The 72,089-nt window shown below is 42.9% G+C and overlaps 1 protein-coding gene across 1 annotated transcript; it reads left to right on the top strand.

Moving 5' to 3' along the window:
• The first annotated feature begins 36,462 nt into the window (after window positions 1–36,462).
• LOC101962750 (adenylate cyclase type 10-like) lies at window positions 36,463–69,723 on the top strand. Its single transcript, XM_078041118.1, is given in 16 exon segments — window positions 36,463–36,499; window positions 37,684–37,869; window positions 41,900–42,028; window positions 43,290–43,568; window positions 43,701–43,983; window positions 50,592–50,669; window positions 51,511–51,742; window positions 53,573–53,680; window positions 54,091–54,266; window positions 58,135–58,291; window positions 59,303–59,502; window positions 59,580–59,681; window positions 60,472–60,587; window positions 61,412–61,529; window positions 63,507–63,702; window positions 68,915–69,723. Coding segments are annotated over 16 exon segments (2,739 nt in total). The 3' UTR covers window positions 69,257–69,723.
• The last annotated feature ends 2,366 nt before the right edge of the window (window positions 69,724–72,089 follow it).

Here is a 72,089-nt window from a genome sequence, read left to right as displayed (position 1 = left end):
CCAAGTAAACTCTATTTATGGAAGGCGGGTTTTCTAAGATCCTACATCCAAGAAGGAAGGCAAGATCAGAGAGCTAAGACAGGCTACTGAGGTAATATAAATAGCCTTGTCAAATTCAATGCAAGCCCCCTAGCTGCTATCTTCTGTAGTTCACAGGTATGTTAAAAAACACAATCTGGGACTCTCTACTTGTAATCTAGCACTTGATTGTTCTCTGAAATATGAAATTAATAGTTATGAAATTAATAGGTCATTGGATCCAAAAAGGCAACAGAATGCCAACGTACCAGATAACTTTCCATTTCAAATTTCAGGCTCTGTTCAGAGTTCAGTAAAGTACACTTTAGCATTCTAAAAACCAGTAAGCAAATTGTCAGTAAATAGTACAACACATTTCCCCAAACTGGATGCCTTGTGTATAAGCAGCACCCAGTCAAAAAGCAGAGCCTTGTCTGTCTTCTAGAAGTGTCCTCCATTCAGACAAGGAGAGTTCCTAATTTTATAAAATAGTATTGATACTAAATAAATATACTATTGAATAGTTCTCTCAGTAATAGGGTTACATAGCATATTCTTACCTGCTAGATTCATACAAATGATTATGTTTATTTCCCTTTGTCTTTATAAATGTCTATGCCTTTCTTTCCCCTTATCAGTAAACTGTGTGAATGAGTTGGTTACTCATTTGAGTCTAATTCAAATATCATCTCCTGTGTGGATGTCTTGACCTTCACAGAATGGATTAAGTCCTTATCCATGATATTCACAGAGTAGTTTGCAAATAGCTGTGTTCCCACATCACACTGAATTATAGTTATTTACATATACATATACTTCCTACACTGTAACTCAAGGATAGAAAAGAAATTTAATTTAATCTTTGATCTGCCTTCTCTGTCTTCAACTGCGCTTTCAATCTGATGCTATAAATTGCACAAAAATGAATAATTTGAGAAATGGAACAATTTTTCAAATGTTTGTTTTTTCAAACTGTATTATCTTAGGTCAAATGAAACAATATTTATTTATGCAGATGTTTTAAAGTGTATATCATCTTGTTTATTCATTTATGGTGCTGGGGATTAAAGCTAGAACCGTGTACATGGCAAGCATGGTCTACTGCTGAGTTATACACCCTAGACCCAGTACATATCATCTTAACACCCTCTAGGTGAAGAATTTATAACAGAGTTATGTTTTATTCCACCAGATTAAACAACATATGTTCACATTAACATATATAAGTTATCAATATATTGGTTGACAATAAGATGTTTGTCATTTTCTTGTAGGTGACATCAAGATACTTCTCTTTGAAGGAAGTTCACAAAATATACATTCTAGGCCTTAATTTCTCATTTCCTTATATTGCTCTCCTTCCTCATCCTCTTCTACTGCAAAACTAAATGAGCTTATTTCAATTCAGTTGAGATTCACTGTATTTAGTCATTCCAAGGATTACAGAAGAAACATACACCTCATATAAGTCAGACATGTCAGAGCTCTCCTACCTGTGTACCTAAGCTGGCTGCCATCATGTGAGTCAGAAGTTTAGCTGCAAACATGGAGTACCTGGCACAGAAGATGTGGGAAAGAACCACCAAGCAAAGACCTGAGGAAACAAAAGAGGCCATGTGTGGTTTTGTAATCCATGAAGAGGCAAACCGTATCATAGTGGAAATCTTTGGGACAGTTAAGCACATAGGCCTATCATCTGTTACTATGGCTCATAGCAAAACACATTACCCCTGGGAAAAAGTACATTTTACCTGATGTATAAATTCTTTGTGTATATCAATTAAGCCCAAAGAATGACTTTAATTTTCAAATATCTACATGTTTGCATCCCTGATGAAATAATGAATTAAGCATATTAATTTTAATAAGGATTTAGTTTTCTATGTTTAAATTCATCAAGTTTTACTGTTTAAGAAAAAGTAATCAAATTCTAATCTTTTTTCTAAGAATGGGTGGCTTGGCTAAATAGAGATGTTTAGAGAGGTGATTTTCAGGCATAAAATTGTGAAGGAAACTACCAAACCTCAGGTTTGGCAATTACCCTCCACCTTTTTTTTTAATCTACTAGAAACAGTAAATAATTGCACCAGAGGTAATTATGAACTTTAAAGTCAACTTTACACTATTGCATGCCAAAACCAGGGGGGAAAATGTGTTCTATCCCCAGGATGAATTTTAACTTAAATATTTAAATTTCTAAGTGGTATGAAGAAAATTATTATCTCTAAGTCTACTTGAATTCACCTATTCACACTATTTCAAGAGGATGATTAGAAATTCAGCACTAATCCACAATCTTTGCAATTCTCATATTTTTTCCCCTTTTTCATTGGGGTCGCTGTGATGGCTCATCTGACCTTAAGGGTCCACAGAAAAAGAGAGAGAGAGAGAGAGAGAGAGAGAGAGAGAGAGAGAGAGAGAGAATGCGCTGACCCCTTTTATTGAGGAGAAGCTATTCAAATGAGGCAAGGGGTCAGGTTTTAGGGGGCTAAGTCTATCTTCATGATGTCTACTATCAGCAGGTTGACACATATTTTTCTTTTAATGCTAGATTTTAAAAGCAGAATACATACATATTTTAAGAATATTTTCTACCTTTTAAAATTCAAATGTGCTGCCTATAGCAACCATGTGCTTTTCACTTAAATCCTTTACCCCAGCCTTGTCCTCAAAAGGATTATTTTGTCTAAGAATTACTGAAGCATTGCAACAATTGGCATTCCCATGGTGTTTTGCAATATACTTTGCAAGCAGCACTTCACTTAATTGTGTCAATGCTTCCTTGGCAAACAGATCTTTGATTTAACATTTTGTTTTCTTCCATTATCTTCTCTGAAGCTATATGAGCAAGCTTTCAGAGTATATCACATGTTAGTACAAATGGACTGGGCATCTACAAAATACCCACATAGGGTCTTGTGACACATTTTATGTTCAAAAACGCCTCTCAGATCTCCTTTTGGGGAAATATTCCCATATACTTTTATATTTCAATAAGGTAAAAATATTTCAGTAAGGTAGACAAAGAGCCCCACAAGAAGGAAGTTTCCATATTAGTCAAGACTTTTTATCTAAAAATTTGGCTCCTCATCATATTCCCTTTTCATAATACAAATTTAGTGGATTAAATAAAACAAGCTCAATAATATTTAACCAAGTATCCTGAGCTTCAATTAAAATACTAACATGACACCTGGTGGTAGACCAAGCTCCAAAGTCAGGGGCAGGGAATCAGGCTAGATTCTATTAGCCTTAATTGTAATATGTCATGGTTATTTGCAACATTATTTATTTAGGAGAGAAGAATATTGTTATAAACCTTAAGTAGCCTGTGTCCTAGACTAAGGAAACTTAGCTGTCGTTGGGCAGGATATTAACCACATAAGGTTTTAAAAAACAAATACTTTAGATAACAGGTTTCTAAAAACCATATAGTAATTTAAGCTTCTAAAACACTATATACTAGCATACTAATTTAAGCAAATAACATATTTACTTTCTTACCTGAAATTGAATAATTACATTTAGCATATAAACTTTAAACTTATAAGTTAACTTTTTTAAACATGGAATTTTTTCTGTTAAAATTCCTTAATATAATTAGGCAAATCACAATGTATAAAATGTTATAAACATGGATAAAACTTTTTAGACAAAATAAAGTCTAACAACTCCAGGTACTTCTAAAGGTTTACTCTTTATAGGTTTTAAAAATTGATCTCTTCACAATTATATAGAAAAACAAGCAACTCACTAATTTTCCTTTATTTTTTTTCCTGGCAGTATATCCCGATTCATTTGGAAAAGAACATTTAATTAGTTCTTTGACACAAATGACTTTGCTGCATGATTCAAAATTGAGAAGGAAGATAAATTAACCTTAATAAGGGTAAATTAAAATTACCCTTAATGATAAGATAGATAATGTTTGATTTAGGTAAGAAAAGCTCAAGAGACTACCTTTAGTCTTTTCCTATTATCACACCTGACTTAATATTTTATTTGCCTATATAATATTTGAATGTTTTCATGTATATAAATATATTAATATTTGCATATAAACTGGCATATCCAGAAAACATATCTGTTCTTGAGATCATTTACAAAAGGGGTACACTTTTCATTTAACAGAAGTTTATTCCATCACATGATAAATATTAGTATATTTTGCCACAGATTTTAGTTAAAATATTTATCATCTACTAATCTATCAATTTATGAATTTTGACATTCTCTACAAATAATCCAAACACAGCCCAATTCTAATTATTTTATTATTAAATAAGTTATCAGCTTTTTAGGTTAGCTGTTCTTTCCCCCACTTAATGCTGGCAGTACCTGTCATGCTTTCTACTTTTTGTTACTCATATCTACTTATTCCCATATTTCTGCAATTCTTCCATGAGTACAATGCCTTTTGTTACTGCTACCAATAAGCTAAGGTCTGGAAAAAGAAATAGTCAACCCTGAAAAGATTTCTAATAGGGACATTGTATGAAGCACCATGGAATACATACATCTGTGTATTAGGGAAAGGATTTATTCCAGAGGGATGAGGTTGTCAAGGAGACCCACCTCCAGATCATCAGGGTGTTAAACCTGTGCTGTTCAACACAATAGCCACTAGTCACAAATTACTATTTAAATTTAAATTTTCATGAAAAATTTTAAAAACTCAGCTTCTCAGTTGTGTTAGACATATTTCAAGGGCTCATCAACAACCTGTGGCTAGGAGCTACCGTATTGGACAGTATAAAATATTTTCACCCATCACAGAAAGCTCTAAGGGAGAGTACTGTGTTAAACTATTTTGAATATGAATATGTACTATTTCAGAAAAAAATATTAAAAATTATAATATTAAATTTAAAAGGAATATTTATTTATTAATTTAACAAATATCTATGAAAACTAGTGTATGTCAGTGATTGGGTTGGGCGATGTTCAAAAAGATACTCACTGCTCTCTGAGAGCTTGTTTCACTACAAATCTGTCTGTATTTTCCTCCATAAAAAGACTGGCTTATGAAAGTTGACATAACACAATTCCAGTCAAAGAGATGTAGAGGAAAACATTGTGGGTGGCTTTCAGGGAAGATCTCACTGCTTTTAAAACAGTGTTCTCCATTGGTACGCCTGGACATTGTTAGTGTGATGCTTACACTACTGCAACCAACTCAAGACCATGTAGGGACAAGGCTCAGGGGAAAAAAACGTTTTTGGGGAAAGCAAAACAGAAATATGAGAAGAGGCTGGGCTCCTAATGACACCATCAAGGTATTAAACCAGGAACCTTAAATCTGTTTTAACCTTTTAGTTGTTTTCTATTATTTGCAGCCAAAGTCATGCTAAACAATATCCTATACAAATGTAACAACCAAACATCTGTATGCCATGTCGGAATTAAAACTATGTTTTCTGACTTCTTCAACTGTAGTCTTTTTACGCTCTAAACATATTTTTTCTATTTAAGGATATTAGTTTTCTATTCTAAGCATATTTTATCCATTTAATAAAATAAAGATGTTTTGATATATTACTCATCACATTTATAGTATCTACTTTAGTTTCTGTAAGAACTTAATAGAAAATTTTATCTTATTTTTAAAAACAATTTTGAAGTAAATATGTAACATTTTGCAATGTTATTTTTTTGTTTTGGAAAAACTTTTAGAATCTTAGTTTGTAAAACAAAAAGTGCAATCTGAATATTCTTGCAGTTTTTATAAGCATTGTACAAAAAATTATGTTGCTTCAAAGGACTTTGGGTTGTGTTAATTTACTTAACCTATAAGCCTTATATTTAGCATTTTATAAACAGTTATTTGCAGTGAACTTGAAACTGTGTTGGCATTTATATATAGCATAATATATTTAGTAGCCTATAAAAAGGTAAGTAAAAGTTAAGTCAATTAAAGAGGAAAGCATTAATTTGCATTAAAGGATTTCTCTACCTTAAGAGAACAAAATAAAAGATAAATACATATGAGGCCTGGCCCAGCTCTGCCTCTGCTTAAAACCACTGTAAACATGGGAGACTTACTGCAAGCACATCAAAATCACCTCACATATTCACTGATGTTAAAACATGAAATATGAAATACTGTAGGTTCTCTTTGAGAATATAAGACTATGGAAGGGGCTTATGTTAAAATCAGGACACACACAATCCAAAGTCTGTCTTTGATAGTATACTATCAAAGCAGGGCACAATGAAGGAGGTTTTTTGACATTATCATCCAAATAGTAATGTGTGCCAAAACCATGCTGAAGTTCCTGAATAATTACAAGAAAACATATTGCATAATCATAGGAAGCTGGCTTTAAGTTATATTTCTTCCATGTTGTTTTGTGGCTAAGTTCCATAAAGCTATATTTCAAGGCACACAGCACTCATTTTCTCATTCTCTCTTCCTATCCATCTCACCTTAAGGAATGACCCTCATTTAAATTTCTGGCATTGTGTAAATGGTTAAGTCTTGATATATGCCTCTTTCATCTTTCTAAACTGAGGATTGCTAAGCATTTTGGCCTCTGTGCCTACTTTACACATTGCTTGTTTTGGTGGTTCTGATTTCGCATAGAGCTACAAAATAGATTAACTTTGATCTACTGTGATTAAAACAAGGAAAGATTAAATTCCTTTCTAACTATATATTACTATATTTCATAAAAATAATTAGTTAATTACTATCAAATTTAGAGGGATATTCAATAGGACCTGACCCAAATTATAGCATAGATAAGACATAACATTCTCTTTTCTGGTACCTGAGGCCCAACAGAGGATAGGCTTTCTCCTCCCACAAACCCCTTTGCGAAGCTAAAATTAAAGCACAAAGACATGACTTTAAGTGTCATTATTGACAGATCATGCAAATTACAGAACAATGTGTCATGGACAAGGGGGAAAAACCAAGAATTTCAAATTACTGAAATTAATTCCAACTTGAAAGTAATAAATGCAGATATTGATGCTTTGGTGTTTGTTGATTGTCAAATACATAAGCAAATCTATATTGCCTTTTTCTAGAGTAAGCTACAGAAAAGAAATATTTATTAACAATATTCCCAGGAAAAATGTTATAGTCCTGCTAGTTTCCATAAAATCAGGATGACTTTCTCTGTTTAATTGTAAAAACTATTTGCTTTGATGATCAATATTTGAAACAAAACAAGAAAATTTTGTGGGTCATAAAAACACTTGCATTTTATATCTATGGAGAAATGTAAAATGACAGGATTTTTATTCCAATATTGTACCTTTCAATTTCATTTCATCAGCCTATGAAATTTCTTTGCTTTATAAATTCATTGGCATTAAAGTAAAATGGAATTACTTACCTATTTTATAACTATAATGGACAAAGAAGAATCTATTAAGTAAGAAATTATAAAATTTATGAAAGACATTACTAAGAATAAGAAATTACTAGCTGAGTGTGGGTATGCCTATAATCCCAGTGGCTCAGGAGGCTGAGGCAGGAAGATCATGAGTTCAAAATCAGCCTCAGCAACAGCAAGGTGCTAAGCAACTCAGTGAGACCGTATCTTCTCTAAATAAAACACAAAATAGGGCTAGGGTAACCCCCTAAAAAAAGAATAAGAAATTATTAACTTTTGCTATTGAATCTAAATTAGGTTCATAATTAAGATACATTAAGGAAAATTTGTAGCTATATAAAATCAAATTATATTTTAGCAACTGAACTAAGAACAGTAATTAATTGCTTGACTCTGTCTCCAGAAAAACTCAATGACAATTACATTTACAGATAAAACATCATCAAAGTAGAATATCAGAAATGTCTGATTCAATATATTTCCCACCTTATTAAGTAGATATCATTTATAATCATACATCATTGGGAGGATATTGAGGTATGTGGAAACTATGTAATTTACTCAAGGTTTCACACTCACTAATGGCAGATCAAGTATTTGAAACCAGACACTCTGGCTTCAGGTTTTGTATTTTAAACCATTACCCTATACCTAGTTCTCTGTAGAATAAACATATTGTTCACAGAAAGAGTTGTGGAGCTTTTATAAAGTGAATTAAGGCACAGAAGTGCTGAAGATGGGGGACAGAAATATACAGTAATAAATTCTCAGACTTCCAACCATATAATTAATATAGTAGGTGAGAATAATTCTATTGATTAGTTTGACAGGTACTAATACAATTTAAGTTCCTATTAATGCCCCAAATGGGGCTTAGATATGGAAAATGATAGATGATTTTTAAAATAAGTTCTATTTTTTTTAAAGATAGAGTGAGAGAGAGGAGAGAGAGAGAGAATTTTTTTTAATATTTATTTTTTAGTTCTCGGTGGACACAACATCTTTGTTGGTATGTGGTGCTGAGGATCGAACCCGGGCCGCACGCATGCCAGGCGAGCGCGCTACCGCTTGAGCCACATCCCCAGCCCCTCTATTTGTTTTAATTAGTTATATATGACAGTATGTCCTTTGACACATCATGTATAATGAAATATAATTTCACATTCTTCTGGTTATACATGATGTAGAATCCCACCAATTATGTAATTTTATATGTACATAGGGTAATAATGATAGATGATTTTTTAATACAGTGTTTGCCATATTTAAAATGGTTAAGCTATAGAATACAAATCAACTAAAGGGTAGGGTTGTTTTTTTTTTTAACTATTGCAAATACAAAATTCTTTGAATGTATTATCTCAAATAATCCTGACATTCTATCTCACAGAACCTGCCCTCTAAACCAGCAAATTATAACCTTTCTTACTATCTAGCTTCTTATACTGTGTTATATATATTCCTTAGGAGTTGGGACTAATTCCTATACTTTTTACTCTGTCTGTAGTATAAGTGGCCCTCCATAAATATCTATTGTATGAATTAATGAATAAAACAAATAGAAAAACAACAGGAAACGATTAATGATATTCATATCTTGCATATATTGAAGAACCATAGAGTGGCAGAGAGGGAGGGAAGGAGGAGAAAAGTGCTGGGGAGTGATATTGGTCAAGTTATATTGTTTAATTGTGTACACATACAAATATGTAACAACAAATATCTCCCCATCAATATGTACTACTATGATACACCAATAAAAAATGTGGAAAATATTTTTTAAATGACCAACCCACATAAAGCATGAATGGTTTTCACAGATAAAATATTGAATGGGAAAAGTCAAAGCCAAAATGAACTATATGATTTCATTTGTATAAAGTACAAAGACAAGTAAACCGAATATATACTATTTGAACTCATAAATAAGTGTAGTAAATATTTTTTCTAAATATCAATTGACATTGTTTTTTGGGGAAAAAAACTATGGAAAAAAAGACCTTCATTCTCACAATTATTTAATATTATTGACTTGAAAACACTATCACTGACCTGATAATCATATAAATCCGGAAGAAAAAAAGGCTTCGTTGTATGAAGACAAGTTGTCAGTCTGGGCGTAGGCAGTATACAGAGACATGTGTGAACAGGCACATTCCACATAATCTGCAGTGTCCTCAACCACTTTGCAAAACTGACTGTCAGACAACCAGCTGAAACAAAACACAATAGTCACTATTCCTCTTTCGTCAGTACTTAAGATGTTGAAATGTCTTCTGAAGAAAAAATTACTTGCTGAACTTAAGTGTTCTTTACTCAAGACCTAAGCAGACCACGTTTTGAAGAAGGAACACCAAAGGGAACATCTTGTCCAGGATGTGAGCCAACAAATTCCACCAGACACCTTAAGAAACAGTCTAGATACAACCACACCTGCCACAGCATTCCCAGTACCAAAGACGCTGGTCTTCCGACAGTCCCTGCCTATAAATGTAAGACAGACCCACTATTCTCTATCACTCTAAAATCCTAAGAGATAACATTGCCATGATATGTGTAGTTCTTGCCCTTCCATATGATTTCACAAGTTCTTGTATTTTTAACCACATAATTTACTTGTATGCTTTTCTAAGATTCCTTCCTCACCGTTTAAAAAAAAATTGGAGCTGATTATATATGTTTTCCAATGTACTTCAAATGCTTCACTCTATAAATTTTGGCTCATTTTGCATTCCTAGAGATTACAGGTTTATGCTCCCTTCCCTTTTAATGCATCTTGAGTCTATGACTTTTCTAAGGACATATAACTTCATAACCTCAATGGTGGATTTGAGCTTGAAACTTTTCATTTGGGCTTGAAACCTTCATTTCTAATTATACATTGAGGACTTCAGACTATGTAATGATGCTCCTTGACATATGATGGGGTTAACTCCTGATAAACCCATCATAAGTCAAGCTACAACTGCACTTAACCTATACAACCTCCTGCATATCATAGCTTAGCTACACAGTGCACCCTCATAATCATGCAGTTGACCAGGAGCCGTGGCTTAGTGTTGCAGCTCAGCATCATGAGACAGTATCATGCCACATACCATCCATAAGGAAAAAGAGCAAAATTCAAAATTTGAGTATGAATTCTACTGAATGTATATCACTTCTTCTCTATTCTAAAATAGAAGAATACTAAGTTGAACCATCTTAAGCCAGGGACCATCTGCATTAGGTTTGAGATATGCCTTCAGGCATAGGAATTTCACTTCAAAATGTTTTTTTCACAGAAAAAGAAAGAGACTAACCAAAATTTTGCTGTTTCAGCAGACAGTTGGTTGCCCAACAAAGACATTAAATTTAGTTATAATTTTAGCTTTTGTGGCTAAAACTCGATAATATACACAATCCTAGACCTTCTCGGCCAGCATTGCCTGGCCCTGCACCATTGATTGAGATCTGAGTGATAGTAACTACTCAGAAACTTGTGACCTTAGGTCAAGAGAAAAGAAATAATTGCTTTTCTTCCCATTCCTATACCTGGCTTTAATCCTAAAATATATCCAACATGTTTGGACTAGAATTATAAATTCTGCTGTCCTCTCTAAACATAGAGTGTCAGCTCCTGAACCACAAGCCCAGGTTAAAGGAAGACAAATAATGAATTTCCTTCCTTTCCAGCAAACTAACTGATGACTTCAGAAAAGTTATCTGAATTGAGCAGGACTCATGTCACAACCTACAAAAGGAGCAATAATAAATAAATAAATGTGCTACACACAGTTAAATCACTGGGCTGAGCTTGCCATCTGAACGATGCTAGACCATTCCCTATGCTCCTCTGTCTTATTGTAGAGATTATTCTGTGGTGTTAGGTCACTGAGTGCCACCTCTATATCCAGTTCAAAAAAAAATAGGTTTAATGGTTCTGGTATGTGGAAGGACTAAACTCTAATCTTCAAAAGTTGTTAATAAGTACCTTGCTGTAGCCTGATTCCAAAGGAGACAGAGAGATGTCTGAGGAACAATTCTAGGCTCAGCAGCATAAATCCTGTAGAGGACTTCATTGTTGTTAGTCAGGAGTTGTGAATTCTGATCTTTCACACTCAAAGACAATACCTGTAATAACAAAAGGAATAGAAAATTCAATGATATTTTTGAATCAATGTTAAGAATGAATTTTGCATACTAAACTATATTTCATTTTCATAATAGTTATCTGTTTTCTTCCAGTATTAATAGAGAGCTCACTTATCAATGCAGGATATCTGACTGGTCTTCCATCATGCACATTCTACCTCTGCTTCATTCATTCAGTGATATTCAGCTAACAGCACTCACTTTAACTATAATTTGCCAACTTTATCAAGAGTGAGGTATATAATTGGATATTAGAGAAAGCTATATTTTGTTACTTTCCATATGTGTGTGTGTGTGTGTGTGTATACATATATATCTTATACAACTCATATATTGAGTAAAATAATTCAATAAAACAGGAAAGAGACATTTCCAACTATTTTGAAACTAAAATTCTATAAATGGTTCATGAACATGAAAGACTTCTTATATTAATTCACCACATATAGTATCTGCCAAAACTCTGATCAAAGAGATGTATTCTGATCAGTTGTCTGCTAAAGAAAACATGAGATTCTAACAACATAATTTTTTAAATGATAGATTATCTTGTTTTCAGAGCAGGAAGATTGTTACCAATTATAAACCACTGCTGACTGCTATACTCTGTAAACTGAACTAATTTACATGAATTTTTTCCCAGCCATTATTTGTGCATCTGAGATATCCAATAACTTCTCTGGAATTCTAATATAATCCCCTTCCTTTCCTTCAAACTTGTGCCCATTGATTTGCTGAGGATACCAGTAAAGAGCCAGTATTGACAAGTATGGACAACTGTCACGGATGGTTTTGCTTCTGCAAGAAAAAATAAATAAAAAAGATTCTGCTAAAATGGCGAGTATTTACAACCATATATCCACTTAAATGTATTACATTGGGATTCTGCTCTTTATACATAACAATGACATTACCAGCCCAGGAGCACTAGGTAAAATTTGCTCAGTTCCTTTATGGTTAACTGTTATGAACTTTTCCACAAAACTTTCCACATCCTCTTGACTAATCCTCCCTGTAACCTAAAACAAGGTTTTGTTGTTGTTGTTGTTTTTGTTTTTTTTAAAGCTGGTTAATGGATATCAAGATACAATCTATGGCTGTAAAATGTACTTTTCTGTTTTCGTCACATCAGTATTGGTGGAACAGGGTAAGAAAAGGGTATTCCCACTAAACTGAAGCACTGTTTGATTCAAGAACATCTTAAACCTTAGCTATATCAAGAGCCATGTTTCACCTAGAGGGTACCTCATGCCTTTATAACCCATAAAAGCATTTGAACTAATATAACCATTTGGTAAGAAAAACGGCTCTGAAGAGTGGACTTTATTCATTTAATAGTTCAGATTTGAAGATCTCCTAGGTATGATAAGATCCTGTGTGCAATGAAATTACTTTCAAACCTCAATATGTGTCAAAATCACTTGGAACTTGGCTTAAAATAGAGCTATCTAGTTTATACTCAGACTTACTAACTCAGAAATCTTACTCACAAGAGGGGGTTGGCAGTCCTAGGAATCTGGATTTGTAACCAGTCACCCAGAGAATCTGTTGCAACATGTGAACCCATTATCATTGCAAACAATGAAGAGAAACAAAGATAAATCAGATCTGAAACATGCCTTAAAAATTATAGAGAACATCAGGTCATTAGTATAAGATTTATGCATTAAGTGTTTAAGTTACATGGACCACACAGATGTAGAGTATATATAATTAGGCCACTGATCTAAATGATACCTTGCCAAGACACCCTAAGCTAGTAAATGAAGAGAATTTTAAATGAAAGATTTGAGAAACAAAAGGAAAGAGCAAAGGATAACTTTTTCCTCTAACTATATACCCTTCTCTAAAAAAAAAAACAAAACTTTTCCACAGCTTAAATGACCACAATTGAATCTGCACCTTCAATTATCTATACCTAACCCACCATTTATCCAGAGCTCTAGGTCCCAGTGTTCTATGAAAACACTTCAATTTCCATGGGCCACACATGCCTCCACACAACTTGTCAAAAATCCAATACAGTCTCCCCACTCAGCTTCCTAAATCATCATTGGGACTCCCCGCTTAATAGCTGCCACTACAGAACCCGTGACCAGGCCACAAAGCAACTAAGACCAATGAAGTCCACCCCCCATTGCTGCACAGACACATTTTAGGCTCCTCCACCTGTAATCTACTGAGAATCTGACCAGTCAACACTACCATAGATTCTTCTATCTTGGCAAACCAACATTATATCACAATTATATCACAATGACTCACCCCACCCTCAATAAAAACCAACCCTTCTTGGCACCTAACCTTTTATATTGATGCCCTTCAAATGCACTCATCTTGGTCAATTCCATAAGCTACTTCATACCTAGACTTAAGTGTGGGGGGCACATTAATATGTTGATCAATTGTTAATGTTGAATGGCCCCTTTACTAATTCACTGTGACCAACCTCAGTGGTCACAGTGAATTAACAATAAACAATCCATGACATTGGTTTTATTTGGTTTTCAGGTGATTGTTCTGAATTCCATCATTTTTGACATTATCCTTGCTCAATTCCCACATCTTCTATTCTCAGCAGATGCTCTTGATATTGCTTAAGACAATATATAGATATGCATAATTATGGTTATCTTTGTCTTTGGAGTTACTTAAGCAAAACAAAATAATAGTGATCTCTCTCATGTTTTATTTTCCATTAATTTGAACATTCATCTTCACTCAAGAGTTATCCCTGATGTAGTCTTCCCCTTGCTTCAATCCTTCCCTTCCTCCTACTGGAGATTGAACCCAGGGGCACTCTACCACTGAGTTACACCTTCATTCCTTTTAATTTCTTTTTATTTTTTAAAACAGGTCTCATGAAGTTGCCCAGGCTTGACTGGAACCTACCATCCTCCTACCTCAGTCTTACAAGTCTCTGGAATTACCACCTAGTTTTCCTATTTCTTGCTTTCCCTCTTCTTTAATTTCAACAACCTCTTCAACATGATGTTTCTAAAATACCAAATCTGATTCCTCCCCCACCCCTCCCTCCCTCTCTCTCTCTCTCTCTCTCTCTCTCTCTCTCTCTCTCTCTCACACACACACACACACACACACACACACACACACACACAGAAACATTCTGTAGCTTAAGTGGGAACTTACTTTAAACAAATAAGCAATCGTCAGAGATTTCTGAAGACAGAATTAAAGACATATATCAAAGGTACTAAGAAGAAACTGCTAATCATTGGTCTCAGATAGACATCTAGGAGCAGTGGTAAAGAGAAGAAGCCTCCTGAAATGAGGCACCTGTGAAGTTATCGATACCTTGCTTATTTTTCAATAAAAACCTCAAAGACTGGGACTCACCCTGCAAGGTTAAAGGAATAGTACAGGGAAAAAGGGTGCTGGTTCTTTGTCTTAACCTTGTCACCCACTGGCACTCATGTGGAATGAAAGTCTGAACACCTAGGATCCATGAGGTTGGAATGGAGTTGTTACAAAGCAGGACTGTGGGGTCAAGTAGCCCTGGAAGTGAGTCCATACTTCATCATAGACTGGTGACCAATGAAAAAATAAATAAATAGAAGGGAGACCAGTACAATAGAGGATGAAAAATGGGAGGAGGGAAGAGGGGAGGTATACTGGGGATTAAAATGGAGGAAATTATATTCCATGCATGTATGACTGTGTCAAAACAAACTGATTGTTATGGGTTACAATGAACTAACAAAAACATTTAAAAGAACTATATTAAAATATAGTGTATATATATACACTATACTTTATAACATATATATGTAACTATTATATATAAAACTCTCTCTCCATATATGTGTGTGTGTTGTGTGTGTGTGTGTGTGTGTGTATATATATATATATATATATATATATATAAAACCTTTGGTGAGGATTAAGTTGAACCTTATATAAATTTCAATATTATAATGTTATAATGTTCAATATTATAATTCACTCATATTCTTCAATGTAAAACTATGTCAAGACTAGAGCAGAGGTGTACAGTTAAGATCACTTATGTTATTATTTATATCTTCCTCTTCCTGATAAAAAGGCTACCACAAACCTTTTTATGTCTGTATTAACCATCTCTTTTAACTTTGCATTTCCTGGGACTTAAAAACTAACATTAAAAGTTTTAGGTATTCAACTGGTATTTTAGTTAACCTGCCAGAGTTCATAAAGGGATCTATAAATAAAGAGATGATTTAAATTATTATATGAGTTTTTAAATGTAGTCTTCAGAGTATCTCTAAATTTCAATGTAATAAACACTGATGACAGCATTCATTGAGAATAAATAATAAAATTGTTAAAAAGTTTACATAAACTTAGTCTTAAGCAGATGGCACTCATTAAATAATAGTTATTGTTGTTTTATTCTTTTCAGTCACATACAACACCAGGATACACCCTGACATAAACACAAAAGCATGGAACAGAACCTGCTCCAATTCAGTCTCCAGCACTCCCCACCTCTGCTCCCTCTACTCCACCTATTCTTTTTCAATCCATTTAGAGTTTACTTTTTTTAAATTAGCATCCTGTGAATACACCCAGTGCCAGGAACCACCATGCCACATCCATGCATACTCATAAAAAACCTCAGTCATACTCATTCCACTGTTCTTCCCTTTTTCCATCTCTTCCTCCTTTTAAATCCTCTTCTCAATCTCAACTCTACTGATGTCTCCTATATTTTGATGAAATTCATCTTACTTTTTCCCCTTTCTCTTTCTCCTTTTTTAAAAATCCCTCATTCCTTATTTTCTATTAGCTTCCACCTATCAGAGAAAACATTCAACTCTTGACTTTCTGAGTCTGTCTTACTGCAGTTCCATCCATTTACTGGCAAACACCATAATGTCATTCATTTTTATGGCTGAGTATTGTGTATCTGTACACAATTGTATATATATACCACTCAATTGTGTACATATACCACCTTTTCTTTATTCAGGCATCTATTGAAAGTCATCTAAGTTGGCTCCTTAGTTTGACTACTATGAATTGTGCTCCTATAAACATTAATATGTTGCATTACTATAGTATGCTGATTTAAAATATTTTGGACATATACTGAGGGGTGGGAAAGCTGGGTCATATGGTGGTTCTATTCTTAGTTGTTCAAGGAATTGCCACACTGTTTTCCGAAGTGGTTGCACCAATTTGCAGTCCCACCAGCAATGTATGAATGTACCTTTTTCCCCACATCCTCATCAACACTTATAATTTATTCTGGATAATTGCCATTCTGACTGGAATTAGATGAAATCTCAATGTAGTTTTGATTGCATTTCCTGAATTGCTAGAGATGTTGAACATTTTTTTCATTTATTTGTGGACAATTTGTATTTCTTCTTTTGAAAAGTATCTGTTTAATTCTTTTGCCCATTTATTGATTGGGTTATTTGGATTTTTGGTGTTAAGTGTTTTGAGTTCTTTGCATATTCTGGATATTAACACCCTGAGGAGCAGGTAGGAAAGATCTTCCTCCATTCTCTAAGCTCCCTCTTCATGCTCTTGTTTCCCTTTGAAGCAGAAACCTTTTAATTTGATACCATCCCATTTATTGATATTTTTAGTTTATTTCTTGCACTTTAGGAGTCTTGTTAAGGAAGTCATTTTCTTCTAGCAGGTGCAGGGTTTCTGGTCTAATTCCTCGTTCTTTGTTATACTTTGAGTTAATTTTTGTGCAGGGTGAGAGTCTAGTTTCATTCTTCTACATATGGACTTCCAGTTTGCCCATCACTGTTTGTTAAAAGGGCTATCTTTTTTACAACATATATTTTGGCACCTTTATCTTACTATCAGAAAACTGTATTTACATTAATTTGTCTCTATGTCTTCTACTCTATTCCATTGGTCTTCATGCCTATTTTGGTGCCAACGCCATGCTGCTTTTGTTACTATCCCTCTGGAATATAATTCTAGATCTTATTTCCTCTGTGAAAATCAAGTTGAATTTCAATTTCCAGGCATGTTCTATTATTGGCCACTTTTATGTTGTCAAACAAAATAAAACATTTTTTTAGGTCTCTAAATGCACTGTATTTTATTTTTTTCCTTCTCCTCTGGCTAGCTCCTTGCCATGACACTCCAGCCCGAAGTTCAACAGAGTATGAGAGCTGTCTTTGGAAGCACAAGTAATAGCATATAAAAACACTCCTAGGGCTGTGGCTATAGAGTTCAATGGTAGAGCACTCACTAGGAAAACTAGGAATAACAGGAACATATCTCGACATCATAAAAGCTATCTATGCTAAGCCTCAGGCCAACATCATTTTAAATAGAGAAAAATTAAAGACATTTTCTCTAAAAACTGGAATAAGACAGGGAGGGATGCCTTCTTTCACTACTTCTATTCAATATAGTTCTTGAAACACTGGCCAGAGCAATAACACAGATGAAAGAATTAATAGGATACACACAGGAAAAGAACAATTCAAACTGGCACTATTTGTTCATGATATAATTCTATACATAGAAGACCCAAAAAGCTCCACCAGAAATCTTCTAGAAATACTAAATGAATTCAGCTAAGAAGCAGGATACAAAATCAACACTCATAAATCAAAGGCATTTCTGTATAACAGTGAAAAATCCTCTAAGAAAGAAACGAGGAAACTACCCCATTTACAATAACTTCAAAAAATAAGATAATTGGGAATCAACAACAAGAGATGAAAGATCTATACAATGCAAACTATAGGTCCCTAAAGAAAGAAATAAAAGAAGACCTTAGAAGATGGAAAGACCTACTTTGCTCTTGGATAAGAAGAATTAATATTATCAAATGACTATACTACCAAAAGCACTATACAGATTCAATGCAATTCCAATCAAAATCCCAATGGCATTCCTCATAGAAACAGAAAAAGTAATCGTGAAATTAATCTGGAAAAATAAGGGACTCAAAAAAGCTAAAGCAATCTTTAGCAAGAAAAGTGAAACATCACTATACCAGATATTAAACTATACTACAGAGCAATAGTAACAAAAACAGCATGGTATCGGCACCAAAACAGACTGGTAGACCAATGATACAGAATAGAGGACACAGAGACTAACCCCCCAAATTACAATTATCTTATATTAGACAAAGGTGCCAAAAACATGCACTGGAGAAAAGACAGCAACAAATGGTGCTAGGAAAACTGGAAATCCATATGCAACAAAATGAAATTAAATCCCTCTCACCTTGCATAAAAGTCAACTCAAAGTGAATAAAGGACCTAGAAATTAAACCAGGGACTCTGTGTCTAATAGAAGAAAAAGAAGGCCTAATCTTCATCATGTGGTATTAAGCCCCAACTTCCTTAATAAGATTCCTATAGCGCAATAATTAAAATCAAGAATCAATAAATTGGATGGAATCAAACTAAAAAGTTTCTTCTCAGCAAAAGAAACAATCTGTGAGGTGAACAGAGAACCTGCATACTGAGAGCAAATTTTTACCCCCTCACACACTAATCCCTGGGGTATATAAAGAACTCAAAAAGAATCCGAAAAAAAAAAAAACCCAATCAACAAATTGGCCAAGGACATGAAAAGACACTTCTAGAAGAGGATATAGAGTCAATCAACAAATATTTGAAAAATTATCATCTCTAGCAATTAGAGAAATGCAAATCAAAACTACTCTTAGATATCATCTCAGTCCGAATGGTAGCTATTATAAAGACAAACAACAACAGTGTTGGCAAGGATGTAGGGGAAAAAGGCACACTCATACATTACTGGTGGGACTACAAATTGGTGCAGCCAATATGAAAAGCAGTATGGAGATTCCTTGGAAATCTGGGAATGGAACCAGCATTTGACCCAGCTATCCCTCTTCTCGGTCTATAATCAAAGGATTTAAAAAAAGCATCCTACAGGAACACAGCCACAACAATGTTTATAGCAGCACAATTCACAATAGCTGAACTATGGAGCCAATCTAGATGCTCTTCAGTGGATGAATGGATAAAAGAAATGTGTCACATATACATAATGGAATTTTACTCATCAATAAAAGAGAATAAAATCATGGCATTTGCAGGTAAATGGATGGCATTGGAGAACATAATGCTAAGTGAAGTTAGCAAATCCCAAAAAAACAAATGCTGAATGTTCTCTCTGATATAAGGAAGCTAACTGATAGAGGGGTAGGAATGGGAAACATAGGAGGAATAGATTAAATCTAGATAGGGCAGAGGGGTGGGAGGGAAAAGAAGGGTCAGGGGACTAGCAAGGATGTTGGAATGTGATAGACATCATTATTCAAAGTAAATATATGAAGAAACGAATTGGTGTCAACATACCTTATATACAACCAGAGATGTGAAAATATGCGCTGTATATGTGTCATAAGAATTGTAATGCATTCTGCTGTCATTTGTTTTTTTAAAAATCAATTTAAAAAAACACTGGCAAAAAAGAAAATGTAAAAAATAAAAATGAAAGAAAGAAAAAAAGAAATGAGAGAGTATATGCTAAAAAACCAAAACCAAAACTAACAATAAAACCCCAGAATGCTTCCAGTGCATACTGTGGAATCATACTGTGGAAGTATTGCAATTTTATTCTTTGACTCATATGTATTATGGGACAAAAGAAATGAGCATTTATGAGACATGAAAATTAAATTATTCCCTCTATGCTTCCAAACCAGAGTTATCAATGTGGAAGAAACAGTATTCAAAAAAAATAAAGATGATAAATAGAAGCTCTACTCTCAATTAAGTATCAATAAACACATGGAAGTATAAAGTTCATAAGCATGTATGTGTATACACACATAAAATATATACACACATATAAAGACGCGACAAATATGTAAAATATATACATATACACACATATAAAGATATAATAAGTAAATACTTATATATACACATATTAAAGTATATCCTCAAATCCTCCCATCCCCCTCCTGTCTCTCCCAGGTCCAGTGAAACTGAGGGGTTCCTAAGTGCTGACAGAAGAATGCAATAGTCACTGTGACCCAGCATGCCTGGTGCAGTCAGCCAATGACTGCACCTCCTAGCACCCTGGTGAGTGGGGCTGGTAGGTGGATGAGAGGCCATAGGCCTCCCACTCGGACCCCAGCCCCGCTGCCCTACCTTGCCGCCTGAAGGAAGCTGCCGCTGCCCCTACTGCCCCCCACATGGACCCCAGGCCCCCGCCTTACCTCGCAGCGGGAATGAAGCTGCCTCTGCCACCGCCCGGGCTGAAGCCCATGTGGACACCATCCCCACTGCCCTACTTCCCGGCAGGAACGAAGCTGCCGCCGCTGCTACCACAGCCCTAGCTGCCCCCACAGCCGACCTTGGTCGGGCGGCAGGACCGAGAACGAGGCGGCTGCGCAGGAACGAGAACGAGGCCGCGGCAGGACCGCGAGGCCGCTGAAGTCGCCCCCCGCCCCCTGGCTGCCACCCCTACGCTGACCCCAACCCTCCCTCTTCCTTACCTCATGGCAAAAACGAAGCAGCCTTCGCCACCCAGGCCGACACCCACAGGAGCCCAGACCCGCTGCCTTACCTCGAGGCTGGGACTCCGCCGCCGCCCGCCCCGCCGCCGCCCATGCAGACCCCAGCCTGGTGCCTTACCTCGCCGCCTGAAGGAAGCCAACGCGGCTCCCCTCCACTGTCCCCACGGGGACTCCAGCCTGGCTTACACTGCGGTGGGAAGGAAGCTGTCCCCTACGCGGACCCCAGCCCCTACGCCTTACCTCGCAGCGGGAATGAAGCTGCCTCCGCCACCGCCCCAGCTGAAGCCCACGCGGATACCATCCCCGCTGCCCTACTTCCTGGCGGGAAGGAAGCTGCGGCCGCCTTTACCACAGCCCTAGCTGCCTCGAAAGCGGCGGCGGCAGGAACGAGGCGGCGGCAGGAACGAGGCGGCGGCAGGAACGAGGCGGCGGCAGGAACGAGGCGGCGGCAGGAACGAGGCGGCGGCAGGAACGAGGCGGCGGCAGGAACGAGGCGGCGGCAGGAACGAGGCGGCGGCAGGAACGAGGCGGCGGCAGGAACGAGGCGGCGGCAGGAACGAGGCGGCGGCAGGAACGAGGCGGCGGCAGGAACGAGGCGGCGGCAGGAACGAGGCGGCGGCAGGAACGAGGCGGCGGCAGGAACGAGGCGGCGGCAGGAACGAGGCGGCGGCAGGAACGAGGCGGCGGCCGCCCACAGGAGCCCAGACCCGCTGCCTTACCTCGAGGTGGGAACGAAGCTGCCCCTGCCGCTGTTCCTGCTGTCGCCCATGCAGACCCCAGCCTCAAGCCTCACCTCCATGCCTGAAGGAAGCCGCCTGCCCCCCTCCACTGCTCCCACGCGGACTCCAGCCCCGCTTACATTGCGGTGGGAAGGGAGCTGCCTCCATGATGCCCTGGCTGCCCCCCAAGAGGACCCCAGCCCCGATGCCTTACCACGCGGCCAGAATGAAGCTGCAGCCGCCGCCCTGGCTGACACCCGCCGGACCCAAGCCCCACCACCTTACCTTGCTGTGGGAAGGAAGGTTCCGCTGCCGCCCCTGGCTGACCACCAAGCGGACCCCAGGCTCCTCCCCCGCCCTTTACCTCGAAGTGGGAAGGAAACTGCCCTGGCTCTTCCGGCCCCCCCCTGCGCCACGCGGACCCCAGCCTCGCTACCTTACCTGGCCTCTTGAAGGAGGCTGCCACCACTGTCCAGGCTGCCGCCGCTGTCTAGGCTGCCCCTCACGCGGACCTCAGCCTTTCTCCTTACCTTGCCACGTGAACTACGCTGCCGCTGCCACAGTCGCCTTCGCCGTCGCCGCTCCAGCTGCCCTCTACACGTACCCCAGCCCTGCTTCCTTACCTCGCTGCGTGAGTAGTTTTGCTTCTTTTTGTATAAGTACCCCACAATAGACTTTTGTTATTTAAGAGGGCTACAGGAAATCTTTGCCTGTTCTTATATTTAGGAATACAGTGACAAGGAAAGTGTGACTTTCTGCATGGGTGCACTCATAGCTATGTGAATTGAGTGCTTAACCCACCACATTCATTCACTGACTGCAGAACCATGTCCTGTGCACATGACAGAAAATAGGTGCAATATGTATCTCAGCAAAGCTAAAACCATCACCCATCACAGACTACCCCAACTTCTGAGAAAGTGTGAGAATCAGTGATCTTTATATTCTAAGGGTCTCCCTATCATATGTAACATAGAAATATATATGTGATATCATCAATTCTAACATGTGCCTTTTATCATCTCTAAAATCAAAATGTACCATCCAATAAATGATGTTTTCAATCACTCTTAGGCAGCAATTGTGATGCAATTATCATTGCTTGGGACTGCATGAACTTGTCCATTGCTCTTTATATTGTGATGTATGATAAAAATCCAAGAACAAATATGTTTAAGAAAATTATTTCAATAAACATAAAATAAAAATTCTAAGTAACAAAAAATATTATTACAGTTTAATTGGTAATGATTTTTCATTTATAATGGCACATAAAATGCTACATCTTTGAATTAACTCTTTAACTTGATATTATAATTTATGCCATTGTTTAGCTGACAACAATTTTTCTTAGAGGCAAAATAATGATTATATTATAATCAAACTTTCAATTTCATGTCATGGCAAAAGCACATACTAATTTTTAAGACTAGTCATTTATCAATTTGTTGACTATCTTAAAGAACTCAGAATTACTTATATAGTTAAATTATAGTTTATCTATTAAGCTTGGCAGTAGACATTACAAAATGTTTATACTAGATCTGGAAAGATGATTATAGCTAATAGTTCTTAAGCACTTACCATATGTCAAGCATTATGTACAGTTCTGTGCATGTCCTAGGACTTAATCCTTTTGCAGCACTATAGGGTTAATATTATAACTATCCCCACTCATTTTATATATTAAGAAACCGAGGCACGAGAGGCCAAAAAATTATCCAAAAGATACATAATAAGTGTGGATACAGGATGTACGTTAAGATTGTCTGACTGCAGAAACTCTGATCCACTTAGACACTATAGTTACAAATGTTTGTCCCTGCCCTTAAGCAACTAAGTCTAACAGAAGAAAAAATATACCAATTAAGTTGAAGGGTAATGTCATAATGGAGTTAGATATAAAGTTCAAGAAATGTGCAAGAGAAGGATCATGTAAGTTGTTTGTCACGACATATTTGTGTATCATTATCTAATAAATGTCTGTCTTATTAATAAATCTATAAGCTTATCAAGAGGCAGGGACTTTGTTGGCTCGTTGTTTGATCAGCTGTTGACCTAGTGCATAGCACTTAATTGTTTTCATTTTTGCCTCAGGGAGTAAGGAAGGGTAAAGAGGAGCAATATTTGAGTAGACACTCAATGAATATGCTATATGATATTTGTAAATTTAACAATATGTTTCAAACCTGTACAGTAAGCAACATGTTGGCTCTGCAATTCCAGTGCTCATAATTCATCCTAGAAACTATATGTAGTGCTGAGAATCGAACCTAGTGCCTCACACATGCTAGGCAAATACTTTACCACTGAGCTACAACAAAAGCCCCCTCATCCTAAGGAAATAATAAAAATTAAGGCACTTTGTCCCAGTTGCTATTAAGGATAGGTTTGTTAAGGTACATAGACTAATGTACCTTTTCCCATGAATAGATAGATGTCTGAGAGTTTGAGAAAGAAGGCTGACTCAAATAGCTTTTGAATTAGCTTCATATTTTAGTGTACATGTTATACCTGTTCTTCTAATAATTCCATAGATAATGGAGATTAAGTTATGCTGCCAAATATATTAGGCATTTCATGCACTAAAAAAATAAAGCCAAACCATTATCTCATTATAACTCTGCTCCTAAAATTATCCTATTTGTTTATGGAATTCTGTAACAAATTTATGTTGAATCATTGCACCTGAAAATCTCATAGTACTAGTGACTTGGGGAAAGAGATTGGGAGTATGTGGTAATAAGGTTTGAAATTTATAACTGGCCATCTTAGGCAATAAACCTAGCCAAGTTTCTTAAAAGACAATTTGAGACACTAATAAAACTTCTGCCAAAATAATCTTTTGCAGAGCCAAAATAACTATAGGTATGATAAACTGGCCCTAATACATGAACTTATGAAACAAACAGACTATCTGTAGTTCTGATATTGCTGTTTGCTTGAAAAGTATGCATGGGAGAAAACAATATTTTGTATAGAAAGTGGCAGAAATGCAGACAGGCTTCCAAATGATAATAATTTCTATTCACATAGAATTGTATAATTTCTAAAGATTCTTCACAAGAAAATTCTTTATTTGGTTTCTATGGTTATTTAAAGAAGTCACTTCACTTTTCGGTAATGTTATTTCTTTTTTTTCTTTTCTTTTTCTTTTTCTTTTTTCTCTTTTTCAATGCTGGAGACTCAATTCCAGGGCCTCATGCATGCTAGGTAAGTGCTATACCACTGATGCACATCACAAGCCTGATAATACTCTTTCTTAAATAATTTTTTTATAGCTCCAACAGTGTGATAATAAGGTAATTTGAGAGAGAATTCATGATTGGTTGATGAGAAATGATCATCATGCTGTCAGGAAATATAAGGTAAGTCAGTACAATGTTTATATCTGAATTTTTTTGTTTCTAATTAGCATATTTATCTCTGCTTCAGATTCTATATCATTATCCTTCAAGACTCCACTTTACATATATTCTTAATGTTATATCCTCTAAATAGAAAATTGGAAACCACAATAGTAAACACTGCATAAGAGGAAAATTTGACCTCTTAAAAGGAAAGAGTTGTCTACTGAGACTTGATGTGAACAAATGAATATTCATTCAAATAAACATCTGTTACTTCTACAAGCCATTGCAGTAAATCAGTTTTAAGAGGCTGTACAGAGATGAATATCATATCATCCTCCCTCACCCCAAATCAATCTCTTATAATAGAATCTCTTTGTTTGGATTTCATATAACACATACTACATTAAAATACACTGTAGTTATTTAGCTCAGGCAACACAGAGCCTGTGCATATGCTTCTGATAACAGTCCCTAATGGCTGTTTGTAATTATTTGGTATTTGCAACACACAACTTAGGTGAGTTTATTAAGTTTTATGGTTGTTGATGCTGCAATGTTGATCCTCATTTGCAGTGTCTTTTTAGTAAGCAGGTACATGTTCTTGTAGCAAATTGAATACCTGTGCACACACATATACATGTGTGTGTATATATATATATATATATATATATAGAGAGAGAGAGAGAGAGAGAGAGAGAGACACACTCACACACACATATATATACAAGAGGAAAGAGTTGCTTTGCTAAAGTGATTACATCAGATTTAGTTATTAATTCAAACTTTATTTATATTGGACTAGGCACGGATTGCCAGGTGATGCTTGGAATTTTCCTCAAACAACAACCTTACATGACTATTATTTGAATATGCTAACATAGTTAATGTACAAATATAATTTATTAGTATCTTATGTTCTTTATAGGAATTAAGAAATTTCATAATTCTACAAACTATTCTTCAACCTACATTATGGATGTTTTGTGAGATAGGTAGATAGAGTAAGACATTAGCCTTTGGAGATTAAGTTCAACCTTTATCCTTTCTTGCCTTCTCAGACTTCAAGTAATGCAGAGGAAATTTCCATGCCTCTAATGATTTCTTTCTGGCAAAAAGCTCCCATTTTGTAGGCATGTAGAGGCAGCATTCAGTCACCAGTCCTTATGAGCATAGAGAAGGCACTTAGACCACTGGAGATTTCAAAGATTATAGAACCAATGTGTTAAGAACCATGTACAAATACCAAATATTTAATTTTTATTGTACCACATAAAGACATTGCTAGCATTTTTTAAAGATTTGCTGCCTACCATACATTTTTTCCCTGTTTTCTTTTTATACTGTCTTTTATATTTTATTGATTTTTATAGTGATATGCTTTGATTTCTCTTTCTTTTCCATATATTTAATTGATTTCACTCAGTCTTACTTAAAATATTGTATAGTTGTAACAGTCTTCTTCAAACTAATAAAAACTAAATTGCATATAAAAACCACATTATTAATCATTTCCATGGACTTTATATTATTAACATCACAATTTATATCATTTTGTTTTTTTTAGCCAAGAATGTATCTTATACTATTGTTTTAAGTCTTTAACTTTTATACTAGAATTTAACAGCAATTGCCACAGTACTGTTAACAATGATATATTACTGTTACAATGATATATTATTCTATTCTTCAATAGAAAGTTTTATACTTACCTATGCATTGGTGGTGCTGTTTAGCTTTGGTTTGTTTCAAATTGAAGAAATCTCTTTAACATTTCTTGTAAGATTGGTCTTGTAATGATAGACTTCTTCAGCTTTGTTTGGGAATATATTTATGTCTTCTTCAATTTTAAAGGACAATTTTGTCAGATATTACATTCTTGGTTGTTGCTTTTTACCTTTCTGCATTTTGAAAATGTTCCACTGCCCTTTTGTCTGCAAAGTTTCTGCTGAGACAGCCATTGACTATCTTGGGGAAAATTCGCTGTATGTGATATGTCACTTTTCACTAGCTGCTCTCACAGTTCTCTTTGTGACTGACTTTTCACATTTCAATTATAATTTCTCTCAATGTGTAATTATTTGGGTTCATCTTATTTTAGATTTCTTTGGATTTCATAAGTCTAGTTGTTCCTTTTTTAAAAATTTCAAAAGTTTTTTCCCCATTATTTTTTTGAGTAAGTTTTTGGGTCTGTCTTTTTTTTCTTGGACATTTATTATATATATTTGTCTACTCAATGGTGTATTCACCAAGCTTCCTTCATTCTTTTTCACGTTTTTTCTTTTTATCCAAATAACTGGGTAATTTCAAATGACCTGTCTTCAAATTCAGTGATTCTTCAGCTTGATCTAGTATGATGTTTTGATGCAGACTGAATTTTTTTGGTAAATTTTTCAATGTAGTTACTGTTTTCTTTAAGGTCTAGACTTCTTTTAGCTCACATGTATCTTTGCTAAAATTTTCATTTTCTTTATTCATTTTTTCCAAGTTAATTTTGAACACTTTGCCAGGTAACTCATATATTATGTGTCAGTAAAATTGGGGTCTTGAAGTTTCATCTTGTTCCTTTTGGAGAGGCATGTGTTCTTATTTGTTCATTTTCCTTGTCTCTTAGAGTTAATACCTGCACATTAGAAAAAGCAACCATCTTTTCCAGTCTTCATTGTGAACGTCTAGAGCGTTCGGGTCCCTGGGTAAGGATCATGAAATAACCAGGACACAGGGGATGCAGAGCAAAAGCAGCAGTTGCAACTGCATGCTGAGGTTTATTTGCAAGTTCCTTTTATATTTTTCTTCTAACAAAGCAAGCAATTCTTCAATAACATTTTACCCTCACTGCCCAAATATCATGCCTCAGCAGGTACACAGAACTAAATTCAGATCGTTCCTGTTCATTTGATAAGTACCCTCTTAAAATTCTTTGTAGACATTATCTAATACCCTGAGGATGCATTTGTTTCTTTAGAATGTACTGTTCCCGGGACAAGTATGCAGGAAGCTTCTTCCTCTTGGCCAAACCATGCAGAACTTGTGACTTGCGATAAGGGGAAGAGAACTTTTCCTCCTCCTAACTGAGGTTTGCCTCAGCTGACCTAAATCACAGCCACAGCTCTTGCAATATGTCAGGCCTGAGGGAGCTAAACTCTGCACGCTCAAACCCCAACATTCATAAATAGGAGTTTTATAGAACAAGACTCTCAGTAGGAAGCCCTGCCAGGGACCTTTCAAACTCTCTGTGTATGTGTTTTTGCTGGATTTGGTTGTGTAAATTCCCAGTTAGGGAAGTTCTTTTTATCTTCGTTTGCATTATTTATTTCTTTCCTTCATGAATTCACAATCTTCTGCTGCTTCTGGTTTCTGTCTGAGGTATCACTGGTTTTCTGGTGCAGCAGCACACCTGGACTCTTTTGAGGTCTCAGAGGCACACAGATATGTGAGGTCTCATTCATGTTCTGAAAACAGTGAGACTGAAGCCAATTCTGAATGTGTGGTATATTTTTCTTCCTTCTTTCTTCATTGCAGAGATGAGCCAGGCTCTGAGATCCTCATTGATTATTTTGTGCTGAGCCAGGAGAGGGTAGAAGATGACTGTATAGTAGTACAAACTTTGCCTTTATTCTCAGTTACCCTTGTGTATCTAGAATATGCCTGGTCTCACCAGTGCTCTTAGACAGATGAGATAAAGTCAGTCCCTCAGACAGCCTCTGAAAATGCTGGAACATTGCATGCTTGATGCAGCTATTCCCTTGCAGGGAAAAACTGAGATTTGGTGATTTCTTTACCCACTTTATTGAACAACAAAGACAGGATATGTATGATAAGTACTTACTTGATAGTCCAAACTGCCACCCTCCCCCCCCAGTGTGTTAGGTATCTGGGGGATACCATCAGTGCTTTAAGATAAACAAGACAGAAGCCAGTCTCTCTGGCAGCCCCTGAAAAAGTTGGAAACTTATACATACAGTCTAATCCTTTTCCTCCTCAGGAACTGGAATTTGGTGGTTTCCATCTGCTTACTTTTCAGTTCTACGAAGTCCAGGGACTGTGGCAGGTGCATACTTGCTAGTCTAAACTACCATCTTTGTTCTCAGTGTCTCCTACATGTCCACAACATGCCAGCTTCTCACTTGATTCAAGATAGATAAGAAGGAATCAGACTCTTGGGTAGAATTCAGTACCTGGAAAATTTAGAATGTTGGACACGCAGTCTATCTCTTTCCCTCCCATGAGGAACCTGGGATTTGGGTGTTTCAGCAGTGAACTCTGCGCTGAGCCTTGGGAAAGGCTACAGAGCATACTTGCTTGATAGATATCCTCCACATTTTTCTTTTTGTTCTCAGGGACTCTCACCCAGGGTCCCTTCCTGTTAGGACTCACATTCATGCAAGAAGTGAAGTACCCAAGGGTTACCCTTGGGTAGCCCTCAGGAAAGTAAGAAAATTGGATTTGGATGTACAGTTCAGACCCACCCTTCCCTCCTCAGGAAGAAGCTGGTGCTGCAATTTCCTAGTGATACTCTGACACTGTGCTGGGAAGGACTTATGTTGTTAGGGTTTCATGGGTTTTGCTACAAACTTCAATGTGGCTAGTTTTGTGCTGCTCATATAATAGGGTTCTTCATTTTTCACAAAGGGACTTGATCTATGTTTCTTTAAATCTGTGTGTCCAAGAAGGAAAGAAAGGCCAAAGCTTCTCATACCATTTCTATGAGGTCACCTCCCACTTTTTCTTTCTGCTTGGCTTTCTTTGCTTTCCTTCTGCCTTTTCCATGCAGAGATGTGTTTCCTCCCAACACTGACATGTTATTGGACTAGTTTGCCTAGCTTATTGCATCCAGCATAATCAAATCTCATGAAGATCTGCCACAGGCTCATATTCATGTACATGTTTATAAATACTCATCTATCTGAATTTGGCAGTATTTACAAATATACTTTTCTGTATTTCTTGACTCAATAACATCTTGTGGGATTTTTTTTGAGTTATCAAGTATGGTTCTATTGTATAGTGGCTATGTAACATTCCATTATGAAAGTGCACCATTATTTTCTTCTTTTTTCTACTGAAGGTAATTACCTTATCTCTACTTTTCCCAAGTACAAACATTTTCATAAGTGTTTGCAGATACTGAGGCTTATATTTTGATGGGAATTTTCAGGAGTGGAATTTCTTAGCCAAAAATTTTCCACCACTCCACTTTCCTAATATCCTCCTTTACTGTATTTGCAGGGAAATGTGTTATTCTCCTGTTCACATCCTCAAATAGTCCCTGTGCCCTCATGAGCTCCAGGAGTTATTCGGCTGAACACCTCTAGAGAGGATTCAGTGGCCATCAGTTTCTAATTTCAAACATGGAACAGAGAAGGGCTGTTGCTGACAAGTCAGTTTCTACATTGGGCAGGGGCTCTTGTCCTTGTTCTTACTGATGGGAAACTCAAGCTGAGCCTGTGCCCGCCTCGTCATCCAGTTAGAGCCATCACAGCAGGTGAGAAATCACAGGTGCCTTTGTATACTCATCAGTGTCCTTACTCATAAGTCTAAAAGCAGTCATCTTTGAAATAAATAAAAAAATGAATCAATGAGATATTTATAATACCAGTAGAACTAACTATAGATTCTGTTTCTTTTTAAATAAGAAGTTCTAGGTTGCTTGTGGTGAGTCAGCATGCATAAGTCTGTCTACATGAAAGTATGGTTGTCACAGAATTTAAAATGTGACTCTTATCTGAAGTTGAGGGTTGGTAACCAGAGGTAAACTTGAAACACTAGAAGACGTTAGCCTAATCCTGGGTAGTCTTGAGAAAACAGATGTGTCTCTTTTTAACTGTCTTTCAAACCTACATACTCACTGATTATCAAAATACAGACAGTCTGGGACTTAGAATAATTTGACTTATGATTTTTATCAGCTTTATGATAATGCAAAAACCATATACATTTAGTAGAAATCATACTTTGAAATTTTAATGTTGACCTTCTCCTTGCCTGGCAGGTTTATGGCAGATGCTCTCTTAGTACTAGGCAACAGCAGCCAGCTTTTTCTCCTAATCAGCTCTGTGATCAGGAGGGGAAATGACCAACACAAACACCCTGTGGTGTTCTGTGAGTCCAGTGGGTTTTTTGGATATAGGCATTTGATAAATTAAATGAGATATTCAGTGCTTTATTATAAAATGGGTTTTATACTATAGGCTAAGATACGTGTTCTGAACATGCTTAACTTAGGTGAGGGTAAGTTTTTTATTTAGAGACAGGGTCTCACTACATTGCTTAGGACCTCACGAACATCGTCCTGCTTTAGCCTCCCAAGCTGCTGGGATTACAGGTGCTCCCCAGCACCCATCTTGTCCCTCAGTCTATTGACAGAAATGCTCCATGTTTTGAAATCATGGTCCTATTGCCTCTCTCCTATCACCCAAGTTTCAAGGGCTGTGAGCTGAGCTTCTGATTTGAGCTTATATTTAAAAACACAAGAAAAATAACAGTGACAGGGTTGGAACGCAAGGTGATTTTTATTTTGCTCTTTTTTCCTTCTCCTGAGTTTCCCATATTTTCCACAGTGAGCAAGTGTTAGTTTTATAATCAGGAAAAAATTTACTTTTAAAAATAATTTAGGTTGCCCTTATGGTAATAATAATGTATATTATTTCTGGAGGTGAATTGGACTTTCTTAACCCTAATAGTGCTTCTTAGCAGCCCTGAGACAATGTGGTTTGCATTTATGAGGGAAGATTTCTTTCATCACAGAATTGGAAATAAAAATGTTTTCTCTATATTTGTTCGGTATTAGAGCTGTAATCTCAATAAATCTGTAGTTTACTACTAGTGTGATGTAGAAAGAAAAAGCAAGCTTTAGTATTAATAGACTTGGTTTAATTCCATTTAGTATGAGCAAATTAAATGGAATTATCATGAGTTTAAAATAATACTTTTACTGGGGGCTGGCTTGTAGCTCAGTTCCAAAGTTCTTGCCTAGCATGCAAGAGGCTCTGGGGTTCCATCCCCAGCACAGGAAAAAAAATCAACTTTCTTTTACAATTGTGGTACTAAAATACAACTGCAAAATCACCTTGTTAACTAGAAAATTCTCAAGAAAGATTTAAAAAGTTTGCAGGGCCTCAGTAAAGTCTGAATCATGCCATGTAAATTCCTAGGATAGTTTTGGAAGGGGTGTCCCTCTGTGCTTTTTTAAATATCTGGACTTCTTTTTGTTGCTGATTTTGCTCCTCTTTAAAAAAATAAATAAAAAAAAATAGGGCGTGATAAAGAGATCAGATACTTTATGCGTACCATGAAGGAATTCTTGATGTCTAACTGCAGCCAAATCCTAATGTACGAAGGATTATTTGGATATGGAAAAAGCCAGATACTTATGGAAATTAAGTACCTGGCTCAAGGTGAGAACCACAGGTGAGTCCTGGGAATTCTCTCTCCTTGTCAGAGGTCCTGCCCCCTTAGAGAGCAGCTCCATTTACTTGACATTTCTATACTTTTGGGGAGATATGACCCTGCACCAAATAGATGATGATGAATATTTTGCGGTGATATGACCCTGTGCCAAATTTGATGATGAATTAACAAGATTAATTCTTTTTGTTTTGGTGGTGCTGAGAATTTTGCCCAGGGTTTCCTGCATGCTAGGGAAGTGCTCTACCACCCAGCCACATCCCCAGCCCTGATAAATATTTTGAACTAAGGAAAAGAGAAACTTTCTGGTCTGGTTTCTGGAAATCCTGATTTGAAACCAGGTGGGAATTGGGTATTTTAAACTTCCTAAATAATCCCAACATGCCCACAGGTTGAGAACCTGTGATCAGGGCTAGATTTCGCCATCAGAACACACACAAGTTTGTCACCCTGTGAGTGGAACAGTGACCGTCCTGGGGACTTGCTCTGGAAGGCAGAGCTAATATAATATCTTACACTGTTCCTCTATCTTCATGTGTGGGGTGTGGAAGGCCCTTTCTGGAACAGTCTGCCAGGCCTCTTGCAGAAGTGACAGTAATGATGACCACAAGGATGACTATGGTGTCTCACACAGCTTTTCCCTCTAAGGGGTGAAGGGGAAACTACTTGATGACCCCTGTATTTATATCACTCCTCAATGTCAGGCCTGAGTAAAGCCCATTTCAAAACCCTGCCCGCTGCCAGGGCTGATCCACAGCAGGGGGGAGGTGTTCCTTCATGTAGGCACTTACCAAGTCCCACAGGGTCTGGGACCATTGAGGGCTTTGCAGGTTACCAGAGAACCACAGACGGGGTGGCTTGACAACAGGGAAGATGGTCTCACAGTTCTGGGGGCCCAGCCAAGGGTCCAGGCAGCAGCTGAGTTGCTCCCTCCAGGGTCGAGGAAGAAGAGCCTCTCCCAGGCCTTTCTCCTGGCTTCTGGCAGTTTGCCGGCCCCGTCTGATGCTATTTGGCTTGTGGAAGCGTCACCCAGACATCTGCCTTAGTCTGCACATGGCAGCCTCCCCTATAATCTCTGTGTCCAAATTTCCCTTTTTCATAAGGACACCAGACAAGGTGGTTTGGGGACCCAGCCATCTCTAATAAGGTCTCATCTTAACTAATCCCTCTCTAACCATCCTGTTCTCAAATGAGAGATTCCTGGACCCATGACTTCAGCACAAGGACTTGGGGCGATGGATCAATGATCCCGAGCAATACCTGATCCCTGCCCTCAGGGAGAAGGGAATGTGACCCAGCCTTGAGTAGCAAGGAGAGTCTCCAGGTGCAGCCTGAGAGGACTAACAGATGAACAGCCATGAGGGGCTACGTGGGGCCACCAGCAACACCAGGACACTCACATGCATGGATGACCTCAGCAAAGGAGGCGAGGATGCATCCGCTTGTTGGCAGTGAAGGAAGGTCACTAGGCAGAGAGCAGGGCTGACAGTGAGACCTCGGGAAGTCTCCCATCACAGAAGGGAGTGTGGACGCAGGTCTTTTAGTGGGAACCATGAACAGCTCTGGGTAGGAGTGATCTGGTGGGGATGGCCGCCTCCTCTCCCAGGACTGGGCTCAGGCCAGGGCCCTGTGCTGAGGTAGAGCGCTCCTCCATGGAGCAACACCTTCAGCCCAGTGGGCAACCAGCCAGCTCTCTCAGGCTCCTGTGCAGGCGATGCCATCAGATCCATGTGGCAGGGGCGGGGACAGCTAGGCCAGGTGATGGGAGCTGGGTATACAGGGTGCACAGTGGAAGAGGAACGTCAGCAGCAGAAAGCAGCAGCTGCCACGGAACTTGGAGAGTCTGTCATCGAGGCTGAACCAGAAAAGTCAGAGCTCCTCTTCACTTCGGTATTTCTGAAAAATGTAAGCCAAACTCTCTTCTGACTCTTGGTTTCTCATGAACAGAACCATTGCTATCACATTGACTAAGATCAGCTTCCATCAGAATTTTTACACCGTCCAGATACTCATGGCCAACGTGCTGGATCTGGACACTTGCAGACACTACAAGGAGTGGTAGAGCAACCTTCAAAGCAGAGTCAGGAGGCTGCTGGAGGAGAAGTTCCACTGTCTTCTCAACGACATCTTCCATGTCCAGGTACCTGGAAGGACTGGGCTCTGCAAGGAAGGGCCACAGGCAAGCACAGCCACTCCTTGAGGCTTCATGATTGACATCTCCTTGGCTTTATTACCCTTGTCTCACTAGAGCACCAGATGGTGAGGAAGTAGCTCCCAATCCTTCCTGAAAATCCACCATATTCTTTTCTTAACAGTACCAAGGTCGTAAGGGTTAAAGCCAGGGCTTTGCACATACTATGTATGCACAGCTCTACCTCGAGCCACATCCCAGCCCCTACATCCACATTCAAATGACTTTCTGGAGGTATCTGGAAATACCACACTCAAGAAGTCCCAAACGGCCCCCGGTTTTGTTGGTTTGTTTGTGTGTGGTACTGGAACTTGAACCCAGGGGTGCTCTGCCACAAAGCTACCTCACTGGCCCCTTTTAAAATTTCTACATTTTATTTTGAGACAGGGTCTCACCAAGTTGCCCAGGTTGGCCTGGAACTTCTGATCCTCCTGCCTCATCCTCCTGAGTGGCTGGGATCACAGGTGTGTGCCAGTGCACCTGGCTAATGGCCACCTGTTGGTTCGTGTTTTTCTTTCCTCTCCAGTAGAACTGTACAGTGCCTGAGCACAGGGTCACTTTCTCCCACAACTGACTGCCCATGCAAACACTGGGTGTGTTCTGATCTTCCCTTGGCTCGAGGACAGGCAATCAGAGCTGAAAGAACATAAGGACATCCAAGGAGGATCTCCCTCGAGGCACAGGCAGCTCAGAGGTTCACCCAGGGTCACACAGCTGGAAGTTCCTTCACTGTTTCCTGCACTCAGTGTTCTCATAATTTTTCATACAGTTCCCTATTTCTTGGGAGATTTCCAGGATGAGCACTTTGAGAAAACAGAAGCAGTTGGAAGCACTGTTCATGAAGATCTTGGAACAGGTAAGAGCACCTATGTGTCAGCCACTGGCCACCTGCCCAAGGGGCTCTGGCTCCAGGAAAAATTTGGAAGTACGTGAAAGTTGGACCCAAAAGTGCTTCCCTCTCTTCCAGTCTTCCAGCTTTGAGCTCAGAATCAATTCAGAATTTAAATAGACTCAGAGGAGTCCCTCAAGCCCACTCCTGGGGCTCGCCTCTCCTGCTGCCTGACTTCCTTCCGTGACATCATCATTATACCCAGGTTTGCCCAAATAAGAGTCCATTGGTCATAACTGATATGTAATTGTAAGTTGTTGAAATTCAGATTAATGCAGAGTTATTGAAAAAACAAAGATTTGGCTTGGTTCTTTCCCTTCACCGTAACGGACCATCAGACACCACAGATACGCCGCCTGCCACAGAGCACAAAGCCCTGAAGTCCTGCAGCATTTTTATTTCTCTTTTGTCACCTTGTCCAGACAGTGAAGGAGGAAACAATCATTTTCATCATCGATGAGGCCCAGTTTGTGGACGTGGCCTCCTGGACCTTCATGGAGAAGCTCATCCAGATGATCCCCATTTTTATCATCATGTCCCTGTCACCCTTTGTGGGCCTTCCCTGTACGGCAGCCAGTGCCATCATGAAGAACAGGAACACCACCTACATCACCCTGGGGCCCATGCAGCCCAGCGACACACGCAACAAAGTCTGCCTTGACTTCAACGTGTGCAACATCCCCAAAGAGCTGGAGACATAAGTCACGCTTTCTGCCACCCCCAGGTCATCAGATGCTCCAGGATGTGCCTGCAAATTCCTGTCCAGTGTTTTTCTGGTCCTTCCTTTAGAGGTTCCACATGCTGTGCCTGGTGGGGTGGTGCTGCTCACCTCTTCCTGTGGCTCCACGCTGCCCCTTTCCACACCCTTCTCAGCGGGTGTTTCTCATGCATCAAGTTGGACTTGGGTCTACCTGTTGTGGACTACCCATGATAACAGTCACTAGGAGCACAGTCACAGAAGGTGGTAGGAAAGGCAGGCTGTGGCCTGTGACCCACCATGTCCCCCGTGGCCGGCAGGTGTGTGGTCTGTCTGTGGCAGCTGTCCAGGATGACTCTCTGAGCTCCTCAGGATGCTTCCACTGGGGCCTTGAGATTAGCCCCCTAACAGCATGCACTAGTTCTCTCTCTCAAGATGGAACCCAGGGTCTCGAATACACCAGGCAAGCATTCTAACACTGAGCTGCATCCCGGCCCTTTCTATTTCATTTGGAGATGGTCTCACTAAGCTGCTTCTCTCTGTCCAGTAGCTGGAATTGCAGGCAGGCACTGTCCCACCCAGACAATGACAGCGTCTCTCCTGGGCTGGCTGCTGACAACCCTCCTGTTCTCTGCTTTTGTTCTTTCTAATGATGTTGCCTTGCTCCTGGAAGGAAGATGGCTTGGACAAGGGGTCATTTAAAATAACTCCAACCCTATCCTGAAACAAAAAGAAAAGGGCTGGGGATGCAGCTCAGGTGATAGAGCACCCTAAGGTTCAGCCCCTAGTGCTCAAAATAGAATAACTCCAGTAAGGCATTGGACTCTCTCTCCCCTTCCCCGCTCTCTCTCTATACATATCTGCATTTTCCTTTTGATCCAGCAATCCCAGTTTTAGGAGACTATCTCAAAGATGTGTTGACACAAATATGAAGTAACATATGTACAAAGTTTCTATCAAACTCTATTAATATGAGACTGGAAGCTATCCAATGTCCATCTCCAAGGGGAGCTAAGTTTAATACACTAGGATGCATGAATCCCGGAGGACTGTAGGGCAGTAAACAGAAGTTAGGGAGACCTGTGATTGGCAGGGAGGAGCAGGATGCATGGTTGGTGCTATGCCTTTATTCAGAAAAGTGGAATAGGTGTGTGTATGTGTGTGTGTGTGTGTGTGTGTGTGTGTGTGTGTGTATACACCCATGCACACTTTTGTTCATATATTTTAGAAAAAGTATTGGAAGGATAAACCAAAAATACATCCAATTGTTACCTGTATCTAAGGAAGAGAAGCAAGACTGAGGATGTACCTTTTATTTAGTTTTAACTTTGGGAAGATAAAAATGTTTTATGTAATTTAAAAAGAGAAAGAAAGAGAATAAGATGAAAGCAACCCCTGAAACTCGAGAGCAAACTGGAGCACATGGAAAATGGGAAGGGAGTCATCTTGAGTGACCGCAGGTGCTCTGCACTGTGAGCCGCCGCCTTGTCTTGACAACAGGTACCTGGTGGAGGGCAGCTGCAGGATCCCCTACTACTGCAAGGAACTGCTGAAGAACCTGGACCACCACAAGGTGCACGTTTTCCAGCAAATGGAGCCTAAGGAGAAGACCGAGGTGACCTGGAACAACCTGTTCAGTAAGTCTCTCGAGGACTCTCTTTCTCTTGTTTCAGTACTCGGGTTTGAGCCCGGGGTGCTCGGCCACTGAGCTACATCTCCAGCCCCCTTTGCTTTTTGTTTTGAGGCAGGGTCTCACTAAGTTGCCTAGGCTGCCTCAGCTCACCATCTCCTTCCTCAGGCTCCTGAGTTGCTGGCATGACAGAAGTGCACCACAACGCCGGGCACTTCTGTCACTGTCCTTACGTGGAAAAAGTGTTGAGAATGGGCCTTCCACAGGCTGCTTCCTGCAGGGCCAGAGGGCTTGAGGGGGGAGAAAATCTTGGATCTGACACCTAAACTGTAAGAGGACAAAGAGGTCAGACTCCCTGAACGAGGCTAGTACACACCTGTGACAGCCAGGAAAGCCGCCAGGGTCAGACCTGAAGAGCTCAGGTGGTGCCAGGAGGTGAAGTGCTAGCACAGGGAGTCTGCACACAGGGCCCCACGCTGCAGAGCGTGCTGAGGCCTGCAGCAAGGGATGGCATGACCAAGGCCAGCTGGAAACTCAAGAAAGCAATCTCGTTGCCCAGAGGAGGAGGGGCCAGAGAGCAGGATGAGTATACAGTTTGGAGTGTAGACTGAAGTTCCTCTCACTTTGAGGCTTTTATGAGAGGTGTTTCTGAGCTGCCGGATTCTGCAGCTCCCAGTCTGGTAGGTGTGAGGCAGAAGAAACCCAGGAGCTCTCTGCCAGGATGTTCCCTGGGTCCCAAGGTCCCCAGCTGGTCTGCTCCCCCTCTTCCTGGGTGTCTTCTTGTGTTTGAGTTTTATGTGGCAGGACAAAAGGGAGAGAGCTTACTTCTCTGTCTCCCTGGAAGGGGATCTTTCATTTTTGTGATTTTCAATGAGCGATGGTGATTTGACGGCTTGAACCGCTCCGTTACCACTCAGTCTGCAGGGTCAGATTCCTCCTCTGGGGCTGAATTTAGTGGCACATAACAATAAATGCTGTTAAAGATATAGAGGAACACAGGAGCTCTTACACACTGCTGGTGGAAGTGTAAACTGGTACCGCCACTATGGAAATCAGAATAAGCATTTCTCAAAAATCTAAAATTAGGACTACCATATGATCCTAGGTCATTACCCAAAGGGATTGAGGTCAGCATACTCCAAAGACACCTGCACCCATGTTTATCATGGCACAAATCACCGTAGCCAAGTCGTGGAATCAGACTAGGTGTCTGTCACCGATGGAGAGAATGTGGCAGATACATACACTGGAGTATTATAGAGGACAATCATCATTTGCAGGAAAATGGATAGGACTGGAGAGCAGCAATCTCTGAGTAAGTCAGTGCGACTTACCAGATAGAAGAACCTGTGTCCTGTGCTCCCTCTGTGTGGAGTAGAGGAAGGGGAGCAGCGAGAGAGTAAGAGGGAGACATTATAGAAAAGAGGAGGGGACGGGGAGAGAGGACGAGAATGATCAAAGTATGAGATGGGCACGCACAAACACACCGCAGTGAATCCCAGCATCCTGTATGATTAACATGCACTAATAAAAGTTTAAAAGATTAAATGAGTCAAGTGTTTCCCCCCTTTGTAACTTCTCAGCGTCTTCTGTGAGACTAGGGAGCTTGTGTTTTTGGAACAGTTGAGGAGTTGACCTTTCATCTCTAACCCAAGGACATCCCAGTGGAGCGTCCAGGGAGCCACGTAAACCATGAGATTCCATGAGAAGCAGGGATCACTGGCACTCTGAACTCTGATGCTTGCTCCTGATACGGAGAAGGGAATAAATGCATGCGAATGGATCTCAGGGACAGACAGAGAGAAGGCCTGTTGCTGGGAGGTTCCAGGAACGAGAAGAGCCAGTGGGGAGAAAAGGGGATGAGCTGGAGAAGTCCACAAGGAGCAGGAATGGCGGGCACCAGCACATCGTGATTGCGCCAAGTGCCCTGAACTGTACCCTTTGAAGATGGTTAGTTGTAGGTTCCATGAATTTCACTTCAGTTAAAAATCTGAAATTAATACATGATCTGAGACTGGGTTTCTTTTTGGAAGAAAAAGAGATGTTAAAAGACACTGTGGGGTAGTTGTCAAACTGGCAGGTGGACAATTGCAGGAGCCGGTCCATGTCACCTTTTCCAAAGGTTGTAAGTGTACTGAGTTCTTTAAAGGTGTCGCTGTTCTCAGGAAATACGGAGTGAGGTGTCTGGGAGCAGAGGGCGTGGGCTGTGCAGCATGTGTTCACACCTTCCCGAAACACCTCTCTGTGCAGGAACCCAGCGTGGAGCACGTGGCCCTGAGTATAAGGCGCCCAGTGTTCGTTCTCTCCTCGCGTTTACACGACTGAGTCACACCATGAAGCCTCCGGTTAACTTGTTAGCTATGGCCTGTCTGTCCCCACGTGAGGCAGGAGTTTTGTAAACTCCAGAGTCTCCAATCCTGGAAGGGTGCCTTGTGCCTGGAGGCTCCCTGGGTAATCGTGGATGGAGCAATGCAGAGCGCGGCTGCTTTAGCAGTGGGTCCCCGGGGAGAGTATGAGCAGCCCAGGGCAGCACGCCTGCTGTCCCTTTCGCCTCCCACACCGACGTGCTGGCCTCTTCTCAGGTGCTCCCCTCCCTGGGCTTCCCCATCACACTCTCCTCCTGCGCCCCTTCCCTCTCCTGGGCAAACCCTCCTGTGGGGGTCCGGGGCCTCACCCTCACTCTCTGCTTTCTCCCCCCTGATGTTTCCATTTATTCATATTTTGCTGGATTTGATGTGTATTTGTGTGTGCGTGTGTGAGTGTGTGTGTGTGTGTGTGTGTGTGCGCGTGTGTGATCTCCAGCCCTAATCTCAGTCTTAATCCCAGGTGCTGTATATTGCCATGTGTGCATTGGCTCTCCCAGGGACCCCCTGGTGTAATACATGTAAAGTTAATGCACTTTCTTCACCCCGTTTTCCAGCTGAGTTAATGGCACTGGGCTCAGCATTTGCTTTCTGGTGACTCTACCCCCACTTACCTACTCCTATCCACCATCACTCTTCTGCTTGCTTTTTTTTGCCTTTTTTGGTGGAGGGGGGGGCACTGGGGATTGAACCCAGGGATACTTTACCACTGAGCCACATCCTCAGCCTTTTTTTATTCTTCTATTTTGAAACAGGGTCTCATTCAGTTGCTGAGAGTCTAGCTAAATTGCCGAGGCTGGCCTCAAGTCTGTGATCCTCCTGCCTCAGCCTCTCAGGTTGTTGGGAATACAAGTGTGCTCCACAGTATCTGGCTTAGTCTTTGCTCTTCAGTTCTTAGTCACTCTTCCTGGTGTTACCACTTGTCTATGTGTCCCGTAGCTCTTAATCACCTCAAGGGCTGCACACATGCAGCGTTCATGTTTTATCCCTTGCAGGAGACAATGCATTTAAAATCCACATGCACACTGAAGAGTCACGGGGCCCTCTTTCACGACCTGGTTGTCTTGCTGTTGGCATAGGACTCACCTCTGCAGGAGATGCAGCCTTGGCCTTGCACTGATGTCTTCCCCTCCCCACCACAGTGTCTTCAATCTGCCAAGTGTGGGAGAACCACAGGGAGGAGCAGGCGATGCATGTTGGGGTACCCAGAGACCCAGTTATTTGGCAAGGTCACTTTCCAGACCTCACTGTTTTAAATCTCTGGCTGCAGTCATGCCCCAATCAGAGCTGGATCTCCCTAGGGTGTGCCTGTGCCTGAGCATGGGAATGCAAGTGTGCATACTAATGTAGGTTACTGTGTGTGCTGGGAGGGATCCTAAGTCCTCTGTGAACTCTATTCTTACCAAACTGTGCATACTAGGGAAGACACCAATATCGGTGCCATTTATTGTTCTGGGGTGGGAGTTGTCAGGGGAGAACAAAACCATTTTGATTAAATTTCAATTTTCATAAATCAGTGTTTTTAAAACAAGGTATCCCAGAATATCTGGTGAGGCAGTGCTCCTCTCTTCCTACTCTTTCTCACACAAGATCTACCTAAGAGCTTATGGGAAAGCCAGACATGAAAGACAGGATATTAACTCTTGGCTTCCTTCCCTTCTGATCTCCCCACAGAAAATTTTGTTAAGCCTATGGAGGAATTAAAAGGGTTTTCTCTTAGAAATGAGGAGGGAAGTGAAGAAGTCTGTAACCTGGTCAGTGGTGTCAGAATGAAAAACCTGTCGCCCCCTGCATCACTGAAAGGTAAGGGGCATTCCACCTGGTGCCAGCTCTCTCTGGGTTCCACCTCCACTTCCCCTGGGATCCCCCCTGCCCCAGGAGGGAGGGGCCAGGGCTCTTGGTCTGTCTGTCCTGCATTGCCCTGGCCTGTCTGTCCTGTGTTGCCCTGGCAGGCTGGTTCTTCTACTTCCGATTAGGAGCCTCCCTCCCGTGATGTGTTGCGAGTCTGATTTGGACAGGTTTGTTTAACTGCACAAGAGAATGAGGTACAGCACATTTTCAGTTAAACAGAAACCAAATATGAGAGGGAAAAGTCTAGCATTGAGACACTTCTGCCGTCTACTCTTGTGAGAAAGAAATACAAGGCACTGGATGTCACAAGGGTATTATTAATTATGCTTGGAAAATAATGGCTTTCAAGAAATGTTCTAGTTTGCACTCAGCCCCAACACATGCCATCTAGAGTGACTTCAGACCTTGGAATTCTGTCTTCAGTTGGTGTCATTTGTGTGTCCTTCACTACTGTATCTCCTGCTGTGGGAAGGAGGACTGGCTCGGCTTCTAGTGTGTTTTGGGAACAGTTGAGGAGTTGACCTTTCATCTCTAACCCAAGGACATCCCAGTGTAGCGTCCAGGGAGCGTCCAGGGAGCCACGTAAGCTACGAGATTCCATGAAAAGCAGGGATCACCGGCACTTTGAACTCTGACGCTTGTTCCTGATATGGAGGAGGGAATAAATGCATGTGAATGGATCTTGGGGACAGACAGAGAGAAGGCCTGTTGCTGGGAGGTTCCAGGAACAAAAAGAGCCAGTGGGGAAAAAAGAGGACGAGCTGGAGAAGTTCACAAGGAGCAGGAATGGTGGGTGCCAGCCATGGCCTGCGTGACCCCTGCTGTCTGTACACATCCCTGTCTCACTTTGACCCAAAGTCAGAGCCCTGGAGGCAGCTTCACTCTGCTCCTGTGTGTCTTTAGAGCTGCAGCTGCATTTTCTCTTTTAAATTTGTTTTAGTTGTAGGTGGACAAATGCCTTTATTTCATTTATTTATTTTCACTTGGTGCTGAGGATGAAACCCAGGGCCCCACATATGCGAGGCGAGCCCTCAGCTGCTGAGCTCCAGCCCAGCCCTGTAGTGTGTTTTCCTGCACAGGAGCAAGCTGTGAACCAGACTTAGCTTAGCTGGGTGTCTGCAAGAGGAGCTGTAGAGCAGGACAGGGCCTGTCCAGGATGTGGGTAGTCAGATGGGTAACTAGTGTCCTTCTGTGTGTGGCTTTCCACCTGCAGAAATCTCTCTGGTCCAGCTGGACAGCATAAGCCTCTCCCACCAGATGTTAGTGAGGTGCACTGCCATCATTGGCCTGACCTTCACCACGGAGCTGCTGTTTGAGGTTCTCCCTTGCTGGAACATGAAGATGATGATCAAGACCCTGGCCACCCTCGTGGAGCTGAACATTTTTTACTTCTTCCCAAATGGCAAGGACCTTCGACTGGCCCTGAAGCAAAATGCCACCTCATTTGAGGTTCACCATTGCTCCTCGTCTCTGAGAGCCAGCGAGGAGATGGGTGAGTTGCACCTGAAGTTAACCATATTTCCCCTTGGCCAAAGGTGCATAGACTCACAGGCTGATCTGTGCTGGGTAGCGGTTTTATCTCTTGCCCACTGCCTGGCTGGCATGCCCTTCCTGTTCCCTCCAGCTCACAGAGAGGAGGAGGAGCTCCAAGAACTGGAGGGCGAGGTGATTGAGTGCCACATCATTCGGCTCTCCCGGCCTATAATGCAGAAGACAGCTTATGAGCTCTGGCTCAAGGACCAGAAGAAGGCCATGCATTTGAAGTGTGCCGGCTTTTTAGAGGAGAATGCCCACAGGTGTGACCACTGCAGAAGTTGGGACTTCAACCTGTATCACCACTTCATGGTGGATATCCTCCTCAACACCTTGGGCATGAACACCATTAAGAAGATGACTAAGCCTCGGGGAATCCAAGATAAACCTCCTTCATTCCTAATGAACCCCAGCTATTCCTGGGAACTCTGGAGACTAAGATCTAGAAGCAGTGGATCTGGACCCCAGGGACTTGGCTTGGGCACAGGGAGGCTGAGACCTCAGCAGCCTGTGGGGAAGGAGAAGGTGGGGACTGTCCACACAGTTCTGTCTACCAGAACCCGACTCACTGTGAGATTGATAGGGCTTAGGTTTGGGTATCTGGGTTCTGGCCTCACCAGAGGCTAAACTAAAATGCCTGTATTAGTTCACAGCAATGGCTGGAATCCAAGGTGGCTGGGTTGGTCCAACTTGATGCAGCGAGAGCGCAGTTGTGGCTTTGTTGATCTAGTGTGAAACAATTCCCAGTGGAAAGGAATAGGAGCGGAAGAGAATCAGGCAGAGAGGAGCAGGCAGGGCTCCAGAGAAATGTGCTTGGTCTTAAGGCAGGGTTTCCAGACCACAGCAAAGCAAGGTAGAGAGGCCACACACTAGCAACAAACCTGGGGAAACAGCAGAGGGCTCAGGGGACATGGGGGACTAAGGACTCAGTTCCCACAGGCATGACACCCAGTAGGGTCATGGTAGCAGCACCAAAGCCAGCTGAGAAAGGCCCAGCTCACAGGCCCTGGTGGGAGGGCCTCGGTGCGTATGGCTGGGTCCAGTGGGAAAGCAGGGCTATACGGAGAGGGTGCTTTATTATGAGGATATCAAACCCTGAGAAGAACTGCAGCAGGTTCAAAATAAATATTCATTCCAATTCACTTTCTATTTTGCATGTATTCTCACTGGATCAAACTTCAAAGTGGGGGATTATTTTCCCTTTATGGACAACAAAATTGAGGCTCTGGAAGCTTCAGTAATTTAACACAGAAAAAAGTGAGGGATGTTATTTAGTCTCCTCTTCATCTGATTGCTCCCCCTATCCCAGCTTCCTACAGTGAGGAGTTGGGCTTTTAGGGTCATGCTTTACCAGAGATTGCAAGAGGCTCTGCAGTGTCAGGTCCATCACTTTTTAAAAAAGAATTCTTTTATATATATTTTTCTTTGTTGGTGGACATTTATTTTATTCATTTATTTGTATCTGATGCTGAGAATCATTAATGTTCTGAGCCCCTGGGGCTGGGGCACAGAGCAGACTTCAGCAGGAGGACATCAAGGGAACTCGATTGTGGCTGAGTCCAGAGTCTCTCAGTAGCATTTGTTAAAATTCTCCTCAGATGCTATATTTTTCCAAAGCCATCGATGCCTTTTTAATTATTGTTATAAAGGTTATATTGTGACGTGATGTTGACGTTGACATTTGAACCAAGATACAAAGACACAATGAATGCTGAGATCCAAGTTAGGGTCAGAGGTGGATCTGCAGAAACTGTCGAGGAAATAGCAGAGTCTGTTGTGGATAAAGAAGAGCGTCTCTGGGGAGAGGTGGGGGTCCTCTGCACCTCCAGCTGGCTGTCTCTCCACCGACTGCCTAGCACAGAATTTGGGCTGCCTGCCCACCCAGGAAGGCTAAAGCAAGGGACCTGGGCTGCACTGGGATCAAGCTGCTCTCCCAGAGTGTGGAAAAGATGTGTAGGGTTTCCCAAAGGTCAGACATAACCTGGCTTGGAGAAGAAGGCAGTCTGGGGAGTCTTGGACATGTGAGAAGACCCCCACAGAGGTCTGGGGAAGGGGGCAGGCAGTGGAGAAGGAGGAGGAAGCATTGCCTGAAGGAAGGAGGACCTCAGGCAGCCCCTGGGGAGATGGGGGAGAGGGCGTGAACCCAGTGACCCCTCCCAAGGTCCTTAGTAGAGTGCCGTTTTATTTGGGGGAATAAGATAAGCTGGCAACTAGCAGATAGGTTCTGAACAGCTGGCCTCCAACAGGTTGGCTCAAAGAAGAGGGTTCCAGTTATTTTTGGATCCTGCAATAGACCTTGGCCAGCTAGCCTGTGTCACATGAGGCCACTCTGGGAAGTGCTCTGGTGATCTTTCATCAGCACCCCCCACTGGAGTGAGACCAGGGCCTTACCACTATGGTCAGGACCTGCTGTCTGTACAAAAGTCTGTCACCTACACAGACTTCACATAGAGCCTGTGTGAGATTCCCTGCAAGTCTGATCGCAGATGCAGTAGTCCATGACCGTCCTCTGTACTTTCAGTGGTTCTTCTCAGGGTCTTTTATTTTCTACATATTGGTGCCTCGTACTGCTTTTCAAAAAGTCAAATTGTGAAATTTATCTGTCCCCCGCCCCACCTCCTCGCCACCATGGTAGATGAAGATTTAACTTTTATACAACTTCCCACCATTTCTTTCCCTTTCCTGTGTGTGTGTGTGGGGGGGGGCGGGGTCTGGCTGTGTGGCCCAGGCTGGCCGTGAGCTCCTGGGCCCTAGTGCTCCTCATGCCTCCCCATCAGCTGGGACACAGGTGTGTACCACAGCCCCGGCTGCCCCTCCTAGTATCTCATCACTAGCATCCCAGATGAATTAGTGAGTGCTTCCATGTCGACTGTAGAGATTTCTTAGCAAATGTGTATTTGTCCTAGAGTTTCTAGGAAAATCTCTGAGGCAGTGCCTTCCTCAAGGACATCCTGCTTTGGCCTGGGGAGTACCACAGTCCCTGACCTTCCCACAGGTGGAGTCGGTCCACTGGACCTGCTGGCCAAGGCCTTACCTGGGAGAGACGTAGGAGGCTGATGTGAGTCAGAGTGAGGAGTGGCTCTTTCTCCAAGTCTCCTTTGAGCCTCATATCCTTAAAAATGGTGTTTTCTGTGACTCAATCCATTTCAAGAGTCCACAGCTCCTCCTTCATCCCTCCCCTGGTTCAGCAGAGTCTGCCACCCCCTTCAGCTTCCAGGAATGCAAGGGCCTTGTTGGACATTTCATTTACTCAACAGATACCACTGTATCCCTACTGTGTGTCAGGTACATTAGTGAGCAAAGCAGCATTCTTTTGGGAAAAGTGGATGTGAAGAAGTAACCATGATGTGTGTGTGTGTGTGTATATATATATATATAAAATAACAAATCTTGGGCTGGGGTTGTGACTCAGAGGTAGAGTGCTTGCCTAGCATGCATGAGGTACTGGGTTCGATCCTCAGCACCACATAAATGTAAAATAAACACACTGTGTCAATCTAAAACTAAAAAAAAATAAATGTTAAAAAATAACAATAATAACAAATCCCACAGACAGCAATAGAACTATGGGCAAGGGGATTAGGAGGAGAAAGTCATTAGGGTAGCCCTCAGGAGACTCATGTAGAGACAGAGCAGGGGTTTTGTCGTGTGGATGGCTAGGATAGAGTGTGCCCGGCAGAGGGGACAGCCAGCACAAGGTCCCTGTCAAGAATGTGGCCCCTCCCGTTCTCCACCTGAAGAGTGTACACGTTTAAAAAACATTTTATTCTCATTTAATGGGGTAGATGTCCTGGGGCTCGGGCTGGGGAGGACCCAGAGGCAGAGTGCTTAGCCTGCTCAGGGTCCTTCATTCACTCTGAGCACTAGAAACAGTGTCTTGGCCTGGAGGAGCAGGAAGTACAAGGAGGAGACAGTCTGACCCTTCAACCTGAAGTCTTATTCCAGGCCTTAGAATCTATGGGGTGAGCAGGTGGTGTCTTTGCTTTCTTCTTCTCTTCTATGAGCATTTAGTATCTTTTTTCTTTTGATTTTTATAAATAGTCCTTGGAGTAGGAAGCTCAATATAATAACCTTTATAAATGAAGAAATTAGAAAACTATAAGTAATAAGATCCACTCAGTAGGTAATAAAGGCAGAGAGGATATCTCGCATATCCTGTTTTCTCTAGCCAATATTCTTTTCTCTGCATCTAATTCTCACACCATTATGTGTGCATGTGTGTGTGTGTGTGTGTGTGTGTGTGTGTGTATATATATCCCCACCCCTTGCAAAGCATTAAACTGAGGGCCTTGCACATGCTAGACAAGAGTGCTACCACTGAGCTCATCCTCAACCCCTACCATTACAATTTAAAACATTTAAAAACAATACATATAATAATATAGGACATTGAAGCAGGAGGAATAGCTTTAAATTTTTACTCATCAGTTTTTTTCAACAAACATTTATTTATGTATCAAATATTTATTGAGCTCTGATTCATGCCAGGTAGTGGTGTCCATATTGGGACCGTAATGGTAAAAATGATGGCATGGTCACGTGTCCATTCACAAGTTTGAATTTCAGTGGAGGCCAGAGGACAATAAAAAGATGAATTAATAAAACCATCCAGGGGCCTTTTGGGATTAAGTGAGTTGGGACAAGTTGGAGAGGATTGCTCAGAATCATTGCTGGCTGTGTATTAGAGGAGTTCAGCTAGAGGGACTTAAACTTATTATTAAGTTCGTTTTGCTCTTATGTAAAATGTTCTTCTCACAAGATACTAGAAAATCAGGAACCAAAATAGCTGCTGGAACTGCAGCCATTATGTTCCCATTTAGTGCCAGGAGAAAGAAGGAAGGAGGAGGAGGAGAAGGGGAAGAAGAAAGGGATCCATCCCCTTTGAGGAATTCTCTAGAAGTCCTACCCAATATTTCCTCTATAACCCATCACAGAGTTTGAACTCATGACTGTATTCAGCTGCAAGGGAGGCTGGAAAATGTAACTATTCTGAATAAAATTGAGTTTTGTTAGTAAGGAGGGATGGAGGGAAGGAGATGGAGCTGGGGACCAGCAGCTTCTGCCAGAGATCCAGGTCAGGTTGTTAAAGACCCACTCCATCTTCTCTATAGAAACAGCCCGAACAGGACAGGCTCTGCTCCTGTCCAGAGAAAGTCTTGGCAATGCAGGAGGGCAGTGCCAAGGGAAGGAGGGCAAACAGGAAGGTTTCAGGTGTGTTCCTGGGTGGGGTCCACTGGACAAGCTGCTGGGCTAAATGAGGAAGGGTGGGGAGAGCAGGGAATCTAGCCTCTGCCTGGGTTCTTGCCTTGAGGCAATGAACCATGGCAACCAGCAATGCTAAATTAGGAAAGATGTGTGTGGGTCTAGGTGTGTGGAGGAGAGATTCAAGAGCTGTGTGTGAGCATGGTAACTTTGCAATGCCTGTTAGGCATCCAAGTGGCTCTGGCCAAGGAGGATTTTGGATGTGTAGGCATGCAGCTAGAGTAGATGTCAGGGATTAGGCATATGAAATTGAAAGTCATTGGCACATAGATGGGATTTAAAGTCATGGGGAGATGAAATAGCCAAGGGGGAAATCAGGGTGGGAAAGGAAGCCCCATGCCCAGCTGAGCCTTAGCAGCATTTAGATGATGGCTCAGCAGGCTGTGAAGGAGGGTGGGGACCCAGGCAATCTGTGTTGTCAAAACTGGTGAAAAGAGAGAGCAATAGCTTGTCCTGAATGCCGCTGAAAGGTGTGATCAAATGTGGGCAAATGCACAGCCTTTTCATTCAGCAATGCAGGAGTCACTGGGAACCTTGAACAGAAATGTTTTATTTCTTCTGTATTTTTATTGGTGCTCTATAATTATACATAATAGTGGGATTCATTGTTACATATTCATGCAGATGACAAGATAATGATGTAATCTGGTCAGTATCACTCCCAGTATCTCCCCTTTCCTTCCCTTCTCCCTCCCTGGTCCATTTCTTTCCTTCTACTGGTCTCCAAGAGAAGCTTTCCAGGACCAGGGGAGAGAAAGCCCAATGCATTCAGCCTCTACTTCTGAGGACAAGTGGGAGAAGTCGGGAAGGAGAGGGGTCTGCAGGAGGCCTGATGGCACGTACAGGGCGGGGCACTTGCTCCGTGGTGGAAGGGAATAAAAGACAACTCCTGAGATGTTCACAAGGCATTTATAGAAATTGGGATGTCTGTGGAGGGAGGCCGTGGCCTTGGAGCTAGCCGACCCTGTTGTAGCCCTGCCTCTGCCACCAGCAAATCCGGACAGGAGACAGTTCCTCCCTGGCTCTAGGGTTTTTCTGCTCCCTGAATGGAGTCAGCTGGATTAGACAGTCCTCATTTGTTTTCTATTATAAGATCATCTCTGCTGATTGGTTCAGCAAAAGGCTTTCACTTCAAGATTCTCCATCCTTAAGTCAGCATTTTGGGGCATTTCATTTAAATTTTATCTGTATTTTCTCACTTGAAACTGAGTCACTTTGTTCAGGATGGTTAAATTGCTATTTCAATTAGTGCAGAGTAGAGGAGTTAGGGTACCGTTGTCAACTATGACCAGTTGGACATCTCAGAGGCTTTCTGAAACAGAGGGATGGTTTACGTCCTGCTCCTGTGATACCCTGGTAAAGCTTAACAAGTGGCCTGGCTGCAGTTAGTCTGGCACTCAGACCGCTCCTGGGTTGCTGTCCCTTAGGTCCTCAGAGTTGGTTGCTTTCCTGTGGAAAGAGAGAGTAGAGCATACACATAACCCCTCTCAGCCCAGAGGTGACATCTTCTGTGTAAGAAGTATTCTCAAGGCTTCTCATGGTGCAGCAGGGCTGGGGGATGTGGCTCCTGGCTGGGCAGCAGCCCTTTGTGGCCAGAAGGGAATCGGAGTCTTTGAACACCACACAAAAATAAATAAAATAAAGATATTGTGTCTCATCTAGACACCAGACCCCTCTGCTACAGAGAGCATTACAATTATCCCCACAACTCCTTTGTTTATTTTCCAGCTAAAGAAGAGATCAACTTAGCTAAATCAGAGGTTCCTAAGAGATCTGAGTTACTTCCTGAAAATCTCAGGTATAGGTATATGTAACCATTTAGGAGATAAGAATATAAATCATTATCAGTAAATTTGCTATTAGACTCTTTCATCTGGTCAGTCCTTTTGGCCTCTGAGATACAATGGGAAAATGTCCAGGCTATGTGTGATGATTTTGGTCAGTAGTATCTATAGTAGGTTTAACTGCCTTGTTCTTGTTAGTTTTTAAAGATATTTTCATATCAAAGGAGTACACTAGCCAGGAGAGGTTGTGCATGCCTGACATCCCAGCGTTTCGGGAGTCTGAGATAGAAAGATTATGAATCAAAGCCAGCCTCAGCAAAAGCAAGCCACTAAGCAACTCAGTGAGACCTGTCTCAATAAAATACAAAATAGGGCTGGGGATGTGGCTCAGTAGTTGAGCACCCCTGGATTCAATCCCCAGTTACCCCCACTCCCCGAAAAAAAAAAAGAGTATGCTAAGCTAGATGTTGTGGGTGCATGGCTGTAATTACAGAGAACTGAGAGGCTGAGGCAGGAAGATATCAAATTTGAGGCCAGCCAGACCTTGACTCCAAATCGAAATCAAAAGGGCTGAGGCGCTGGGGTTGTAGCTCAGTGTTAGAGTGGTCTCCTTGCATGCGTGAGGCACTGGGCCGGATCCTCAGCACCACATTAAAATAAATAAAATAAAGATATTGTGTGTCACATCTACAACTAAAAAATATTTTTTAAAAAGGAGGTGGGGGTGGCGTGTGGCTCAGTGGTGGAGTACTTACCCAGCATCAGCAAGGCCCAGGTGCAATCCCCGGTATCAAAAAAAAAAGCCTGCTCTATGTATTACCTGTTTATCTCCTTTTTAGTTTTGCATTTAAACAGTCCCAAAGAAATAAAAGATACGATCTTGGGGTTCTTTGACCTCATTGTAACCAGGCTGAGGACAGTCGAGGAAGACATCATCTCCCTGGAGTCCTGCCAGTGTGAGGAGGTCCTGGAGATTGTCATCCTGCCTCTGGCCCAGCATTTTGTGGCTCTGGGAGAAAACAACAAAGCCTTATATTACTTCCTGGAAATTGCTGCCGCTTATCTCATCCTGGGCGATAACTACATGGTAAGCTGCCGGGGAAGCTCCCGGAGGCTTTTTTATCGCACCATGTTCCTGATTCCTGCCATTGCCCCTTTCCTCTGAAAACCACCTTGCTCAGAGGCAGTGTTCAATTGAGAAAAGAGAGTTGGAACAAATTGCAACCAGGATCAAACATCAATCAGTACACTGCTCCCATTAGAGTCTGGCATGGCCTGTCTCCCTGTGTGGGAGGTAAGTGGCCCTATTCCCAGCTCGATACAGCGAGGACTCTGGGTATCAGAGCTGTGGTCCAGCACAGCCTTCCTCAGTAATATCCCTGGTGATGTTCACACTCTGGTACCAGAATGCCTTCGAGCATGAAATACCTAGAGGTCTTCTGACGGGTGCAAATCTGGTTTTAATCTCATCTCCAAAAAGGCCTCCTCGGGTTTTGGTTGTGGCTCATTGGCAGAGCACTTACCTAGCATGTGTGAGGCCCTGAGTCCGATTCTCAGCACCACATAAATAAATAAAATAAACATCCTTTGACAACTAAACAATATGTTAAAAAATATTTTTTAAAAAGGCCTCCTCCACTTTTTCTTTATGCAATTTGTGCTAAAATCATCGCATATAGCTTTAGGCCCCAAAGCACAAAGGAATGTGTCTCCAGGATAAGTATAAATAAGGCTCCAGGGCAATGTGACCCATAGAATGACATTGAAATGATCCACTGCTAAGCAACTTGGGTTGAGCTGGGCTTGGCTAGGAGGTTTCTTTACTGCAGACATTCCAGGTGCTCTGATATGCTGAGACACCTGTATGTCTCAGAAGTATGGGGCAGGGCAGGCAGGCTGGGCTGAGGAACCTAGTGTTTCTCCACCTGTCTGACCTTAGGGCCTCCTGGAGCTGCTGGCCGACTAACCTTCCCTGAAGGAATTTGAGGAAAGGTCTCTCTGGGCCTTGCTTCATCTGCCTCCAGCAGCTGCAGAAGCTCCACACACCTGAGCAGCTGTGTCCCCAGTCCTTGGCCACAGTGCTGGTCTAGTCTGTCTGAAAGTTGCTGTCCATCACAGCAGTCCAATCAACATTCATACCTTGGATTCATATAGAATTTTAAAAACTAAACCATTAAGAATGTCTGTCAGCCCTTCGAGTGTTTAAACATGGAAGTCTCGTATGTATTTCAGGCATGTAGCTGGGGAGAAAGTGAGGAGGTGGCCAGTGGGTTCCAGGAGGCAGAGGTTTAGGAAGCCTCAGAGACCAACTCGCTGAAGCCTGTGGGTTCCCCTGTCACTCCACACGGAGTGGTAACTGAGGAGGAAGACAGTGACTGACAGCAGGGGCCAGGTGCAAGGTCCCAGTGCGCCCTGCCAAGGAGAACCTGGCTGGCTGGCTGGACGGTAGCTGCCTCCTCACGAGCCTCCTGGCCTCCCTTGGCTGCAGGAGGCTGCTGTGCCACCTCCCCCGTGCTCCTCTCCAGGTCTGATCTTGACTTGGTGTTTGCTCATGCCCTGGAGGAAAGTGAGGAAAGCTGCTTGGGGCTCATCTTCCTCTGCTGCCTCCCAGAGATGGCCTCGGCAGAGGCAGTGGGGGTGGTCAAAACTTGCAGCAGCAGGAGGAAAGTTGGGATTGCTAGTGGGTCCTCTTGGCCAAGGGATCCTGCACCCAGGAGCATGCGACAGGGAGCTCTGCCCAGCAGCTGCTGCCTGGAGCTTGCCAGTCGTTGTCCTCAGTGGGGCTGGGGACAGGGGAGGTCCACAGTGGTGCCTGCCTCCTCTCCTCCGCCACGTACTGCGGAGGTTGTTGAGGGGGCTTGTGTCCCTTCCGGGGTCTGTCCCGCTGGCTCAGGGCCACTCTCTGTGCTGGTTGCAGGCACACATGTACTTGAACAAGGGAGAGAAGCTGCTGAAAATTCTCAGGCAGAAAAAGTTCTGGAGAAGGACTTTTGAGTCTGCCACATTTTACAGTCTCAAAGGCCAGGTAAGAAGCCACTGGAGGCATGACTCAGTGGTCATTGGCAGAAGTCACCCTTGAGCTTCCCAAGTCCTCCTGCCACCCACACCATAGTCCTGCCTGAGCCCCGAGCCCCCAGCCTTGGGGGGCTTGCTGTTCCAGGCCAACAGCTCAGTGAACTCTTTCAACAACCTTTAGGAATGGACGTGAGCTCATGATACACGAGCAAGATGCCAAATACTAACCCTAGACTGCAGCTTCTTTCATGCAGTTATCCAGCCAGCAGTTACAGTTACATCCCCCATGCACCCCACCCCATAGGAGGTTTGTTTCCGGGCCACAGAGGAGCTGTGTTGTAAGCGTACCGCCGTCTGTGGTTGGAACATTCAGGCCCACCCAGACTCCTGGCTTCTCCTCTTCCCTCCGGCTGCCTCCAGGTCTGTTTTAACATGGGCCAGATGGTGCTTGCCATGAAGATGTTGAGGAAGGCGCTGAAGCTCTTCAACCGCGTATTCCCCTACAACATGATCTCCCTGTTCCTCCAAACCCACGTGGAGAAGAACAGACACTTCCACTACCTGAACCAGCAAGGCTCGGACAGCTCCCCTCCAGGGTAAGGGGGAGCTGGGAGAGTGCAAGGCAGACCCCACACCACGCAGGTCAGCCCCCAAGCCCCGGCCTCTAGGGGGCGCCAGGACCCCTGTTGAGCTCTGACTAGTGGGAGGAAGAGCGTCTAGGAGGGGATCCTAGGCCAGGGCCGGGTCCCACAGCACCTCACAGGCAGTTTTTGCAGAGGAAGTTCAGATGACAAAAGTGAGGGTCCCTCTGAAGAGCAAGCTCCAGTGGCCTCCTCTGCTGTAACCTCTCATCACCAGGCCACACTGTTGTAACCAGCACCAGCCAGTCCAGAATCTCAGTCTCAAGCCCACTTCCATTCAGTGCTGAGACACTGGGCATTGTCCCAACCCAGGGACATCGGCCAAAGAGCAAACTACTGCCCGTCCAGGTAGCCCGATGAGGACGCAGGGTGCCATGGTCAAAATGTACTGGTAAGATTTGTGCTTTTTCTCCCTCTAAAACTGGAACAAGACAGGGCTGCCCTCCTTCACCACTTCTACTCAACAGAGTCCTGGAAACTCTAGCCAGAGCAAGTAGGCAGGAGAGAGAAATTAAAGGGATGAGAATAGGAAAAGAACTAAAACTATCCCTGTTTGCTGAAGACATGATTCTTCATGTCTCCACTAGAAAACTTCTAGAACTCATAAATGAATTCAACAAAGCAGCAGGATACAAAATTAACACCCATAAATCAATGACATTCCTATACATCAGTAAAGAATAAACTGAAAGAGAAATTAGGAAAACTATCCCATTCAAAATAGCCTCAAAAATACATTTGGGAATCAATCTAATAAAAGAAACATAAGACCTCCACAATGAAAACTACAGAAGTCTAAAGAAAGAAATTGAAGAAAATCTTAGAAAATGGAAAGATCACCATGTTCTTGGATAGGCAGAGGTAATATTGTCAAAATGACCATACTACCAAAAGTGCTATACAGATTTAATGTAATTTCTATTAAGGTTCTGATGACATTCTTCACAGAAATAGAAAAGGTACTCATGAAATTCATTTGGAAAAATAAGAGGCCCAGAATAGCCAAAACAATCAGCAAGAAAAGGGAAGCAGGAGGCATCACAATACCGGGCCTTAAATTATACTATAGAGCTATAGTAACAAAAACAGCATGACACCCAAACAGACATGAAGACCCATGGAACAGGAATAGAAGACACAGAGACACACCCACATAAACACAGTTATTCATACTAGGCAAAGGAACCATAAACGTGCATTGTAGAAAAGATAGCCTCTTCAACAAATGATGCTGGGAAAACTAGAAATTCATACATAATAAAATAAAGTTAGACCCCTATCTCTCACCCTGCACAAAACTCAAAGTGGATCAAGGACCTAGGAACTGGAACAGAAACCCTGTGCCTACTAGAAAAAAACATAGGCCCAACTTTCCATCATGTCTGCTTAGGAACCAAATTCCTCAAAAAGACTCCTAAAGCACAAGAAGTAAAATCAAGAATCAATAAATGGGATGGTATCAAACTAAAGAGCTTCTTCACAATAAAGGAAACAATCAAAAACAAAGAGAGAGCCTTCAGAATGGGAGAGAAATCTTTGCCACCTACACCTCAACTAGAGCATTAATCTCTCGGATATATGAAGAACTCAAAAAACTTAACACCAAAAAACAAAACAAAACAAAAATAACACAATCAATTATTGGGCTAAGGAACTGAACAGACACTTCACAGAAGAAGAAATAGGATTGGTCAACAAATAGATGAAAAAATGTTCAAAATCACCAGCAATTAGAGAAATGCAAATTAAAACTACTCTGAGACTTCATCTGACTCATGTCAGAATGGCAATTATCAAGAATAACAATAAATATCATGACTAACAATAAATATCAGTGAGAATGTGGGAAAAAGGTTCATTCATATATTAGTGTTGGGACTGCAAATTGGTGCAACCACTCTGGAAACTAGTTTGGCAATTCCTCAGAAAACTTGGAATGGAACCACCATTTGACCCAGATATCCCACTCTTTGGCATATACTGAAAGGACTTAAAATTAGCATACTATAGTGACATGGTCATATCTGTGGCTCAATTCACAATAGCCAAGCTTTAGAGCCAACCTAGGTGTCCTTCAGCAGATGAATGGATAAAGAAAATGTACACAATTTTAGCCACAAAGAATGAAATTATGGCATTTGATGGTAAATGGATGAAACTAGAGACTATTATGCTAAGTGAAATAAGCCAATCCCAAACAACCAAAAGCCAAAAAGTGTTCTCTCTGATATGCAGATGGTGACTTGCAATGGGGGTGGGGGTGAGTGGAGAACCCAATTGGACAAGGAGGAGAAGGGGACTGGAGGGGGAATGGGAATGAGAAAGACAGTGGAATGAATGGGACATCACTTCCCCATGTTCATACATGAATACAGAACATGTTCAACCACAAGAATGGGAAGTTATACTCCGCATGTATGTATAATATGTGAAAATACACTCCACAGTCATAACTAAAAAGAACAAATTTTTTAAAAAAGGAAACTATAAGTAATTCTGAACACAGTCCACAGAAAGCAAAATGCATTATAATTTTAAACTCTTCTTTAAAAATAAAAGATTTATGCATTTCAGTGGGTGGAAATTTTGCATTATAAAACATGATAATGGGGGAGAGAGAGAGTGAGTGGAAAGGTGGGTGAGGCAGGAAGGTTGACCGTTTCGGAAGCTGGGTATTGAGTGCACGTAGCTCATTATACTCTTGTTGCCAAGTTCAGGTCTGACAACTTCCATAATAATAAGAGTGTCCAGCGTCTTTCACCTGTTGGCAGTTCATACAAGGAGGCTGTCATTGGGTGGTGGCCTCGAGAGCCTACAGAGGACTTCTCTTCCATTTTGAGAGAGACCCTAGTGCTATTCTTGTACCTTCTGCCTAAGATGCAGCATGGCTGGGTTGCTCCAGGTCTTTTAATCTCACCTAGAGGTGCCATCCCAGCTTCCAGAGTTGCCCTTAGATGTGGGGTTCCTTGGGTGGCAATGAGATGAGCCAGCTCCTTTACAGAGGTGGAGGTGGGCTTCTGGAGGCAGAGGGGAGGGCAGGGGCTTAACAGGGATCTCTGAGAGCCTCAGGGCAGAGGTGGGCAGCTGTGCTTGAGTCTCTGATGACAGTGTGTGTGATATGAGCTACTCAGAGCACAGGCATTCTAACAAAACTCAAACGTACTGGGATCCTGTATTTTCGTTTGCTAAACTTAATGACCCTAGTTGGCAACCATGTTTAATAAAAGGAATAAGAAATACGTGCACAAGGAGAAAAAGTAGAGAAGTGTTGGGAAGAAGGAGCTGCGGTCGCTGTTGCCTTGCCACACCCACCAGGCTACAGGGCAGGCAGGACCCTGGGTCCTGGCCTCCGCTCCTCATTACTTATGAGTGCCCCTCGTTAGCGGTAGAGGGATCCTGCCCTGTCGTCTGTCCCTGTCTAAAGGAAAGGACCCAGATTCTCCCGTCTCTACCCCGCCCCCCCCCCCGTTTTTCATGGACGGTGAGACCCATGGGTACTGCAGCCTTGGCCCTCTGAGTCCCACTGCTGGACCGAGGGTGTCCCGAGCGTCCTTGGCTCCGTTGAGCAGAGCCCTGGCTCCTGGCCGCGGGGTACGGTGGAGGCAATAGCTGGGGAGCCTGCGAGGCTGGTCCAGGCCTGGGGTCCATCGTTCATTCCTCAGGTAGAAGGGTGTTCATTCCAGACCCAAAAGTGATGAACAACGTGCATGTCCCTTATCCAGCGAGCTCCCACCCAGACTGGGATGCCCACGGGGCCCGCGGGAGCCTGTTCGGAGCCTCGGCCTCACCCCCTTGCCCACGCCCTGCACCCTCCGCTCCGCAGGAAGAGGAGGCTGGCCCAGCTTTACCGGCAGACCGCCTGCTTCTCCCTGCTGTGGCGGATCTACAACTCCAATAACTTTTTCCAATACAAGTTCTACGGCCACCTGGCGGCTGTGATGCAGGTGAACTCCGTGCTGGAGACACAGAACGACTTCCAGGTAGGGCGCTTTCCTAGGGGCTCTCAGTCACTGGAGAGGAGATTCCAAGTCAGGAAAGGGTTGGAGAATCTCTGGCCCAGAGTGCCCCACCCTTCTCCAACTTCACACTCTTAGAAATGATCAAGGATCCCAAGTGGCTTTTCTCTGAGTTGTATCTGTTGATATTATTATAAAACAAAAATTTCGACAATTCAAAAATACTTTAAAATAAAAGTAATAAACACAATACATATTAACATTCTTTTTTTTTTCCTTTCTTTTAGTACCAGGGATTGAACCCAGGGACACTCTACCACTGAGCCACAAACTAGCCCATTTTATTTTTTATTTTGAGAGGGATCTCACTAAGTTGTTTACATTCTCCTAAGTTGCTAAGGCTGGCTTTGAACTTGGGGTCCTTTGCCTCAGCCTCCGGAGCTGCTTGGATTTCAGGTGCACCATTGCACCTGCCAACATTTTTATTTTTTAAAAGAATTCTGTTTCCCCAAACAAACAAAATACAACGACGTTGTATTAAAATTTGATTTGGAAAATAGCTTAATGTCTGGATTCACAGAAGATACTAGATTCTGACACCAGCTTCAGCCTTTAATCTGGCGCAGCTTCACACAGGTTACCTCTGGAAACGTGCACAATATACCCAGAGAATTAGGGCAAAAGGGAGAAGCTTAACAGGTGATTCTCTTTTAAAAGATATTTTCAGGATTTCTGTTGTGCAACCATTTACTTACATTTGCTATTGCTTTTTATGTTTCACAAAAATTAAACATTTTGCCTTTTGTTTAAGGGATGTAGGCAAGAGGGGCCATGGGGCTTGCCTCGGATGCCCCAGCAAATAGGTGGTAGAAACTCAGTTTGATTCCTGGAAACCCATGGCTTTGGCCAGTGACCAGCTTTATTCCCAGGCTTGATAACCCGTGGTTCACTGGCAGGTGCCAGGTGATGTGCCTGGGCTTGGGTCTGGGGACCATCTTAGGCTTTCCCCTCTCCCCTGCCCTGATTCCATTTCAGATCATTAATGCTTACCTGGACTATTCACTCTACCACCAGCTGACTGGCTGCCAGGGCATGTGGTTCAAGTATGAGTTGATGGCCATGGAGCAGATCGTGAACCTCCTGCTGAAGGGCGAGGGAATTGAGATTGTGGCCCTCGTGGCTAGTTGACTGGCCCACATCAAATACATAATGGGCCACCTGTACCTGGCCATTGAGTAAGGAAAGGGCTGGTGGGTGAGAAGGGAAATGAAGACACAAATAATGCCCTCCCCCACACTGGAATTGTTTCCTTCCCAGGCTCTCGAGCCCATAAGTTGTGGTCACTGCTTCGGAATCCCAACAAACACTATCTGGTCCTCTGCAGACTCTGTAAATCGCTCTTCCTGAAAAGCAGGTATTTATCTTGAAGCCTATTTATTTTCCAAAGTCAGTCATATTGCTGAATGTTCAGGGCTCATTTTTATCCTGGTCCATAGGGCCGGACAGGGAGTCCAGTTCCCAGTAAGATGGGACAGCTGGTGGCCTTCTTTTGCCTTTGGATACCTCTGTTTAACAGAATTCATTCATAAGCATCATCTCTAATTTGGTTGCTCTGGCCATGAGACTGATCATCCCTATTTTGGAATCAGGACTCCAAGCCCTGACAGGTGGCGGGAAAGGAAAATGTCTCATAGGAAGGAAAATGCCCAAACAATAGCAACCAGTACTGAAGGCCAGTTTGGCCTGACTATGGTCACCCTAGTCTCAATATCTATGAAAAAACAGGCTGGGGCTGAGGCTCAGTGGTAGAGCACTTGCCTAGCATGTGTGAGGCCTGGGTTTGATCGTCAGCACCACAGAAAGATAAATAAATGGGGCTGGGCCTATAGTCAGTTGGTAGAGTGCTTGCCTTGCATGCACAAGGCCCTGGGTTGAATACCCAACACCCCCAAATAAGTAAATAAATAGATAAATAAATAAATAAAATAATAAAGAAAGAAAGTTATTGTGTCCATCTATAAATACAAAATGTATATTTGAAAAAGAAGAATATGAAAAACAGATTGAAAAACAAAACAAAACAGATGGCAGTTTGGGTTTCAGGTTTGTTTGGTTTTGTTTTACTGGGCAGAACCAGGACTAGACCAGGGCTCACTTCTCACCATGCACCACTTGGTGATCCTACTGCCTTCTCTGTTCAACAGATACAAGCAGCTGATCCAGGTGCTGGGGTGGCTGTGGGACCTTTCTGTGGTGGAAAAGCACGTCTTCAGCAAGGCATTTTTCTATTTTGTCTGCTTGGACATCATGCTCTATTCTGGTAAGTGCAGCTCTGGAATTGAAGAGAAGGTGGGTGTGGCTCCTGTGCTGTGTGGTGAGGCAGCCCTAGGGCTGAGGCCTTGAGACTGCAAGTTTTCAGGCTGCATGGATATGATGGGGATGGAGAGGTTGGTGGCTATGCTGACGAGCAGTCTGGCAGGTGGCAGGATTGTTGAGGAACAGCAAGAAGGAGAATCCTGTCTGGAGGAATCCTTGTCCTAAGCTGTCAGTTACACTCTCAGCTCAGTTTACCCTGGAGCTGACAGGCCTGTCTGGCCATGCACCCTATGCTGGGAGGGCTTCATGTTTACTAGGTTATTCTTAGAGACTTTGTGCTTTAGATTAAAGGACTGAGTTGCTAATGATGAGAGTGGCAGGCACCAACAGCTGTTGGTGAACCTGACGACCTTGAATTGACTGCCAGTGGGCAGTCCTCGGTGAACAGTTGACCAGCAGGATCAGCTGGGGGCTGTTCTCCACACATGCATTTTAGAAAGGGCTGCACATATTGCTGCCAGTCTGGAAGCCTGGCTGGAAAGGTTGGAGAGAGGCCACACTAAGGTCCTCTTTGTGCTCAGGCTAGGAAAGGTTGGTTTAGACTCTGCTCTTGCCTGGTCTGTGCTGTGGAATTGTGTTGTGAACCTATAACATTCTGTGATAGCAGGGACTCAGCAACAGAGCGGGTGTAGGACTGTCGTTCTTGAAGTCCACGGGACCTTCTGGCTCATAGCAATCAGAAAGAACTGTCTCCACAGTGGGCTCTGAGGCCAGCAGGACGAGCACCCCCAGCTTTCTGCCACACTCTCCTGCTGCTTTCTCTTTTAGGCTTTATCTATAGAACGTTTGAAGAATGTGTGGGTTTCATATGCCAAAATGAAAACAACAGAAATCTCAAGTTCCAGAGTGGAATCCTCCTGGGACTTTACTCCTGTGTTGCTATCTGGTAAGTGTCTTGGATGTCACTAAGTTTCTAAGGGGAAACATCTCCTGGAAGAGATCCAGGGAGTATTTCCAGAAGAAAGCAAAAGCCTGTGTAGCTTATACCCGAGTTGGCTGGAGGGTGTCACAGAGTATCCATGGGGAGACAGGGAGGGGTTGTCTAGTCCATCATCTCAACCAGGGACAGGGACGTGTAGTCTCAGGTGTCCTGCAGTGAGCAGTTGCTACACACACTTTGCTGGAGAAACCAGAAGTGTCCCTGGTTCTTGTCTGGGGATTCAACTGAACCCAGACAGAGACCTGTATTGGGGGATAGTAGTGGGATTACATCTGTACTGAACATGTACATTTAAACAATAAAGTAAACCATATTTACATGCATCACACTGGGTTAGGTCTCCTAAGTCCTCTGGAGGAGACTTTAAGTCTTCAGGACAGGGTGCATACGTTATGTGCAAATCCTGGCCATTTGCTGTAAGGTACTTGAGCATCCACAGGTCCTGTGTGTGGGGAGAGGGGTCTTGGAACCAGGCCCCAAAGGGGAATGAGGGGCGGCCACACTGCTTCTGAGGAGGGTGGAGCCTCCAAACCAGTCATGAGTGGTGCTTGCCCACCTGAACCCACCCATATCAGAGCAGACAGAAACCACGTTGAAGAAGTCGGGGACTGCAGGATATGGCTGCAGGACTCCGTGCACCCTCAGCAGTGGGCAGTCCTGGGACCTGCAGGCCTCTTCCCCCTGTGCAGAGAAGATGCACACCATGCCCAGGCCTGCTGCCCTGGCTCTCAAGATGAAGGACAGAGACAGGGACCCTGTGCACTTGCCTCATTCTTTCCCCAGACCACCAGCCAACTGCAGCACTTCTCGCTGGAGGAGTGAGGAAGCAGGCGTAACCTTGGGCTTCACCTGTGGAGGCTCTCATGTGGAAGGAGACGGGAGGAAACAAGACTCTCTGGTAGCCCACTCCCCAGGACCCTAGGCTCAGTCCCATCTGCTTGCTAAGCCTTTGACCAAGCAAGCCTCCAGTGATGGCCACACCTGTGCCTGATGAACAGCAAGCCTCCAAGATGGGTCACAGCCAAACGTTCCTTAAATTCCACAGCCACCCCTCAGCTCAAAGTCCTTCCAGTCTGTTTCCCACCCACCTTCAACTATATGCAGCCACATTGTCCACTAGAGGTCTTGAGATGAGAGTCAGTGACAATATGGAGACATTCTTATATAGAATGTCACAAATCAGAGCAGCTTCAAATTTGAATCAAAATGCCTTCTTATTATAAAATTACTTGGGAGAACTCAAAATTTCCAAATTAATTACCCTTGCCAATTAATGTTCAAAGTCAAATTCACTTGCCATGTGGGTTGAAGTTCAATAATAGTCCAAATGTCATTCCAATTTTTTCTGTTTTGACTGGAGAGTTTTTCAACAGTTGTGTCCTAGGCCAATGGCTCTCACATTTAGTGGGCATAAGAGTCACCTGGAAAAGGTGAGCATGGTGGTACACACCTAAGCCAACCTCAGCAACATGTCAAAATGCTGCCTCAAAAAAAAAATCACCTGGCCCCACCTGTCTATTTAGTAGAATCTGGGGACCTGAGAATTCACATTTAAAAGGGGAACCCAGGTGGAACTGAGTTCACCAGTCTGCTTACACCACTCAGGAATGCTGGCTCCTGCTCCTGGAAAAACTGGAGCAGTGTCTTCAAGCCAAGAATTTATAGTCTGAGATATATATATATATTAGAATCTAAAGAAAGATGATGGATAACATTACCTGGGTGCTCCTAAGGATCTGATTCATTTCAAACCATCAGTGAATTCTGTGTTCTCGGGGCTTCGTGGCCCACAGCCTCCTGTGTTTTCAGGCAGGAGGCCCCCGAGCCCCAGGGCTGGAAACTGCACCCAGAAGCAGTGGACAGGATGTGAGCTCCCTGTCCCCAGGGGTGGCTCTGATTGTCTTACTTCCCTGTGGTGTGCAGGTACACCAGGCTTCAGGATTGGGATGCATTCCACACATTTTCCAGCAGAACCAAACACCTGGTGTCAAGGAGAATCCCCACAGTTCTTTACTATGAAGGAATTGCCAGGTACCTGGAGGGACAAGTTCTATATCTGCAGAAGCAAATTGAACAACAGCTGGAGAATGCCCAGGACCGTGGGGTGGAGCTGCTCAAGGTGAGGCCAGGGGCCCTGTCCCTCCTCCACTCATGGCCGCCTACTTTCTGGGCCAACCAATTTCTGACTGCAGAATTTACATTAGATGTTTATTTATAATAAATATTTTTGAAGGCAATCATCCTAAACACCAGAAAGAAGAAAGTATGAGCTGCTTGTATCCCTACTATTCAGCGATGATTGCTTTTATGCACTGAGATATCACCTTTCAAGTTCTCTTTGAGTGTGTGCATAAACGTTTCCATTTGTTGTGATTTGCTATTAAACATATTATGAATAATTTCCTGTCATTAAATTAAAACACAGCATAGTGTTTATATAATATTATTATTATATTATTATATTGTATAGCCCAATTATTCTTGGATGAACTTTTCTACAAAATTTTATTGCTATTGTTCTGATAAGCAACCTGGTAGATAAGTCTTTGAACATGACAATTTCAAATATTTAACTGATATGTATTAAGAACTAAACTAAGTACCAGAATAAAAGAATGAGCAAACTAAGCTGGGTGTGGAGGCATATGCATGTAATCCCAGCAATTTAGGAGGCTGAGGCAGGAGAATTGCAAGTTTGAGGCCAGCCTTAGCAACTTAGCAAGACACTGTCTTAAAAAAATAAGAACAAAAATTTCAAAGGACTGGGCATATACTTCAGTGGTAGAGCACTTGTCTAGTGTGTTCAAGGTCCTGAGTTTAACTCCCCAGTATGGGGGTGGGACGCAAAGTAGATCTGGGTTACCTCCCAGGGAGGACAAACCCCTCAGGGAACGAAGGGTCAAATTGCCGGTGTTAGCATTTACCTTGTTCTCATAAAAACTGAGCACTGAGGTGTTTTGTATTGTTGTGTGACAAATTTAATAGCTGGAACCAGCACCCAGGGCTGAGGCTTTATTTAGCTCCGTGGTCAAGCAGGGAGCATGGGCTTGGTGTGTGCGAGGCTCGATTCAATCCCCAGCATCCTAAGCAAAACAAACCAACAGCACCCGCTTCCTGTTTGACAGTTAGGCAGGCTGGAGGTCTGGGAGCGCCAGGCTGGGATCTCTGCTGAGGGTCTTACGAGGCTAGAACTAAGGTAGGGGCCCAGCTGTATTCTCATCTGTAGGAACCAAGAGTCTGTTTCCAAGTCTTTCAGGCCATGAAGACACAGGCCCACTTTAGACAAGCTGAATGATAAAACCTGAACAAGGCAGCTGGGCCCATGGAGCAGGGCAGCTCAATGAGCTCTGAACATTGTCACTCCTGCTTTATGAGAAGAGAGCTTGGGTCTGGGGATGTAGCTCAGTAGGTGGAGTGCTTGGCTTGTGTGCACAAGGCCCTGGGTCCAAAAAAAAAAGAGTAGACAATGAGTGATACATGGCCTAGGGGAGGGCTCATTACCACTCCCCCCACACACACCTCAGGGTCTCTTCCCAGCTTACCAAATCACTGCCTCTGAACACGTGGATGTTCAGACTTTGCCCACTTGAAGGTGACATGACATGGAACAGGAGTCTGCAGCTCAGATCTGTGCAACATGCACTGGCTCTCGGGATAGGGAAATCACTTGGTTATATAAAGCATTACTTTAAAAATGTCACTGGAGAGAGTGAATGTCTCTTACTTAAGAAGATTCTCAGGAGAAATCTGAGATATACTTAACTCCAGGTCATTCAGAAAAAAAATATTTTTGGCCATCTTACACTGGATTTAATTTATTCCAAGTTTCTCTTTTCCCCAAATGTCAGGTTCATCACCTGACGCATGAGTCAACTGTCAATCTCACTTTTAGAGATGAATTGAGTACTGATGAAAGTGTTCCTCACTTGTGGTCAACCTGATCAATATGTGAGAACCCAGACAGAAAAATGAGCAGGTGATTAAGTGAAGGTCCATCAATAGTAAAGTGATGAAACCCATTCTCACAAAAGACAGCCAAGGCCAAAAACAAGCAGACGTGCTGGGATCACAACAAAGGCCTAAAATACTAAGAAGACCGTGGCTTTTGGATTCAGGAAGGAAGTAGGGATGGAAGCCCGGGGCAAGGACAGGGTACAGTGCTGGGTCGAGGCTCAGACCCTGGGGGGCAGAGTCTGGATCCTGGAGAGCAGACCTTCTTTATTCAGAGGTGGTGGCAGCCCGGCTCCAGCCCCACTGAGTTCTGGCCAATTCCATTTAGCCAACTCCCTGGGCCATTTCCATAGGCTATTATTTTTGGTGCAGGCCAGACAAAGAAGGCACATTGTCCACAGGTTGCGTGAGTGGGCCTACCTCACAGGCCCTGTGTATGACCTTGAATGCCTCTGCTGAATCAAGGTGTTCATGACCTTGGCAGCATACTACAAGCAGCCTGCTGGAGGCTTTGACGGAGGAGGCTACCTACAGCCATTTGAGGTCTGCCCTACACAGACACATTCTGCTCTCCCACAGTCCTGGACATTCTGTTCTGTGTTCCTCAGTCTTTTTTTTTTTTTTTAAGAGAGAGAGAGAGAAACATTTTTTAATGTTTATTTTAGTTCTCGGCAGACACAACATCTTTGTATGTGGTGCTGAGGATCGAACCCAGGCCGCACGCATACCAGGGGAGCGCGATACTGCTTGAGCCACATCCCCAGCCCCTAATTGCTAAGTCTTTATTCTCTTTTCTGTTTTGGAGTTTTCTATTGGAATCCCTGAGGTTTCTCCTCAGCTGTTCCTAGTCTGCCAGTGAACCCATCAAAGGCATTCTGCATTTATTTTCTTTTTTTATTAATCTCTAGCACTTGTTTTGGGTTCTTTCTCAGGATTTCCATCTCTGTTTTTCTTGCCATCTATTTTATCCATTAGAGTTCATATTAATCATAGTTGCTTCAAATTCCTTGATTGACAATTCTAATATCCCTGCCATGTCTGATTCTGTTGTTAGCTCTGTCTCTTCAAGTTGATTTCCTTTTCCGTATAATGTTTTCTTGATAGCTGGACATGATGTACAAGGTACAAGGAAGCAGTGTAAAAGGTCTTTAGTGGTGTGGTATAAGGTGTCTGGGAGAGAAAGTGTCCTGTGGCCTCATGACTAGGCTCAATCTTTATAGAGCCTGCTTAGCTGGACCCTGAGCCTCACAAGTGCAGTGCAGTTGCCTCTCTGAGGGGAGACAGGAGTGTGGCAGTAGGCCACTGCTCTGATGAACCCCCTGGGGGCAAGACTGCTTACATAGGTCCTTCTGAGAGCACTGGTATATTTCAAAATGATCCCTTTTTGCCTTTCCCTGCTGGAAGCATAAGGGAATCCCTGCCCCTATATTTGCTGCAAGAACCTGGTCAATCTCCTTGAGTGAAACTCTCAAAATGTAAGTTTTTCAAATTTATTTATTGTCCCTGTTTTTGATGGTGGTCAAATGCACACAGCGCAAAGCCGCCCACTCCAAGTGTGCAGTTCAGCAATACTATCGAGCACCATCTCCTCCATCTGTCTCCATAACTCTACATTTTGCAGAGCTGGAACTCTGCCTGCTAAGTGCACAGTGGTTGAGCCTTTCCAGTTTCTTATGTCCTCTATTTCCTCACTGATCTCCTCTGGCTCTTCTCCCTTCTGTCCAGAGTGGAGTCCTACAGTCTCCCACTCTTCCTCTAGGTTGTCTCCACCTCGGTTCTGCCAGTTCTTGCTTTGTGATTTTGATGGTTTGCATAAACCTCCTCTTGCTGTGTGGAACCTCTTTTATTTATTTATCCATCTATCTATCTATCTATCTATCTATCTATCTATCTATCTATCTATATCTAACTATTTATTTATTTTTGAAACATCTTTTTAATGACCAAACTCCTCTTTTGTCTCCTATAACTGTTTTTGATTTAAATTCTGTGTCTGATATTACAGATTTGCATATAACAGTGTGGTAGCTCTGATGGATATAATATTCTTTCTCATCCCCAGCATTTGCTTTTTTTTTTTTTTTTGCTATTTTTTGCTTTTCTCTTTCATTGTTCTGGGCTGTCTCTGTGCCCTGGGTCAGCAGGAAGGCCCACTGAAGCTCTTTTCTGGTCTTTCTCAGCCTATGCCTTTCCTTGGGTGTGCACAGTCACTTTCTAATTTTCTGCATACAGGCAGCTGCTTTGGAATGCTCAATCGAGAGAGAGAGAAGAATGAAGAGAGGGGAGGTTCACCAGCCTTTCAGTGCCCTGGATGTCCCTGCAGCCAGAGGAGGGCTTGTAATGATGGCAGGAGATGCACTACCTGCCAGCTGCTTGCCTCTGGGACTGTCCCTCTTTGTCAAAAGCAGCAATCAGCGGTCAGAGTGAAGAGCCCAGGTATCTGAGGCAGGGTTCTTTTTGTCCATCTTGGATTCAGCAAGTTGTATGTAGGTCACTTAGGAACATGTCACAGCTGCTTGCCGCGGGGCTGGTGCAGGAGACAGGCAGCTGCTACTGTGCTAAGTGCTGAAGTTGGCCAAAATTTGCTTCAACTCACCATCCAACCCAGACCCGTGCAAAGCTTCCAAGGACCCCAGAGTTCTGAAAGAGTTGAGTCCTACAGATTGCCAGGCAGCTGCTGTCTGAGTGTGAGACAGACCCTGGCGCTTCCTGCTCCACTTCTTCTGCCTGGAGTTTTTAACCCCCAGATGGCCCCTGATGAGTCTCTGAACTCATCCGGTGTAGTGCAGGTCCCTTACCCTGGTACTGTTTCCCACAGCAGCTTGCCCTGGAGGCCCTGTGTGCACCTGTCTATCTGCAGGTGGCTGTCTGTCCTGTGTCTCTCCTCTCCTACAGATCTGAGAAGAGCTGGGCAGGTTTTGGTCTTTTCAGATCTCGAATCGTTTATCACGTGGTGATTTCCAAGCTCCTTACGTGCAGAACGAGCCAACTTTCCTCCTAAATTTTCAATCATTCACTTGTACTGCTTTGATAATCAGAGTAAGATGTTTTGTTTTCAAAGTAGTCACAGATTGGGGATGTGGCTCAAGGGTAGAGCACTTGCCTAGCACAAGTGAGGCCATAGTTTCAATCTCTACCAAAAATCTACCAAAAAACACTTGTTTCAGAAAACTATTGGCAGGCCACTGTGGTCTGGGGTGGGCCTTGGCGGCCTTCTACCTCATGTTACCATTCTATCTACCATACTTAGTAGGTAACACAGTTTCTCCCTTGATTGCTCATATATTTAAAATGTTCCCAAACCATCTGTGGAGGAAATTACTTTGTGGTCAGTGAGCTGTTTCAGACTCTGGTTGTACCATTCTGTTGTTTTCCTTTAGAACCTGGAGAGTCTTGTGGCTCAGAACACTACTGGCCCAGTCTTCTACCCGCGACTCTACCACCTGATGGCCTATGTCTTCATTCTGATGGGAGATGGGCAGAACTTCGACCTGTTCCTGAACAAAGCCTTGAGGCTCTCGGAAACACAGGTGAACATGCTGGAGAAATGCTGGCTGAAGAAGAGGAAGGTGTGGAGCCCCACTTGCAGGCTGCAAGGGGCTGCTCTCAGGAAGCCCCACAGGACAGCTTCTCAGTCAGGCTCTCCCCAGCATGGGAGGCCCCTGTCTTGGTCACTCGGGCTGCTGAGACAACACTGCAGCCTGCATGGCTTAAAACAATAGGAATTTACTGCTCATGGTCTGGGAGCTGCAGGTTCAAGATCAAGGTGCCAGATCTGGTGACTGCCAGGCCTGTTCTTCACCAATGGTGCCCTTGGCTGCATCCTCACATGGTAGCTGTGCAGGGGGGAAGCTTGGCTCCCTCTTGCCCTGTCTAAGGGCTCTAATTCCATCCATGAGGGCAGGGCCTTCATGGCCTCATTTCTCCCAAGGACCCTGCTCCCCAACACCATCACCTGGGGTGAAGTTCCAACATAGGGATTGGGCCGTACTGCCCTTCCACCCCTGTGGCCATCACAGCCTGTCTGGGATCCCACACAAAGGGGCTGCAGGTCCATGGATCAGGCTTGTGACCTCCTTTTCCCCTTATGTCCCTGTGGACTCTCCCTCACTCAAATCCTGCTAGCATGGCTCCACTCTGTCTTCCTTCCCTCTTCCACTCTGCATTACATTTGTTTCCCAACTTTGAATGTTGCATGTTGCTTTGTTCCAAAGCAAAAACCTAGTTAATATCTCTCCTTAAATTTGGTGTTGTTGAGTAGGGGAATGAAGTGTGTGTGTGTGTGTGTGTGTGTGTGTGTGTGTGTGTGTGTGTGTGGAAAGAGAGAGAGAGGAGAGAGAGGGAGAAGGCCATGTCACAGGGCTACTGTGGGCCACAGGTCGGCTTGTCGAGCAACTTGGAAAGCTGGAGGGCCTTAGCATCCTGGGATCAGATGCACCATGCTCACACAGGTCAAGAGCACCAACCCACCATTCTCTGTGCCCTCAGGAGTGGTGGTACTCCACCTGGAGAGCTTGGAGGACTAGTAGCTTCAAATGGTTCTGAGCCTCCCCTCCTGGGAGAAAATCCTATCGGGCAAGGTAAACATCTGTGATGTTCAAAAGAACAAATTCCTGATGAGAGTCAACATCCTGGACAACCCTTTCTGACACTCCAGGAGGAGGCAGGCGGTGGCAAGAACTGCCCCTGACTCCTTGCCCACCTTCCTCTGCTGCCCGCCTCCTGCACGCTCCTGTTCCCTTGTTGGTTTCTTCTTTCCAGAGGATTGAGAGGGGCTGCAGGGTACTGCTCACTCTCCTAACTCCACCCACCCACACACCTCCACCTCCTGTGAGCTTTGCAGCCTGTTTTCCAGCCCGAGCTGGTCATATCATATGGGAAAATGTCAGCACCAAGGCGGGTGGCATCCTGAGTTGTGACAGACATGTTTTTAATTAATGTATTAACCTCAAAATGTTTTTTTTTCTAAATGTCCAGTTGCTAAATCTTTTTAAGGTTGCACAATATTGTAAATGACAAACTTTCATCATGGTCTCTAAGGACGAGATTGGAAAAGACACACTTTTGCATCACCTGACTATAGCTTCCAAAGCCAGGCGGATGTGCCAGCCCCTCTAGCCATGTGCATCAACAAGTGGGAAATTAGCTTTTAAAAATTGCAATAGTAGGGGCTGGGGATGTGGCTCAAGCAGTAGCGCGCTCGCCTGACATGTGTGCAGCCTGGGTTCGATCCTCAGCACCACATACAAACAAAGATGTTGTGTCCGCCAAAAACTAAAAAATAAGTATTAAAATTCTCAAAAAAAAACTTAAAAAATTGCAATAGTAATAATTTTGATTATTAATAATTTGGGGCATTTTTATATGCTCAAAGCTGTGTGTGTGTGTGTTGTGTTGGGTGTTTAATTGAGAAACAGTAGCATGCATCTTTATTTCCCATATGCCGAAGCATGGCTGTGTGCTTGTCCTCTGGAAGCATAGCTGAGTCCCCTGGAGCCCTAAGGTCAGCCACAGAGGCTGCAGGCCTGGCTGTTGGGGAGGGAGGGCTGGGCAATCAGAGCTCAGGGATGGGAAGGGAGCCATGCCACCAGCATACTCCAATCCCACGTGCTTCTCAAGCTTTCCCATCCCCATGCCTGGATGTGAGTGTCAGCAAGGCAGGGGGCGAAAAGCACCGAGGAGCATGATGAGTAGACATAGATCAGTATCAGACACACTCGCACACCAAGCTGTGGTCCTGAAGCTGCACACTGTCCCCAATGCAAGTCGAGGCCTCTCCTTTGTCAGTGCCTCCAGCATTTTATAGGCTGTTCCTCCCCTGCTTTCTCTCATTTGCTCATCCAAGTAAGCACCACACGCTGAGCACTGAGTAGTGTTGGAGGTGGAGATACAAAGGCAACAGAGGCGATTCCTAACCTCTGCCTACTCTGAGGGCCACAGGGAAGACTGACAGATGTCACTCAGCCTGTTCCATGCTGTTCCAAAGTTCTGTCTACCTAGACCACAGGGGAAACGGGGCACACGCAGACCCAGGTGTTTAGGTCGCTGCTGCAGTGCTTGAAGCCAGGCCATTTCTGTGACATGGTCATAAAAAGCCAAGGCCAGGACACTGAATAAATGGTCAAAGACCCCAAGGACTTCCTGTGGCGTGGGAGACCCACGCTGTCGGCCCAGCCCACTCTCCAGTCTGTTCCAATAGCACCTCCCCTGGCCTCAAGATGTGCACTCCTCCAACTTCTGGGCATCCTTGGAAGCAAGGAAAGGTCTTTCTTTGGTCCCTGCCCACTTTCTGGGTCCACTACTTACCTATGTTTTTTAGAGGCTGGGCTCGGTTAAGGTCTCCACTGACCACTTGTAGGAGGTGATCTGTGGGATAAATGAGAGGAAGTCTTCCTTTTGCTTACTGCCTGTGGGCTAGGGCAGCCTGGCCCAACTGGGGTGGACCACGTCATCTGAGGATGTCCATTTTTCCCTTGAGTCTCCCATTAGCCATTAGTTCCTGGGAAAAGCAAAGGCATTCTTCCTATAGTGCCCTCTGCCACTGAGGGTGGGTGG

The sequence above is a fragment of the Ictidomys tridecemlineatus genome, chromosome 3 (genome assembly GCF_052094955.1).
Source record: "Ictidomys tridecemlineatus isolate mIctTri1 chromosome 3, mIctTri1.hap1, whole genome shotgun sequence".
NCBI lineage: Eukaryota > Metazoa > Chordata > Mammalia > Rodentia > Sciuridae > Ictidomys > Ictidomys tridecemlineatus.
Note: the sequence above shows the minus strand (reverse complement) of the source record. Positions and strands in the feature narration are given on the sequence as shown.